Source organism: Wolffia australiana, chromosome 4 (genome assembly GCF_029677425.1).
Source record: "Wolffia australiana isolate 7733 chromosome 4, ASM2967742v1".
Lineage (NCBI taxonomy): Eukaryota > Viridiplantae > Streptophyta > Magnoliopsida > Alismatales > Araceae > Wolffia > Wolffia australiana.
In genome coordinates this window covers 23,745,395-23,817,147 of record NC_135838.1, presented here as the reverse complement: position 1 = coordinate 23,817,147, position 71,753 = coordinate 23,745,395, and the positions used below count along the sequence as shown (strand labels likewise).

Sequence of the window (71,753 nt, the reverse complement as noted above, 5' to 3'; positions counted from 1 at the left end):
ACATCAATTGGAGAACTTGCTGGCTTGCAATCAAGCATTCTTGTCTCTTGGAGTAAATCTATAGTATACTTGTGTTGTGAGATAAACACACCCTTTCCGGAATATGCCACTTCAATCCCAAGGAAATACTTGAGTGTGCCAACTGATTTGATGTCAAACTGCTCATAGAGATTTCTGCTCAACTGTTGAATCTCCTCCTGGTCATCCACTGTAATTAAAATATCATCAACACAAACTATAAGTACCATCAACTTTCCTGACGAGTTGTGCTTGATAAACAGCATATGGTCTCCGTTACTCTACCGATAACCAAAACTCCTCATAGCTAGAGTAAATCACCCAAACCAAGTTCTGGGGGATTGTTTGAGGCCATACAATGACTTCCTCAGTTTGCAAACAACATTTGGCTGATCTAAGAGCTGATATCCAGGGGGTAGAGACATATACACATCCTCTTCCAAGTCACCATGTAAGGATGTATTTTTCACATCAAATTGGAGAATGATCCAATCAAGCTTTGCTTCCAAAGCAATTAAAATTCTCACTATGTTGAACTTTTCTACTGGAGAAAAATTCTCAAAATAATCAAATACCACATGACTGGGTATAACCCTTTGCAACTAATCTGGCCTTGTACCTTTCCAAGCTTCCATCAGCCTTGAACTTGGGAGTGTATACCCACCTGCATCCAACCACTTTCTTCTCAGTAGGGAGAGGGACCAGTTCCCATGTTTTGTTTATTTCCAGTGCTTCCATCTCCTCATCCATAGCCTTCTTCCACTCTCTACTTCCAAGTGCATCAGTGAAAGTTCTTGGAATAGATCTATTCCTCAAAACACTCACAAAACTTTTATACTAGGGACTCAGTTAATCATATGACACATAGTTGATCATTGAGTCTACCGACAGCTTCTCACACCCTTCCATAGAGCTATTGGCCATCTCAGGTCATCTTCTGCATGGCTCCTTCTAACTTCCTCCACTGGTTCCATACCTGATAATCCTTCTTCCACCAACTCCTCACCTGCAACCTTGACTCCCATTTTAGGTGTGTCTCTGGCTTGGCTTGGTATTGGCTAGACAAACTTTGGTGGCACTCTCTGAGTGAACTCAGTATTTTCTGGCTCAGCATTCAGTGGCTTTGGTTGTGATAGGCTTACCTCCTGAGACCCATGATTCTCTTCAGTTTGATCTTCATGTGGGAGGACCAGAAAATGAGGACTCTATGGATGCAGATGTAACTGAGTCGCAACTCCCTCCAATCACAACTTGAAGTACATCTCCTCACAAAAAGTGACATCTGTAGAGGTGAAGAATTTTCTGGATTTAGGGAAATAACACGTGTATCCTTTATGGGTACTAGAGTAATCGATAAAGCCACACCTAAGTGTCAGTGGATCCAATTTCCCTGATTGTACATGCACGTAGGCTACACATTCAAAAACTTTGGCTGTTAGTTTAGTTCTCAATTTCACCCTTGGACAAGCCGACATCATCTGATCAACTAGGCTCAGATGTCCAATTACCTTTGATAAGATGTGCTGCTGTCACGACTACTTCCCCCCAAAAGTATTTGGGCATGTTTGCCTGAAATAGCGATGCCCTAGCACTTGCCAAGGTGTATCTGATTCTTCTTTCAACTAGACTACAATGCTGTGGTGTATTGGAACATGAAGACTCATGTATGATGCCTCTTTGAGTGAAATAAGCTAACATTGAAATATTCCCTGGCATTGCCAGATCTAGGGCTCTTGATTTGGACCCAAAACTGGTTATTTATCATTTGGCAAAATTGTACAATGGTCGGTGTCACTTTAACCTTGGAAGTTAATTTATACAACCACATGAACTGACTGCAATCATCAGATAAACTTGACATTGGACATGGTCCCCATACATCACTATGGATACAGGGTTCCCCATACGCCTATACATTAACTGTATCGTGTCTTCAGCTTGAGATAGCTTCGCTGAGGAGAGAGAAGTAATGGGATAGTCTTCATGTAGGAGTAGTCCCTCCTCTCTTGTAACATATGAAGTCCTCCCCACAAACAACTTGTCACATACAAAAAACAAACATCACTATCAGGAACACCAACCAGTGTCACACACTAATTTTTGCAAGGATATTAATTGTGCCTTGAGCCCAGGCACATGTTAAAATCCTTTGAGAATGGAGGAGTGGTTAATGCAAACATCTCCAGTACCAACCACTACTAGAATGCCTCCCCCTGGTGTAAGAACTTTGTGTGGTTCACTGACAGACATAAGTGATAAAATGGGAACTATTTGCGGTCATATGGTCAGTGGCTAATGTATCTATGATCTAGTTATGACGTAAGTTAGAAAGATGTTTTACCCCAAGTAGTGCATAACTCTCACCTGAGTGTGCCAGGGATGTGGAACTTAGCAGTTCTGATGTAGGACGACATTGTTGATGTCCTACGTCGGGAGTGGTCCGCTCGTCCTTCTTGGGGACGATCGCCTCGGACTGCACGTCCCGCTCTGGGGTGTCCCAGAAAGGTCTTACGAGGGGCCTCAATTCGAGGGGTTGCTAAGGGTGTCGCTATCCACACATGATCTGCGTCCACTTGGTATTCGTCAAGGCGTTGGTAGGCCCGACGACCGGTAGGCGGGCAGGTCCACCGTCCTGATGACGAGATGGCGATGGATGGTTCGGCAGCATACTACGGCCGAGGGCGACGGCGGCGTCAATCGAGGGCAGCGACGTGTAGCGGCCCAGAGAGGCGGCGTGCGGCGGGTCGAGGTTGGCGACGCCAGTGGCCGAGGGTGTCGGCCGGCGGCGATCGAGGGCGGCGACGGGCGACGACGGGCGACGACCAGGGCGGTGGCGCGTGGCAACCAAGGGCGTTGACGGGCGGCGGCCATGGGCGACAACGGGCTGCGGCCAAGGGCGGCAGCAGGCGGCAGCCGGATGGAGGCGGCCGGCTAGCGGCAAGGCATACGGTGACATGGCAGACGTTGATGATACTGGCGGCGACGATGGCGGCGTGTGGTGGCCGGTGCAGCGACATGCGGCGGCCAGAGGCGGCCGCGGGCGGCGGTGAGCGACGGCCGGAGGCAACGGCAGGCGGCGGCAGCCGGTGGCGGGCAGCGGCTGAAGGCGGCGGCGGGTGGCGGCCAAAGGCAGCGGTGGGCGGCGGCTGAAGGCGGCGTGCGGTGGCGTGGGCAGTGGTCGGCCATGGCTATTTGTAGCCGATCGCGGGCTGGTCCGGCAGCGGCCGTTGCTGGGCTTACTAGCAGTTGAGACTGGGCTGCGGGCGTCTGTGTATGGGCCACGGACTTGGCCACGGGCGGGGCCGCGGACTAGGCCAAGGGCGAGCGCGGTCTAGACTACGGAACTGGCCCAAAAGGCCATGAGGGCAGGCGGTCCAACGGGACTGTCCCATTTGGAGTTTAGGGCTGTTGTGGCAGCATTTGGGGATGCGTGTAGGGGCGGCCAACCGAAGTAGCACCTTGGGGTGCGAGCTGGGGCAGCTAGGGAAATAGCGGCACCTCGGGGCACGTGTTCCAAGCTGGGCTGGGCCTGGTGGGCTTGGGCGTCTGGCGCCGGCCTAATGGCTTGGTTGGCCCACTGGACGGGCAGTGGAGCCTAAGGTGCGCGACGGCACGGCTCCGGGCGCAATGGATCGGCGATGCGGCCCGGCGACGTGGATAAGGGTGCAACGACATGGATCAGGGTGCGACGGGACGACTTGAGGGGCGGCAGTGACTTCCACGTTCAGCGTGGCGTCACGGAGCACGATGAGGCGGCGCGGCTCGGGGTGCGGCAGCGTGGAACATGGCGAGGCGGCGCTGCAATGAGACGCGGCGACGCGACTTAGTGTATGGCAGCAAGGCTCGAGCGCGACGGCGGCTTCAAGGCTCGCGGCTGCGGGCGCGCATGCGGCTGAGGGGCATGGCAGGGCAGTGCTTGTAGCAGCAACGGTGGCGCGGCATGGCGCGGCGAGCGGCGAGCGGCGCGATGCGGTGATGCGGCGCAACGTGGCAATCAGCGCGCGTGGCAGCTAGGGCATGCACGGCTTGGCGCAATTTCGCGGGCGTGGCATTGTACGGCTGCGCCAGCGCAGCGGCAGTGCTGGCACAGTGGGGCGGCGCAGTGCGGCGGGCAGCGCATGTGGCAGCTTTGGTGTGCGCGCGCAGGTGGATGTCAGGCGAGAACGCACACGGGTGGCCGGCGAGGAGAGGGCCGAGGGCGGCATCATTGGTAGTAGCGGCTACGTCGCCCTCTTTAAACTCTCTCTTTGGTGATGACAACGTCAACACACAAACATTGGATGCGCCACCTACGTCGTCTGACACGCCGCGTATGCAGACTCGTCATCGACATCAACTAGATAACAGTCAGACTTCGGACGTGCCACCACCACCTCCCGAGACGTCCCGCATTATGACACGTCGCCAACGACAAATCCAGAACTGCCCTTTGACATGACATGATTACACATCGCCCACGTTTTATTTTTATGTCATTTCTCGTATTTTCTCTTTCCTTTGAGGACTATATGAACGCCAATGTTGTAAGAAACATTGGGCAACGTTAAAATCAAGAATTGAGTTTTCTCTTCTTGAGGACTTGCCCTAGCCCTTCCTCCCCAGATCGCCGCCGCCGCCGCCGCCGCCGTCATCTCCACCACGCGTTGCCGACCGCCATCCTCTCTCCCTCTCTCTTTCTTTCTCTTTATCTCTCTCTTCTCTCTACCTGATTGCACACTATTCTCGCGCCAGGGCTAAGCACCCTAATGCCAGGCCACCCCACCTGGGTCGCCCTCGTCAGGGCCCCAGCGCCGGCCGCCACGCCAGGGCTGCCTACGCCCTACATCCCAGCCTGATCGCCCACCATGGCTGCTCGCGCTAGGTGCCCAAGCGTCGGCCGCCCCACCAGGGCTGCCCGCCCCAAGCGCCCAAGCGCCGACCGCCCCACCAGGGCTGCCCGCGCCACGTGCCCAAGTGCCGATCGGCCCGCCAAGGCAGCCCGCGCCAGGCACCAAAGCACCGCCCGCCCGCGAAGGCAGCCAGCGCGCCGCCCACCCTACCAAGGCTGTTAGCGCCTAGCATCCCAAGCTCCGACCACCCGCCAAGGCCGCCCACACCAGGCCTCCTAGTGCCGACCGCCCTGCCTAGGCAGCCGCGCGCACGCGACGCCGCACCGACAATCCTGCCCCTCCTGCACTAGCGCCGCTCGTCCGTCAACATCTATTGCTCGTATGCTTTGCCCATCGCCAGGGCCGCTCAACGCCCGGAACACCAAGCTTTATCATCCAAGCGGGGTCATACAACGCCCGGATCACCAAGCCACGTTACAACCAAAACTCCCCGCAGCCTCATCACGCACTTAGGTGTCGAGGTACGCCTGAACTCTTTGGTATAGTGTGTTCTTCATCTAGTATTCCATGGGAATTCTTCCACCGCCGTCGGATTTGCTTTGAATTTCCTGGAATTTCAACGACTAGTGGATTAGGTCTTTCGGGAGATTTCCCTCGAACGTGAATTCAAAAGTATTGATTTTGGTGCTTAGGCATCGTCGCGGTGGTTGAAGACAGTACTCCCGCCCTCGACGAGGAAAGGGGTTGTACTACTTTTATTTCATCGGATTTAAGTTTTCGAAACCGACCGTGTGGATTTGTGGTCTGTTTCATCCCGCCATTCCTAAACCATATCAACATCCACCATCTTTCGTCATCCTTCCCGTCTCCTCAGCCGTCTGCATCCATTCCTCTAGTTGTCCTGCATCACTCTTGTTCCAAAAATTTGTATCTCAAAAGACAGACTTCTTTTTCTTCTTAACCTAGGGGTCCTATATATAGGCCCCATGAGGAACAAAGGGAAACCCTAACTAGAAATGAAAAATTAAATTAAACCTAGGAAAAAAAATCCTAGATAACTTGAGGGCATCGCCATCGATTCTCCCCCTCTTGGAGAACTCGACTCCTTCGAGTTTGTGGAAGACGGGATACTTTTGGCTGGCTCAAAGAGGTCAATGTGGAGTAATGGCCTCATGCGGTAGTGTCTGAATTTGTAGCTGTCTGAGGCTGCACTCGGCAGCACGGCAACGGCGGCATCAAGATGAGGCGGCGGCGGTCTCAACCATGTGGCGGTTTGCATTCCATGGCAGCTTGCCCTCGGCGATGTTAGCAACACCGACTATGGAAAGTGGCTCATCTCCATCGGCAGCGGACGCGAATGGTGACGAGTGTCATCATCCAATTCGTGCACCAGGTGAGTGCCCACAGTTGGCTCTAATACCAGATTGATGTAGGATGACGTTGTTGATGTCTTACGGTGGGAGTGGTCCGCTCGTCTTCTCGGGGACGATCGCCTCGGACTGTATGTCCCACTCTAGGGTGTCCCGAAAAGGTCTCGCGAGGGGCCTCAATTCGAGGGTTGCTGAGGGTGTCGTTATCCACACATGATCTGCATCCACGTGGTAGTCGTCGAGGCGTTGGTATGCCCGATGACCGGTGGGCGGGCAGGTCCGCCATCATGATGACGAGACAGCGGTGGATGGTTTGGCAGCATACGGCGGCCAAGGGCGGCGGCAGCAGCAGTCGAGGGCCGCGGCGTGCAGTGGTCGAGAGCGGTGGCGTGCGGCAGGCCAAGGTCAGCGGGGGCGACGGCCGAGGGCGTCAGTGAGCGGTGGCCGAGGGCGGCGGCGGACGACGACCGAGGCGGTGGTGCATGGCGATCGAGGGCGGCGGCGTGCAGCAGTCGAGAGCGGTGGCGTGCGGCGGGCCAAGGTGGGCGGGGGCGACGGCCGAGGGCGTCGAGCAGCGGCCGAGGGCGGCGCGACAATGACCGAGGCAGTGGCGCATGGCGACGAGGGCGGCAGCGGCGTGGCGGCAACGCGGCGCGCGAGAGCGAGCGGCGGTGCCTGGTTGGAGGCGGCCGGCTGACGACAAGGCATACAGCGACGTGGCAAACATCAATGATAGGGGCTGCGACAATGAGGGTTGCTAAGCAACGGCAACGACCGCGGTGTGCGATGGCCGATCCGGCGACATGCAGCGGTCGGTACGGTGGCGTGCAACGACTGACGATGGCGGCGGGCGGCAGCCGGAGACGGTGGCGGGCATCGATCGACGACGGCGGTGGGCGGCGGCCGGAGGCAGCGGCGAGCGGCGACTGACGACGGTGGCGGCGGGCAGCGGCCAGAGGCGGCGGTGGGCAACAGCCAGAGGCGGTGGCGGCGACGGCCGAGGCGCCGGCGAAGCGGCAGCGCGCCGGAGGCGGCAACGCGAGGCGGCAAGCGGCAAGCGGCGACAAGCGGCGGTGGGTGACGGTAGGGCGCGGCCGTAGGCCGCGGCTGTTGGTAGCCGGCCGTGGCTGGTCTGGCGGCGGCCGCTGCTGGGCTTGGGGGCGGCCGTGACTTGGCCGCGGGCGTCTGTGGCTGGGCCACGGACTGGGCCGCGCACAGGGCCGCAGACTAGGCTGCAGGCGATCGCAGTCTAGACCGTGGAACTAGGCCGCGGTACCTAATGGGCTGGCCCATTTGGAGTTTAGGGCTGATGTGGCAGCATCTGGGGACGCGTGCAGGGGTGGCCAATTGAAGCAGCGCCTCCAGGTGCGGGCCAGGGCGGCTAGGGCAGTAGCAGCGCCTCGGGGCACGGGTTGCGGCACCTCCGGGCGCGTGTTCTTGGCTGGGCTGGGCCTGGTGGGCCTGGCCGGCTGGCACCGTCCCAATGGGCGGGTTGGCCCACCGGGCCGGCGGTGTAGCCACGGGCGCGCGGCGAAGCGGCTCGGGGCGCTGCGAATCGGCAATGCAGCATGGCAACGCGGATCGGGGCGCGGCAGCGACTTCCAAGTTCGGCACGGCGGCGCGGAGCACGGCAACGGCGGCATGGCTTAGGGCGCGGTGGCACGGAGCATGGCGAGGCGGTGCGGCTCGAGATGCTGCGACGCAGAGCAAGGCGAGGCGGTACGGCTCGGGGCGCAGCGGCGCGGAGCAATGCGAGGCGGCGCGGCTCAAGGCGCGGAGGTGTGGAGCAGGCCGAGGCGGTGCGTCTCGGGCCGCGACAGTGCAATGATGTGGCGCGACGACGCGGCTCAAGGTGTGGCAGTGCAGCTCGGGCATGGCAGCGGCTTCAAGGCTCGTAGCCACAGGCGCTTGTGCTTGTGGCAGCTGCGGCGGTGCGGCATGGCGGGCGACACAGGTGTGGTGGGCAGCGCGGGCGTGGCGGGAAGCACGGGCGCGGCAAGCAGCGCGGAGGGCGGCGCACGTGGCAGCTGCGATGTGCGCGATGGCAGGGTGGGCGTGGTGGGGCGGCGCGGTGGGACGATGCAGCGCAGCGCGGCGGGCAGCGTGCATTGCGAATGCGGTGTGCGGGCGCAGGTGGAGTGCAGGCAAGAGCGCGCGGGGGCGGACGGCGAGGAGCGGGCCGATGGCGGTGGCGCCGCCCTCTTCAAACTCTCTCTCCTACTCTCTCTTGTTCCAAAAATTCGTATCTCAAAATACAGACTTCTTTTTCTTCTTAACCTAGGGGTCCTATATATAGGCCCCATGAGGAACAAAGGGAAACCCTAACTAGAAATGAAAAATTAACCTAAACCTAAGAAAAATAATCCTAGATAACTTGAGGGCATCGCCATCAAATTCCTTGATCTGTCTCGTGTCTTCATTCAGCTGTTGGACTTTGTCTCCTCTTTCAAGAGTTTCAACTGAATTTCCTTTTGCAGATGATATCTCTGCATTCTTTTGGGGCTGGGAGGCAGCTACATATACCCTCTTTGACTATTGCTAATTCTTATGGGCTAACTTCCAATAATTCTCCTTAGTATGCCGCAGTTTCTTGCAGTAAACACAAAGCATGTCATCTCTTGGGCAGCTCTTGCTCCTTCGGGCTGACCTGTGTTTACGCCTTGCTGCCCAGCACCAATGCGGTCCCCTTGAGAGGTTGGGTTCTTCTAGGCAGAGAAGGATGCTGAGTTTCCTTTGGATGCTTCTAGATTGATCTTGAACCTTTTCTCCTCATCCATTACCATCTGAATGGCATGATCCAGGTCAGGCATTGTCTCTCTGTGGAGAATCTGGCTCCACACATTTTCATACTCAGGGTTGAGGCCCACAAGGAATGTGAACAGTCTCTACTTGACAGTATATCTATGTTCACACATACTTTTTACATTTTCAACATACACAAAATTGTCTGCCATATCAGGGACCATGATTCCCAGAAGCCACTAGCGAATCAGTGACTCATCAGACTTCCATGTCCTATAATGTGGATTTCATGGGAAATTGGGTCCTCTAAAAGATGTTGTGAGAGAAACCTTGCTTCTAGTGACAGCTCAACATGCTTACACCACTAATAACAATTTGTCCCATCAAACTTTATGGGAATATATGGTAGAATAATAGTAACCCTCTCCTTCACTGCTATAGTGGCACGTGAGTCCTCTGTGCATCCTTCATCATAAGCTCCAACTATCTCCCTTCACACTATGGAAAATGTGTGGAGAGCGAGAAAACAGAGACGGAAAAAACATACCCTAGAGACTGAAACCACACCCTAGTTGATATGCCCCTGCTCTGATACCATGTTAAACTCTGGTTCCTCCTCCAGCACTCTCTCCTAAACCCCTCTTGTGGTGACTAGGGTTTTCAAAAACGAGAATAGAACTTCTTATTCATTCACCTATTACAGCTGGTTTAAATACCAGCCAATAAGAGTAAATGGAATGGGCCCACCATATTAAGTCACTTACTCTTAAATGGACTGGGCCCACTCATATTAAGTCACATGGGTCCACTTATAGAAATGTGGCCCATTTATACATTAAAATGGAAATATTAAAAATAAGAGATGGAAAAGCAAAACTAGCTAACAGAAAGTTTACTTGATCCTTATGGAATATAAGGATTTCTGGCCAGCTTCTTGAACTTACATTTTTGTTTTATTCTCATCACCCTTCCTTTAACTCCATAAATATCCTATATGTGTCCACATTTAATACTAGTTGCCCATTCACAGATTCTGTGCCTTGGTTCCTCTACGGAAAAACACGTTTCCATGGATGCAGAAATGTGTCGATCAATTCACAATCGATCTTGAAAACAAAATATTGAATGTACCTTTATGAGAAACTTATTATACCCTTGACATCCTCACTTTGAGATCGTTCCAAAGCCGTTCACGCGTCCTACCTCTAGAAGTATCCACGCGATCACTCAATGCTTGGATCTCCACCTCTTCGTCTTCAAATCTTCTTGGAGACTCTCTGCTTGGTTGAGTAGTGATGTAGAGAATGAAGAAAGGGAGGCGCTCTCAAATCAGGCTTGCATGGGTGCCTAAAATGAGACCCATTTCCCTCTTTATATTTCTCTTAAGGTTTTTTTCAAAAATCCTACAAAGTAAAATATATCCACCAATGCCCTTATGACCTTATGCGTGTGACCCTCTAGGCCCATGTATCATTCTAGCTAATAAATTTAGTGGCCCAAAAACATTTATTGACCCACCTTATTAATTAACTGTATCAACAAATAGATTAATTAAATAAGGATCGATTTAACCCAATCGATAAGTTAAGTTTTCAACCGGTGGGGTGCCAAGCTACACCTCATGCTCTAGAAGATACCGAGAAGTCACGAACTCTCTGATGGAACCTTTACCGTCATCGGTTACCATATATGTATAATCCATCATCTGCGCAAGACTTGAGTATAGTTTATCATCAAACCCTAATCCGTCATTTGATTAGTACTGATGCGTAACGAGGATCATTGGCGAATGCCTTCTCCAATATCCTCACTACCCTGGCCAGGGATTTTTCTACATCGTCTTTCTCAAGTCAATCTCCTCTTATACCAAGGGTGGATGATCTTGTCTTGACCACTCAATCATCTCCGTAAGCTTCTTACTACATCATATTTATAACTTGTTTGAATCCCATGATTAGAGGCTCGTAAGTCATAGTAAAAATATAGTCATCCACTCACGAGATGCCTTTGGTGTCTCAAGTTAGTGGATCACGTATACAACCGTGACATGAATCAACCTGATTGACGTTTAGGTATCATACCATTCAGGGACTCATACATATCAATTTAGTGAACTCTTTCTTCAAAGAGCACCCACTATCTATCCTTAGTGTCACCACACTAATAGCCACATGATCAGCTATACTTATCGCATAAGTAGGATCATCTGGTGCTATTCTATCCAAATAATTTGATGTCCGTCTCGACAATCCATCGAATAGGAATATTTAAAATACATGTTTAAAGACTAGTGATCACTATATTATGATCTCAGCATAGTTCACTAAGTCATTGCACGTATTCATGGACTTCATTATAAATATTACACGGAATAATAATAAACGTAGATATTTTATTCAATGAACTTAAATAAACATGGTAGTATGATTGGCTTGACAGCCACATAATATCCATCAGATTCCATATGGCCACTCCTCTTATTGATATGCCATGTACCCCACTGGAGAGGAAGTATAGAAAACTAACATTTTTCTAGTAGGTCTCTTATGTTATGGTGTGGTGAATTGATCAATAGGTTTGATCATTCAATTAGGGTTTCCCATTTTGGGTTGGCGACCTGTCAAAACTAAGATCGGTGCTCTGCCATTTCTAGGTGGACCAACTGATTTGTCTCTATCTAGTGAGAAGATCAAATTGGATCTGGACAGAATACTATATAATATATATAAAAAAATATTCTTGTCAACCCTCACTTCCTACTCTTTGTCCGATCGTCGCTATCCCCCAACCAGGCATGCTTATGGTTGCCACTCTCTTCCTCGCCACCTAGTTGTGTTCCTCCATGCATGGTCTGCATTCCACTACACAAATCCCCATTAGGTTTTCATGCTTCTCCCACCTTAGACTGTGATGCTGCTCTAGTTCTCCCCTCTCCCCATCCCCCCTCTTCTTGCATGGTCACAAACCCATGCATGATGTTTTGCTACACCCATTCCCCCACAGTCTCAATCCCCTCCTCCATAGACTATTTGGCATTTAGGGGCTTCAGTCGACAAGGATTTGACCTCAATTACATAGTAGAATATAAAATAAAAAAATGGATCTGAAAATAAAAACATAAGAAAACCCAAAACATCACCTTTGCACTTAATTTATTCAAGATTTCTTGGTTCCTTGAGTGGTCAGCTTGAAGCCATTCAGATATTTGAGCTCCATGCACATCCTTGCACTATTAAGAGTAATGGATCTTATCTTCTTTCCACAAACTCTCCTGCTGGAACTCCCATTTCCTCTCCATCTAGTTTCTATTGGAAGCATCACATAGGGGAAAGGAATAATTAATCAAAGTTCAAAAACCTTGTGCATGTGAACCTCTAGGCCCATCAATCAGTCTACTAAATAACCTCTATTGGGCCAACCTTATTAATTAATTATATCACTTATATATTAATTAATTGATGATCAATTTAACCCAATTGATTTGTTAAGTTTCCAGCATATGGGGTGCAAAGCTACAGATTGTGCCCTAGAAGATACAATGGGGTATGTCAACTCTCCCATGACAGCTCTATCAACATCTATTACTGTCGATGTATAATTCCTCATTGTCATGATACTCATCAATGACTTAGGGTATGATTATTCATCCAATCTTAATCAATGATTCTAGTTAGTACTAATGTGTGGTGAAATATTCTGAGAACTCGTATGATATTTCCATTGCATTTTCTAGGGATTTAACTACATCACCTTCCTTGAGTCAATCTCCTATAATATTGAGGGTGAACGATCCCATCTTGACCACACAATTATCATCATAGACTTTTTGCTGCATCCGACCTAGGATGGTTTAGAATCCCTTGATTAGATACCCTCCATCCACGAGACATTTTTGATGTCACGTCTAAGGACCACTTACACAATCGTGACATGAACCAACCTGATTAATGATAAGTATCGTACCACTCATGGATTCATCCAGATCAGTTCAGTGAACTCTTTCCCCAAAGAGCACCCAATATCTATCCTAAATGCTTCCACACTAATGGCTACATGATCATCCATACTCATCATGCTTATTGTTCTTCTATCTAGATATTTTGATGTCCTTCTCGAGTATCCTTTATAGAGGAATTTTTAGAACACATGTTTAAAGACTAGTAATATCTGTAGTATGATATCATCCTCATTCACTTAGTCATTGCATGTGTTATGGATTTTAATTATAAGCATCACATTTGCATTATAATGAATATATATTATCAATGAATATTGAGTGAGGCGTGGAGTATGATATTCGCTTGGAAGCCACATATATTTCCAACAACAACAGGCCCCTTCCTTCGCAGTCGTGCCCTCCTTCCCGCTTGCGATAACGCTGCAACCCCCCTCCCCAAAAACACCCCCGATCCAGGTTGGTGCTCTCCTCTCCCCCATCCCTCCCCAACAACCAACACTGTGCCCCCCCAACCCTGCGCGATACTCTCCTCCCCCCTACTGTGTCATCAACTTCCCAATCAAAATCAACCTATTTATTATTCCATTTGTTCTTTTCTTCTTGTTATATTCATCCTTCATCTCTTCTTCTTCTTTTATTAATTTTTTCATCTTCCCTTCTAATCTTTATTTTCATCTTCCCTTATTATTTTTACTTTCGTCATCCTTCCTTTCTTCTTCTTCTTCTTTTCTTGTTCTTGTTTTGATCTCCATTTCTTCTCTTTTGATTTTCATGTCTTTTCATCTTCATTTCTTATTATTTTCACAGTCTTTTCTTCTTCTTCTTCTTTTTATCTTCATTTCTTATTCTTGTCGTTGTCTTTTCTTCTTCTTATTTTCATCTTATTTCTACTCCTCTTCTAGTTATTTTCATCTTCTTGACTTTTTCTCCTCTTCTAACCTTATTTTTTTTATGTTCTTCTTATTTTTATTCTTTTCATCTTTTTTTCTTCAATTTTTCTTTTCTTATTCTTGTTTTCTTCTCTTCTTCTTCTTCTATTATTGTTTTTTAGTATATTTTCTCAATCTCTTCTTCTTCTTTACATCTTCATTTCTTCTTTTCTTTTTCTTCTCTTCTTCTTATGTTCTTGTTTTCCTATATATTTTTTCAATCTTCTCTTCGACTTCTTCTTTACATCTTATTTTCGTGCTTTCTTTTTCTTCTCTTCTTGTTCTTTTACTTTTGTTATTTACATCCGCCTTTATTCTTCATTTCTTATTCTTCTCTTTTTATTTTCTTCTTTTCTTATTCATTTTCATTTAATTATTATTTTATTCTTTTTTTCTTATTATCTTGTTGTTCTTTTGATATTCCTTTCATCTTCTCTTTTGCTTGTTTTATTCTTCTTTTGAGCTTCCTTTCTTCTTCTTCTTTTCTTATTCCTTTATTTTTAGTTTAGTATTCCTTTCTTTTTGTTTTCATTTTTATTCCTTCTTCTTTTCATCTTGACTTATTTTTATCTTCTACTTAGTTTTTATCTTAATTTGTTGTTATGTGCTTCTTTTGATCTTACTTTGTTCTTCTCTTGTGCTTTTCATTTTCATTTGTTCTTGTCTTCTTCTTATTTCGATTTTCCTTTGTTCTTCTCTTCTTCTTCTTCTTTTTCTCTTCCTTTCTTCTTCTTTTCAGCTTTTTTTATTCTTTTGGGCTTTTCTTCTTTTGTTGTTACTCTTTTATTTTTATTTTGTTATTATTTTAATCTTGCTTTATTCTAGTTTTCTTATTCTTATATTTGTGTTGATTCTCATCTTAGTTTCATTTTGATATTCTTATTTCCTATTTTATTAATTTTCACTCTTGCATCATACAATTTATCAGTTTTATTACTATTTTTCTCATTATTTTCCAACTATAAACAGCTTTGGGTTAATATAATTGGCAGAAGACTGTGTATTGTACACTACAAGAACTGATTTAGAGATGATGGATACTGTCTCTATGGATGACACCAAGACTTTCCATCGTAAAAATTCATCGTCTATCCTGCAATGCTATACTTAAAATACTGAGGTAATTAAAAATGCAAACTTTGTAAAATAATGGATAGAATAGGGACGACGGATAAAACTCAAAGCAGACAAAAGTTATGGAAGTGCTTGAAAGCATGCCATATCAAGGAAAAAACTGACTTTAGGACCCCAAACAATATAAAACCTATCTCAGGATATTTTGAAAAGACTACAAAGTATTCAGGCAGATCACGTAAGGAAGAAAAATCACTTTATTGGACTTCATTGTGAGGGTGGATCTATCATTTTTGCTTATTAACCATAAAAAAATTAAGAAACTTTTATCCTTATACACAAAAAGTGATGATGCATATTTTTGAAGTTCCAAAACTCTATGATGCGCAGCAGCTGAAAATATTACACAAGAAATTTGAATCTGAAAGAGGTACTCAAGCCAATAGAAAAAGTGTCGTTCATGATCGAAAGTTGGACAAGCTCAAACTGAGTCACCGTACTTGGGATCATTGTGCATTGGATTGAGACAACCTGAATACTTCATGAACATATTCTTGGTGTTCGTCAATTAATTGGTTCTGATCAAGGTGCATACTTGGCAAATATATTATACATACAATTGAAAGATTATAGTCTAAAAAACAAGGTAAGTCAGCGTTAATAACTTATTATGTATTAATGGCTGAATTGAAATGTTTTTCCTTTGTTTCCTCGGTGCTTGCTATCACAACTGACAATGCCAATAATAATAAAAACCATGGCTGAAACTTTAAAAAGGTTCATGAAGGGTTCTGGTTCAAACATTGCCGACCAATATCATGGACCATGGATGTCACATATTCTAAAAAAAATCTACATCCATATTAATGACTTAAAAATGTTGGGCTTATAAAGCCGATGAGTACAAAGAGGAAGATGGTGAAGTAGAGGAAAATGTAGAGGATGACAATAAATAATACAAGTATTTGTGATCATTTTATGGTAGTACTATTATTTCAAAGTTTAGAATGTATTTTCTAATCGTGTATGTCTATGCTTCTTTTAGGTGACGCCAAATCTATGCTATGTAGGATGTGGTGTGACGATCGAACTGAAGCAAGCTAGGAAGCAACATCTAAATTGAGTTTTTATTTTATAAGGTGAACCTTATAAATTACCTTGAAATAAATAATTCCTTTACTAAAAGTTCATGCAAATATTTTCCTTTGACTTTGACTAGTCAACATGAGTAGACCAGGACCAGGACCAGGACCAAAGTTTAGATAAGGTTTAGGTACAGGATAAAAAGGGGACTGGACCAGGACCATCAAAGCCTACACTTAGTCCATGAAGTCCCATCGCTGATCAATCCTTATCTGGAATGACTTCTCAGTGAGGAGTTTGGCCCGATCCGATCGATCGCCGGTCGAATGAGGAGGCCTTGTACGACAGTACGACGGGCAAGAGAGGCTCGCCGTTGACGGGTCTCTTCTATGGGAGGGAGCGGAGTTGTGGAAATGAAGTAACGAAAGATTTTGTAGGGCGTGGGTATCGCGGGGTGTAATCAAAATTTGTGGTCGTGAGCCGTCGATTACATGGCGGCCATCGTGGATAAACCACGACGTCGAATGAGGCCGTGGAGCGGGATCCTTCACGAGGGAGGATCCTGAGTCTCCGCTTCTCGTCATTATTCTCGCCGTGGCTGCTGGCTCGTGCTCGTCTGTTTGGCATCTCAACTATCCATTCTTTTTTTTTCTCTCATTTGAGCTGTTCCTCACCCTTCATGCCTGGCGCTGCGAGAAGAGCGCCTGGATGATGCGGTGAGGTTGCCACCGGCCCTGCGGATTAATTCCTATTGGAAGGAACGTTTGGAGCCGGAGAAGGATGGCGGAATCCAACAGGGTCAGTCTTCTGATCTCCTCTCTCATTTTCTGTTAATTCTTACTTCGGCACTGGCTTCGGCCAGTGCTTGCTTACTTCTCTCGCGTCAGACCCTTCTGTCTTCGCGTTTTCTTTGATTCTTTCTGCGGCGAGTTGAAGACCTCCGAAGTAAGAGCTTATGTGGATTCCCTGCCCCTCAATTACACACGAGAACCCATTCAATTGCTTTTTGAGTCGTCGACCTGTTCGGACCAGGAACTCTCAATTCTTCTTCTAGGGAGACGTTGACACTCTTTCCCCATCTACCGTTGGTGATCATGATCATCACTTTGGAGCGACCATCCTAGTGGAAACCGCTGACTGACCGATGCGTCGTTTTGAAGCCGTGGCATCCCTCAAGTTCTGTTTAGTTGTGGCTAAAAATGGTTTTATTGCTAACCATAAGTGTAATTAAGCGTCAGATTGCGTACACTCTTTTGTAGTCTTCGTTTTCATTTAAAAAAATGTTCAATGATTCCTCTGTGGAATACAAAGCAGCCCATTTGCCATATCTCTAAGTTTAAGGGAAGGTGAGATCAGTCTATTATCGTTGTGTGCATTGATTATGTGCCTCATTACTCCAGATGAAGTTGAACGCTTGTCAACATTCGTAATTTTTAGCTTCATTTGTGCTATCAAATACTTCAAAAGCGATGATCATTCATGGCAAGTGGGAAGAGTTCTATGTGGTGTTAATGTTTGCATTCATATATTTGAAAAGAAAACCAAAGCATCAGCGAAAATTGAGCTACTTTCGTGACAAAGCTTTAGGAAAGTAGATGCATTTTCGTCTTCAAAGAAGCTTGCGATGCCTTCCCAAAAGTCCTATGGTGGCGTTCTAGATTGCATCATACCAGAATACTTTGTAATTTCCTTTGAATTTATGTTCAATGAAACTATTGTCCATAAATCTGTAAAAAACTGGCCGATTGATAGCCTTGTAGAGGTGAGCTGCAAGATCTGGTACATTAATTGTCCAGCATTTCACGTCAACAAAATCCTTGTTACATGCATGACATGCCCTCGGTGATTGGATGGAAACTGTATGTATCTAGATCACGGTCTATATTTCAATCTCTTGTTCTATTTTATCGATATTTATTTCTTTGAAATGCCGTTTATTTTCAGTAGTTTTATAGAGCTAGCTGCGTCCATATTTTTTTTCATTTTGATTGCATATCTTAGATCTTATATTTTATTTTGCTCGAATATTTCTAATGGTCTATAACGCTCCATTGCAGCTATTAGTCTCTGATTGTCAGATATACCCTACCAAGCCGTGCTACTGTACTTTGATGCCAAAGAGAGGGACCATCCATATTCCCTCCACTCACAAGAGGGGTTTGAAGTTGCGAGGTTTCTCTGTATTCAATTTCTCAAGACAATCTTCTCTTAATTCAAGCAAGGGATTGGAAAGCATAGTGCTCTACTCTGGACTCCCAGGCTGGAGACGTCCTCCAATTCATCATCTCTACAAGTTTCATCAGAGAAAATCTCAAATATGTTCAACACTTGAAGTTTCCAGTGCGGTTGATGTAATCAATGACTTAGGACTTGATACGCTTACATTCTTGGTAGTGACTGTGATCGTCGTTCCCACTTTCAGATTCCTCAAAGCAAGCCCAGTGAGTAATGATGCTGCCTTCTTATCATTTTCACGGTGTTTATTGTTTTACTTTCCAATGTACTTGTGTGTAATAACAACACAGAATTGTTCTTCAAGAAAGGCAACCGTTTCATGAACTAATTTATCTAGACATGACTGCAAAAAAATCGTGTAAATGATGTGGTTTATTTTATGCTTACAATTCACTCGCCTTTGTTTTTGCAGATTCTAGGGTTTTTTTGCGCAGGAGTGATATTGAATCAGTTTGGCCTCATTAGAAATCTCACTGACGTGAAAGTCCTTTCCGAATGGGGAATTCTTTTCTTGGTCAGTTTGACTTTGAATCATAGTCCTATAATTTGTGTGCTGCATATTTGTTGTTGACGCAGCATGAAATCTGTGACAGTTTTATTAGTCTATCCTAGTCCTTGAAAGTTCAGCTGGGTATTTTACTGGTTTACATGCTTCCATGCCTTCTGTCTCAACAGTACAAACTCCCAAATCTATGTACTTGTGGACTCTGGTGTCGCTGCATAATCTGCCAGATTTTAGATATAGTGAGATTTTGTGTAATTGATGATTACTCTAATGTAAATCTATGGTGATATAATATATTCTCCAGTTGTCTTCATACTAATGGAATTAGCTTCCGTACTATACTAAACTTGGACGAAAGGTGGTGCTTTATGTTTTACAAAGATTTTTTTGAGGCTCTCATGTTAAAACTGCTGCTTCTCATACGAGAGGAGAAACTGTGATAGCAACGTTTCTCAGTAAAATTTCATTACACGATTTACAGTTGAACATTCGATTAACTTGTTGGCCATTGCACTTATGCATACAAAAAGGAAAATTTCCAGAAGCAAATTCGAGAGGAAAGGAACAGGAGGATAGATGTCTTATCAGTAATAAAGCAGATGGAAAACTTGATGTAAGAGTTATATCAGATGACACGGCGAGGCAGGGAAGGGGTTGTAGGGACATGATCACTGAGATTGGAAGGTCGGAAGATTGAATCGATGTAGACAGAGATCAAGGCAGTTGTGGGTGAGAAAGGGTGACACTAACATGAAACTTATTCCATCTTGTGGCGAATGGCAAGAGATAGAACTAGATATGTAGGTTGCTGGTGGGAAATTAGGAGTATGCTGGGACACATGCAGTTTGTTGGGCTCTTATGGCCCATATTTGGATTTTTTTAATCAAGGAGAACGAAGCAGGTGGAAGTGGTCTGATAGGGGGCAACAAGGATGATGCATGGGCAGCAAATGGAGCTGGTGAGACCCTTCTAAGAGGACAAGGTTCAGATGGGTGTTTAGATATAACATGGAGAAGGGGCTTTGGGACCAGACGTCTTTCCGGTGATTTTCTCTAGTGATTTCTGGAAGTTAGTCGAGATAAAGGTGATGGCCACTTTGGAAGAATTCATTAGAGGTAATCATGGCATGAAGAAAATCAACATATCAAATTAATTTATTCTCCCATAGTCCAAAGGGGCACTTAGAGTGAGGTTTTTGGCCCATATTGTTGTCCAATTCCAGCTCCCCCATCATCGCGAAGGTCCTGGCAAAGTAGTTAAGGGGGGTGATTGGAGATTTAGTCAGAGTTTGTCAGACAACCTTCATACCTTGTAGGCAGCCAGTGGATGGTGCAGTCATGGCATGAGAGATTATACTGACATGGCAGAGAACGTAGATCTAGGTTTTCTCGTGGAAGGTAGACTTGGCAAAAGTTTTAGACTCCCTAGACGGGTGAGGCTGTCCTGCTAAACAGGTGGCACTTGGATCAGAAGATGCATTACTTCTCACTCTTTCTCGGTCTTGGTGAATGGGCACCCTGAGGGGGGCAGGATTCACATCTACAAAAAGGGGTCAGGCAAGATGCTCTTGCGACATGCTTGACTAAAGCCTGCTCACACAGTTTGTTGATGGATTTTGAGATGGTCTTCCTTCTGAAAAGCTCAATGGAGGAGGCTAAAAAATGTTCTATGCTGTTGGATCTATTTGCAAATTTTTTGGGTCTCCAAATTAACTGCCCCAAGTCAGCTGTCGTTGGGTTTGGGTTGTTGCAGGAGGAGGTGGTTCAATGCTCTGGGGCCTTGGGGACGTCGATTGCGGTGCCATTGACTAAGATTCGGTTTTCAACTACGTACTGGCAGTCGGTGACCCAGAAGGTGAAGAGGAGGCTGGAGGGGTGGCAGTACAGGGTGCTGGCTAAAGTGGGATGTTGGGATGACATGGTACTATTGCAGCCAGCGCTTTCTGTGATCCTTATTTTCTATATCTCAGTCTGTAATGTCTGCTGGAATTGGAAAGCTGTTAGAAGGTTTGATGAGGTGTCTCTAGAAAGGCGCAGTAGTCGGGGGACGGTACAGGGATGGCGGGTAAATTGGAGGCTAGGGGTTTTGCAGCTACAAGCAATAAATTGTACCCTTCTGACAATGTGGATGGGCAAGATTATGAATTAGGGAGGATTTGAATCTGAATGCACTGAAGGACAATTTTGGCATGTGGCTGGATTTGGAGGTTCTTGCAGCTCTGGTCAGAGGAGCATCTGCATTCTGGGAGGGTTTGAAGCAGGTCTTCCGCCAAATCCGTGAATTCTTCAATGCCAAACCAGGGGATTGTTCCTTGTTCCATTATTGGTGGCAAAAACGGTTAGCTCGGGTCATTCTACTGGTGCATTCACATCTTTTTGTCCTTGCATGGAACACTCAGGTCATTTTTATTGACTGTTGGGATGACATTTGGAATCCGACTTCTGTTTCGGCAATCTGGATGCATATAATTTGTTTGTTTCCAAGGGCTTGGACGGCTTCAATGGACATCGCCATTCACATTTAGAAGGAAAGGAATGGTTATGGGGCAGTTTGGTCCTTCTTGTGGTTCTCTTTTATATCTTTTATATTATCAGGTTGTTTACCAACCTCTGGTGATCTACCTTTTCATTAAAAAAATAGAAAAATAGGAAAGAGGTATTTTGTCATTTTAAAATGTTTTTAACTTTTAAGAAGTCAGTTTGTATCACTTACTGACTTGAAATTTCTTACCTCGGATGGTTAGAAGTCACTGTCCATTGCTCCCCTCTCTGGAGCAGTTAAAATGATACAAACCTGCCAGTTCTTATTGGGGAAGACAGGAAGGAAAGAGAAGAACCAGCAAAAAGACTATGAAGGAATAATACTGTGAATAATACTATGAAAATAATACTATGAAGCTCATCGGCAGAGGGAGAAAATAAACTGGTGGAAGGGCCATTGCGCAAGTGAAAAATAGATGAGCCAAAAACATTTTGATTTGCTTCTTGGATGTCCTCATTAAGCGAGGGCTGGCCGATTTAACAAGGACTGAATGCAGAGTGGAAAGTGAAAAAATATCCCAAGCAGGTAAAGTGAAGAAAGTATCTTAGATACAATGGAGATCATAAATTAAGTTCTTCAAAAAAATAAAAACGGTCAAGGTGTTATAAAGTATCCCCACTGCAGTTGGAAGAGAAATATTGAAGTCCTTTGGCTTTTATACAGACGCAATATCTTTGGATGACACTGATAGGATCCTCGATCTAGGCTCGTATCGGAGGGGAGTAGAGGGTGAAGCGAGGTAGAAGTTCCCGTGGTAGAGAGGAAATGATCCGAGGGGAGATCAAACTGATGAGGCAGGGATCAACACGGGATGAGCCGCCGGAAGACGCAGTGAGGTAGAGAAGATCACGAGGGACAGGGATCGTAGAGGGAGAGTGGGACCATAGACATGTAGAGGAGAGACAGGGCACCTTACTTCATTCTAGTCGGCTGCCCTCTTAAAGGGAGGGCATCCCTATTTAAAGGAAATATGTAATGAAAAAACAACTGAAATGCCCTTGTGGGATAACCTGATGAGACTACTGATACACTCCCAGAGTATCAATGCTAAGATCGTGCTATTAGAATATAGAAATCCAGAAGAAATCCGGGAAACAGTTTCACTTGAAGATATGATGGGAATCGGAAGTAGATCTCAATGGCTCCTCCTCCAGGAGAAGCTCCTTCTCGACCTCGGGCGGATCTTCCTCACTGGTGAACTCCTCCCTCCAGATCAGCAGGCGAATTCCCCTCCTGCTGCTCCAGCCTCCTCGACCTCTAACCGTTGAACCTTGATTTCAAAAAAATGATATATGACATACCTGAATGAATCGTCCTTATTTATAGGGATGAGTTGCCACCTTTCCCGCCTTAGTTAACTTGTCTGGTCAACAGTCCGTTGACCAGATCTGTGTCTTCTCCTCTGATATTTCTTGGAATAAAGTCTATCAACTACCCCCAAATAGGTTGAGGATCCTATCAGATACACAGTTCATTTTGTTTCTAATTCATTTTTATTTTATAAATTTCATTTTCCTTCGTGATACATGTATAATATATCCTTTTACTTAAATATCTCTGAGATTCTGCAGTATCTCTCCTCAGTTGTTTGAGATGGGCTTGGAGCTATCATTGGCACGTTTGAGAGCTTTGGCAAAATTTGCTTTTGGCCTAGGGTTTTCTCAGGTTTGCACGACAATTTTAATGAACTATCTTTTTTTTAGCTGATTTCTGGGATCTTTATCCTTCACAAATCTCCGTATTAATGAGATTTCAAACTTCTATGCACATTTCTTCAACCATGTATGAACAAAAGCTCACTCCATTTGATATTGACCAGTTATTCTTTAATGCTTTCATTGCACTCGTACTGGCACAAGTGACTCCTATTTTAGCCAGATTTTTCGACTGGATGTGACAAAGCTGGATTTATGTAAAAGTAGGACATTGATAAATATTGGGAGATATTAACACCATGTTCATGAATATTTTATGCTATGTTGAGAATACTGCCATACCTTTTAAATGTATAGTGTGTATTTGTATTTGAATGTTCTTCATTTATTTCTTTTTCTGTAACTGAGCCTACATAACCACTGTTGGTAGACTGTCTAAGCTCTATCAATGTTATAACCTGTAGTAAAAGTAAATTGACTGCATTTGGTTTTCTCAACGGCTCCTTCTGGAAGCTTCTCATGATGTGCCCTTTGGTAAACTTTCTTCGTCGACATGTTATTCGAGGGAGCAGCGGTCTAGGTAAATTGTCCTACTTTTTCTTATGTGAAGACCTTCAGGGGTATCCTTTTCCACCATCTCACAAAGCAGGTAAATTGTCCATGTTTTCTCTTATAAGAGGTACACCAATCTCCCTCAAGTTATCTTTAGGGACCAGCCCACCGATCACAACCAATTCCAGTGGAAAAATGTTGGAATCCTGATGGATAAGCAGCACACAGTGAGAGGTACGGGGAGAATGAATGTGAACGATCTCGAACAAAAGTAGTGGAGATCTTAGTTTCCATTCTCCTCCGTTGTCCCTTCCAATCATTTTGCCCCGCCAACCCCCTCTGTCTTGACCTGCCTATTGATTATAACTTTTTGGGCTGGCCCATTATTCTGCTCTCCTTACGGAGAACAGCCTTGTACTCAAGTAAATTCAGGAAAATTACTGTAGCGTTTCCTGACACTCCAAGTTCTGCCCATTTGGTCGGAGTTTAGTACCATGTGGAGTGGAGAGGGCCACCAAACCTTGCATGGGGGTTATATACAATCGTTGTTGCAGTTTGAAGAGAAACATTGAAGTCCGTTGGCTTTTATACAGACGCAATATAATGGGCTAGGGGTGGCGTACTATAGGATCTGAAGACAAAGTGGGTGTGGGGCGGCCTTTGAGTCCCGTGTGTATTCATTAAGCATATATATACCAACCTTGGGAGGATAACCAGTCTTGGGTGATCTTACACTCTTTCTTCAAAAAAAGAAAAAGACCATGGCTGAAACCCGCTTGTCCAATTTGATGAATAACCTGTTATGGCTCATAAAACTGTGGGGCTAACTTCTCATTGGGACATGTTGCAAGAGGTCTCATGGGGTACAGCCTGAGGGAACTGTAGAACCCATTGCCTGGTGACAGACACACCTCTTAACAGCCTCTCTGCTTGTTGCTTTATCCTTGTCTAAGCAACTGCCCAATGATGGTTAAGTAATTGGAGTGATTGTTCTCATTCTTGGAGCTTTTAATCCAAATTTAATACTAGAGTGGAGGCAGTTCCATAACTTTGGATGGGAGGGACCCTCTCATACACTATGTTCAAATGGGCGGTGTGCATTCAGAAATGACATGATGGCCATCTCTATTCTGTCCAGCTAATTTGCTCCACAGTTCAGGTTGATCACGTAAAAGACCGCAAGGTAACATTCTAGCTACTGATGGCCACCTCTGATTGGCCATGTGTCTGATGATAGCCAAGGGTGATGCGACATAGGAAGGTGCCCTGCAATTGCAAAAAAATCCTTACAAAAAATGTTATCACAATCAGGTATAATAGACCTGGGAATCCATGCAACTGAAATATATCCTTAATAAATATCTTTGCTGTACCAGATGCAGTGAATGGGTATGACAACAGAAGAAACTTGCACTATAGTCAAACCACCAATATGTTGCCATATCTCTGGGAACAGATAAGGCCCTGGACAAAATCTGATGTGATATCCTCCCACATTTGATTAGTTTTTGACAAGGGTTGGAGGAGACCTGCGGCTGCAAATGCGAGGCGTTGTGTATTATCTTCGGTTCCTTCTGAAGCTTCTTTTGATGTCCCTTCTGTCAACTTGCACCCTCCACTTTATGAGGTGAAGTCCTTTCAATAATTCAGAGCTGAAGTTTTTATGATATCCTGGAGATGTAAAAACTCTAAATGTCATTTTTTAAAAGACATTTAGAGCTTAATGTTCTGAGTCGATTAATGTTTATCTCTAAGTGTCTTGGCTTGACAATTAATGTTCTGAATCTACCAACATGGTCTCGCCAAAATGAGGCTGTCATATTCTAGAGAAGAAAAAGATACTTGGAAACTGAGAACCACCCAAGTGACCTATGATTTATTTCCTGACATAGCCATCTTAATATACTCCTGGAGTAAGTGATTTGCAGGGTTTAATGACAAACATTACTCTATGTTCATTATTCTTTTCTCAAATGTTGGAAATGGATTCAGAAACTTTCAGAAGTGTGTGATCCTGCGGTGTTATTTGTTTAAGAAATACACACCTGAAAGAACTAGTCATTTCATTGGTTAGATCAAATAACATAAAAACAATTGAAGCAGATTTACTGCTTTTTTACCTCTGTTGCAGTGATTTTGCATAGAAAGTCCTACAGAGTCTCATTTTGAATCGGCTGCTTGTGGAAAATGTAGAGAAACAACTTTTCTCCATGATCCCTACTGGACATTATCTGGCCGTCTCCTTAAGGTGTTTGAAAGAAGGCAATGGCTGATGATGGGCTTATACCAGGTGTGCGATGAATTACCCGTGAAGAAATTTCAGTTCAGAAAGTTGGGATACATTCGGCAGACTGTGTTTAGGGTTTCATCAAGAAACGAGAAACAGATGAATGTGTGTTGTGGCCCCAGTCTTGTATCCTTCGTAAAAGCACATTTTACCCTAATAGTTATCTAGTCAATGTCAAATGCATTTCAAACTTGAAAAGCAATATCTTCAAAATTTTGGACGTTTTCATTGATGGGTTTTTGGGTGTCAATTTCAATTCTTTATTATTTCTCCTTTGGCCCACAGTCACTGGGCGATCTTTCCAAGCAGGAAAATATTTTAAATGAGTCATCCTTTTCCAGTTTTAATAGAATATTAGATGTTTAAAACAGTGTCTGATGGTATCTTGAACTTCGCAGGTTGTTCTGTCTACTCTTGCCTTCACAGCTTTTGAACTCCCACCAAATGCTGCTATCGGAACAAAAGTGTTGGAATTCCTTTTTCATTCGAGGCCTGATCTGGTAATTATCTTTATTTCTTAAATGGGAACGTGAGCTGTCTTTAGATAATTAAGTGCCTCCCAGGTTGGATTTTTCCATGACTAGAATTTAGTACCACCGCCATTTAGGTTATGTTTCACTTACTGTGATGTTATTCAATTGTAATATTATCTAGAATGGCAAATAATGCTGAATTTGGTATTGCACTTTTATGTGAGAATAAATGTTGGTGGTTTGCGATGGTAATTTATTATCTAACGGTAATTTATTTTTGTCGAAGTTCTCATATTTGATGGAGAGGTAATAGGAACCCATGAGTTCCTATCAGGGAGAGGATGGGAAGGAAGTGACATGATGCTGGAATGATTGTCAGTGGGGGAGAACCATGTCGGGATGGATTTTTGCAAGAGAGGTCCTGGCAGAATGGGCATCGCTCAAGGAAGGATCACTGGCTGGACAGATTGAACTAAAGAGGGATGAAGGAACCAACTTGACTAAACTTCTTTATCTGCTTCTGAAAGGTAGGGTTGCCCTATCTAAAGTTCCTATGTTGTAGAAAATAACCAAAATGCCCCTATTGGGCTGAAATGATGCAACTAGTCCTATATGCGACGGGAATTGCATCAGGAGGGTTCATTCTTGGGGCTGTTTACACAAAATTTCTACATGAGGATCTTATATCCTTCAATTAAAAGGACAAATGAAAGTTCTTTCACTTAACTGCACGCTGGTGTATTCTAAATGGCCAATGACAGATTTTTCATTTGAACAATGTTTCCTGATACGGTAGCAAAAAAGGATTGAGAATAAAATATTTTATATTTGTTATCCTGACACATGGGTGGTTCTGTATCCATGAATGTTGTGAACTATGAATGGCACTTATGATGCGATAATCTGGTCTGAAATTACTTTTAAAAAAGTGGGAGCGGGATATATGACGAAAAAGGATCATTGAGGTGCATGCAAGAGTAAGGCCTGTTGCTTCCAGTTTAGGTGGAAATGAATTGGACCTGTAGTTAACAAATTATTGTGATAGCTAGCGGGCTAATTCAATCATAATCCTATCCAACATTACAGAATATAAGCTCGTGCAGATCCATCTACTCTACTCTCCTTTTAAAAATGAAGGTTCAAGTTTGTGTGAAAAAGCCCTTAATTGGATTTGAGTTACTCCTTGAAATGCTTTGTGCCTCTTTTTTTGGTCAAGGAAAAAAGCAACCCAGCACACCAGAAGAATAAAGATGTCCTCCAGTCCCAACCACATACTATTCATCTTAACTCTTTTTCATTAGGAATGACTCAAACATTTTAGACAGAGGCATTTACATCACCCTTCCTGTCTTTATATTTCCCTTCGTTATTCACTTTTGGGCCATTCTTGAACCAGCCCATACCGGTTCATGTTTATTTCATTTTCCATGTATTTCCCATTGCGGAAGGGGTCTAACTCTGGTAACTAGTATTTATACTCATGTTACCAATACATAATATGAGATAAGTTGAGGTTTGTCGTTCCAAACCCTAGACGGTCTCAACAACGGCAGGAGTGCCTTTGCTGATGCAATGGGTAACACGGTATCAAAGCTTCACCTTCTCTGGGTGTGATTCATTAGCATAGAGCTCTCATCCTCCTTGTGATCCACTGGTCAAAGAAGTTTTGATCCAGAACTACTGTTCTGAAAGAGAACCTGTTGGCAAGTATCGCTGCTTTGTCATTCTTATCTATCTGCAGCGAGTGTACTCCGTAGCTGGAGAAGATGGATCGGCACCTGCTAAGTAGAGAGTGGGATAAGCATCTGAAGGGCAAGAGAACAAAGAGAAACAAAGATTTTCCTTTCTTTACGTCCTTCTCCAGAGAAGCCCAAAACTACGGGCACCATCGTCTTTCAATGGCATCAGTTCTGATATCGCTGAAAGAGAGGGTTCTGAGTAATCACTTTTTCCAGGATCGTGGTCTCAGATTTGAGGCGTGGGAAGCTGACAAAGCCTTCATTCATGATAGACTCCTAGGCACCATAACCCCAAATATGTATGATAACTTTCTATACATTGATACTGTGAAATAGTTATCGGATCGAGTTCACTAAAACTGTTCCCTGCATAGCAGCACATGGCAGTTATATGCCCTTAGTGATAGGGTGCAGAAGCTGACTCAATGAGACAAATCTATTAGGACATACGCATACAAGTTCGAATTCCTCTGGAGGGAAGGGGACACATATTGCCCTGTAAATGGTAATGAGGAATACATCTATACCTTTAAGTGCAGGATGCTCACTGTACTTGTGACGTTGATCCCTGTGTATGAAGACGCAAGGAAGGAGATGCTACACTGGGAGGATGTACCAGATCCCAATGGGCCTATCCATATGCTTATGGCAGAAGAGGCCAGACTCTGTCGACATACCCAGGATGACAAAGACAAGTCAAGAAATCTTCGCCATGCCCATCACTGCTCATTGACAAAGTGATTTTAAAAGAGAAAGAGAATAGGAAAAACTCAGTCATCAATGGAGATGCAAAAGACAGCCTATATTGCATTCATTGCAAACAAAATCGCCACACCAAGGAGAAATGCTTTAAACTTCAAGGATATTCTCCAAAACAGGGGGATCAGCGTAAGGTTCAAGTTTGAGAAACCCTGGAGACTAATGAAGGATCAATTCAACCCAGCTTGAAAGAGGTAGCAGAGATAGAACAGCCGAAGGTGGAGATGGCGCAATCGAGGAACATAATGGGTTCTTCTCCGTCATAGTTGACTGGGTTATCCACCGATTGAAGTCCTCAGACATTTATTTCCTTGCTTGCTGAAGTTGATGTTTAAACAGTTATGCGTGTGGCTTGTTTCTTTGTCAAGCCCCAGAAAACTTTGTTATTTCATATCTGTCTGTCTACATTGATTCGCTTCTCGAATTTATCTGGGGAATACTGGTTTATAATTTCGCTGATGAACACATTCATTGTTCCTGGGTCCATTAATCAAGGTGAAATCAGAAGTGGCCAGGGTTATGCAACCATTCGGTGAGATGATACAGACGCTTTTTTGATTTGAGAATAAAGAAGTTCAGATGAGACAATGCACGGAATTTTTTTAGTTCACAAGTCACTAGCTACTTTTGACTTATAATGGGCCCAACTCCTTTAACTGCTATTTTATACCAAACCCTAATACAAGATAGGATAAGGTTTTTCCTGTCTGAGCCCTAGATGGTCTCAACAAGGCAGGAGAGCCAGTCCTGATGCCCCGGTTAACAAAACATTATCATTTATGTCAGATATAACTTGCGGTCTTGAAAAAATTATCGAATGAAGCTCGTGCATCTCTAGGAGTTTCACTGAGTAGACCTCAGCATATTGGGCAAGTCACGGACAGATGCTAATGTTTGTATGATTGCAGGTGAATATCCGAAGTGTTGATGAAGCCATAGTTATTGGGGCGGCTCTATCATTGTCATCATCGGCTTTTGTGCTACAGGTTGGGAAATCATATTCTGCGGCTTTTAGTAGCTTATTTACTTCTGATTGTGGATAATGAAATTAATTGATTCTTTCTCAGTAACTCTTAGCGATAGATCTTTTTGGAAATATGTCGTATTCTTTGGATCTAGTTGTAAAACTTTTCCTGGGTAGTTTAATTTGGACATTTTAGAATGCATATATGTACTTTAATTGGTGTCATGTCTTCATCGTCTTTTAATTCTCAATTTTTTGTCTTCGTTAAGCAGAGAAAATGATAAAAGGGGCCAAAGCATAACAACAAAGATGATCCCAACAACCTCTCGGCAGCATTATCATCTATCATTTGCTTGTCTGTTCTGGTGAAATGTGTCTGTGAAAGAGGCTACAGGGTTATACATTTTTACAAGTTTTCATATCCCAACTTTGCCTATGTTAGCTATCGAATTGGAATAATAAATTTAGTCTTCTTGGTCCCTGAGAAACCACCTGCTGGAGATGTTGCCCAGAACAGTCGCCCTTTGACTCTCCACCATTCAATTACTATAGGTAAAAAACACAAGATAAATCAATTTGAATAAATGTGTAGGAATTAATATATGTTATACTGCGTCCACTGGTACAGACAAAATAATTGCAGGACTCACTTTGCCATTAATGACCCTAAGAATAATTTCTCGGGCCTTGGAGTTTGAAGAACCAAATATTTCCCGGAAGAGCTTATCGTCTTTGGAAATCTTGGAAAGTGTGTCAAAACGTTGAACGGCCCACATGACATGTGAAACTGATACAACCCGAATTGATGTATTGCCCAATTGTACAATTGCTATGTGATTCCAATGAAAAGTACTTCAAAGTTAAATAGTCTTCCATTTTCCAGAAGATTGAGAAGCATAGAGAAAAAGAGATAGGGCATTCCTGGGATAAAAGGGGATAATGGGAATGGCGAAGGGTCACCAAGGACTGGTTGCTATTCTCCATGGACGCCGGTGACCACAGAGCAAGATGGGGAAGAAATCATGATCAATGTTTGGCCAGAAGGTGCAGCATAGGAATAGGCCACTCATGTCTGGGTTCCTGCCCCACCTAAGCAATGAACTGGCCTTTGAGAGGGAAGCTCAATGGTGAGTCTAAGAGCGTCAATAGCATTCTGGACCTCCTTTGCAGGCCAGGTTTGGCCATTAGTCTTGTGTCACTCATAGATACTATTGCAGATGGTATCAGAAACCAGTGTTGGATCTGCTTCTCAGTTCATTTCTTTGAGTAAACCTCCTATTCTTTTCGGATTACCCCCCATTGTATAAGTTTCATTTTGAGTTGATTTCATCGTGATTCTCTGAAATCGTTCAGAGGACTGTATAAAATTGTTATTGCCTTATATCGTTCGTGGAAGTCAGCTTCCCGATTATATATATTGGTCACTTGTACCTCCTGTTCAACGCTTATTGAGTGTTTTGTTTAGCTTCTTGCAGAAAAGGGTGAACTTCCAACAAGATTTGGCTCTGCAACACTGGGAATCTTACTTCTTCAGGTTTTTTTAATAAATGTCGTCAATCAGAGTGCAGCTTGCTTATGCATATTCAATCATATTCATTATTTTTGAAATTGTAGGACATCGCAGTGGTTCCTCTTCTGGTTATACTCCCAGTGCTTGAGAGTCAGGTATGTAGTGGAAGTTGTCTGTTGATTATTGGGGGCCATAACTAGTTAACTGTAACTTAATTGTTAATCAAAGCATAATATTTTAATTCATTTTTAGCGAAGAGTAACTTTGGTCTCCTCACTAACTTGCTCTGTTTCCATCACTCAGAAAACAGTTGACGGGGTACTCCTTTGAGAACCTGTAGCCTCGTAAATACTAACTCTAAATATTGACGCAACATTCTATACTGCTGTTTGCTGTTCTCAAGTATTTTTTATTATCTGGGAAAATGATGCCTTAATCCATTTTAGCTTAAAGTCCACCATAAAGTCATCTGGTTAGAATATCTGAGCGTCGACTGTCTGTCCATAATTTAGAGACAGTTCTCAAACGCGAGGACAATAACCTAGGCCCATGAATCAAAATTTCTTGAACCTACAGAAATTGAACCTTTGAAAAGTTCAAGCAAAAGCACGATTTCTTTGATCTAGGGTTTTCCAGACAATGGCTTTTCTTTGAAGCAGGAAAAATCATGCATGAGAAACAAGAATGCAGTGTCATTTATTTACAAACATGTCTGTAAGCATACATGTTGTATTGCATGAAAAACAAGAATGCAGTGTGTCATTTATTTACAAATGTGTATTAACATACATGTTTTTCAAAAAAGACAACATACATGTTGTCTTGGGCTCTATAATGATAGTACGTATAAGTAACCCTGTACAGTACAAATGTGGCCGCTTGCCTTGACAGCTATCACGGTGTGTCCCTGATCGAGCAGCCTAGCAGACAAAACTTGAAAAGAAACTCAAAATTCGCATCTTGCACTTAGATCTTTAGTCAAAATGATCTGATTGTCTTTCACTCGTTATTTTGATACGGTGAATGGGGAATTCCTACAGTCATCTGTTAACGAATCTCTCTGTACTTGAGGTAGGCTGCTTTACTTTGCTGATTACTTCATGGATATCAATAAGTGATAAACTATGTTTCCTTAATTATATGATCCCTTATCTTTCTCTCTAAAAAAGAAGTGATAAACTATGCATATATGGCTGATGTAAATAATAAGTTCACCATAAATTTTTGTTGTCAGTATCTTTGCATATGGCCTTCGTTAAGTTTTCTTCTCTCTGCTCAAAGTTAGCCTTGAAGTACTGTTATTACTCGATAAAAAGATCAATCTGATTTTTCTTGCAGAATATTGTGGAGGAAAGCATTTGGATGATGTTACTAAGTGAAAGTTTAAAAGCTTTAGCTGGCCTCGGTGTGCTCTCTCTTGGAGGAAAGTATCTTCTTCGGCGCGTATTTGAAGTAAGAATGACTTCCGTTCGCAAATCAAATTTGAAAAATTGAAGTCTGCGTTGACTTTTAACGTAATGGATGCAGGTTGTTGCGGAGTCGAGGAGCTCAGAGGCATTTGTGGCCTTGTGCCTGTTGACCGTGGCAGGGACTTCACTTATGACCAAGTTTCTGGGGTTCAGTGACACAGTTGTGTTCTCCACCACTTTTTTTTTCATCTGCTTTTTTACTCTGTGTATTTTATTTCTATCGCTAATGAACTCAGTCCTTACTTTCGGTAGCTTGGAGCATTCTTGGCCGGTGCACTTCTTGCGGAAACGAATTTCCGGACACAGATTGAAGCAGATATTAGGCCCTTCAGGGGATTACTTCTCGGATTATTTTTTGTGACCACAGGGACATCGATCGATCTACAGGTGATCCCTTTTTTTCAAGACTGCTTCCCATGTCCATTTCTCCATTAGAGCTATCAATATCCCTCATTTTCTGTTGAAAGATCAATATCCCTTATTATTTTGTTGTGACTACTTTCAGTTTCTTTAGAATATAATTTTTGGTCTAGTATTGTGAAACTTAAGTTTTTCCTTGAATTACAGCTTTTGCTCCGAGAGTGGCCAAACGTACTTTCCCTTTTGGGCGGTCTGATTGTTATAAAGACTCTGATAATAACAGCGCTTGGTCCCCGCGTTGGACTGTCCCTCCAAGAGAGTGTGCGCATAGGATTGCTTCTCTCTCAAGGAGGTGAATTCGGATTTGTTGTTTTCTCGCTGGCGAACAGGTGAGTAAACTTGTGTCCGTTTGCGCGTTACCTTGTTGGCTGAAATGTAGAATTATTAAATTTCTTATGTAAAAGTTTACCCATCTGAAGTTTAGGCTGGGAGTGCTACCTCTAGAGTTGAACAAGCTGCTTATAATTGTTGTGGTGCTGTCAATGGCACTTACCCCCTTGCTAAACGAAGTTGGGAAGAAGGCGGCCGAGATTATTGAGGCCAAATACGGACCTGAAGAGGCATGCAGTGCTAATCCTTTGTTTAAACTGTTATCTTATCCGGAAACTTTGCATAGTCCAGCACTGATGCCTTGCTCCTAATGGCAGAAAGACGTAGACATGAACTTTGATGCGAGGGAGCCTGTCGTCATCCTTGGGTTTGGGCAAAAGGGTCAGGTTCTTGCAAACTTCTTGGCCACTCCATTGGCTTCTGGGTTGGACGGGGACTCGATGGGGTGGCCTTACGTCGCGTTTGACTTGAACCCTACTGTGGTTAAGGTATGAATGAGTGAAGGTTCCCTTCCCCTTCTATCTCCATAGCTTGAGAAATTGAAGAGAACGCTATTCCCTTATGCGTCCTACTGTAGGCATCGCGGAAACTTGGGTTTCCCGTTCTATACGGAGACGGATCGCGACCAGCCGTTCTCCAGTCGGCCGGTATTCCCTCGCCCAAAGCTGTCATGGTGATGTACACGGGGAAGGAGAAAACTTTGGAGGCCGTTCAGAGAATTCGGCTTGCTTTTCCCTCGGTAGTGCACAATCTTACCTTGTTATTTCATGTCACTCCCTTCTTTAACATCCTCGCCGGAGAGTTCATGAGACATGTATTAAGGTTCACTTTTGTTTTGCTCATTCTTGCAGGTTCCGGTGTATGCCAGAGCTCAAGACCTTGAGCACCTCCTCGAACTGAAGAAGGCGGGTGCCACCGATGCAATCCTCGAAAACACAGAGGTAACGTTGCCCCCGTAATCTATCTATCTATCAATCACCTGACTTCGTCTTTGATATCTGCAACTCCTTTCACAAACTGTCGGGCAGGCAAGCTTGCAGCTAGGGTCGAAACTTCTGAAAGGGCTCGGGGTGATGTCGGACGACGTAAGGTTCTTGAGTCAGCTCGTGAGGGACTCCATGGAAAGCCAGGCAGAAGAAACGATGAACAAGAACGCCAACAAGCGCGACCTCGACGCCATGACGCCTCTACAGGTCCTTCCCAAACATTTCTCATTATTATCTCGACGTAGCAACCGGCCTAAAACTCTGTGTGCGTGTGTGTGCTCCAGGTAAGAGTTGCGGACATGGTTCGAGGCCGTAACGTATCGGAGCCGCTTTCCGCCGCCGACGTCGCTTTTCGCGAAGTGGCTCCTGAAGGCGAAGGATCGTCTGAAAATCGTGCTGATAAATCCTCGCAGAGCGAAATCAAGACTTACGAATCAAACAAAGCTGATGACGAAAAGGGCGTGACGTACTGTAACTTGGAGCCCGACGATGCGCCTCCATCCGCTGCGGGTGAACTGGTGAAGCAAGCAAAGACGTAGGCAGCATCACGCTTGACACGTCCATTCAATGTATAGCAACAGAAGACGGCTTCTAGAGGTTCCATCGCTTCCAATATTCTTATTTTTCTTCTTTGTAAAATTCCCGTCGTGATTTAATTCATGATTCTTGAGCTACAGCATAAAAGGAAGAAACACGGCTCTACACTCACTGTGAAGGATCAAGGAAAAGATGTTTCATGATTTTTATTTTGAATCAGAGCTTTCGGTCATTCATTATCCCTTCAATATAAACGACGTCAACTAAAAACATTTGAATCAAAACAGTGGATGATGGATAAAGCGTGCAAAACATATCATAGAGCCATACAGCTAAACAAGAAAAGTTGGGCACCTTTATGCCTAGCTTAGACAGAAATGCAACAGAGTAGTTTTCTGATAAAATTCAATTCATTTTTCAACGTGCTCCATTTATGGACAAGGACGTTGTTGTCTTGGATGATTTTTTTAGACCTGGAAAGCTCTAGTAAGAAACTTACTGAATGAAATGGAAAATCGACAACCTCCTGTAAACCACCTCATCTTTCAATATTTGTGCAGGAAACTATAGACCGTTCCCTAGCAAGAGGGAACTTTGGTCTGAAATCTTTTACTGGTGTCATGCTTTATTGGAAGGATATGAAAGGCTGCATTTGCTTGGGATTAAAGGGGGATTTAAACACCAATTATCCATGGCTTATTTGCCTCTCACTCTTTGATCTGAGCCTGAAGCTTGCTACCTCAGCATGAGATTTGCTCTGTCTGCAAAAGGCTTACAACTTGGAGGATGGCCCCTCATACTAAAAACTCTAGAAAGAAATCATGTGTGAAAAATGAAAACTAAGAGGAGTTTTAGAAACTTTAATTACTCAAACTCATTGGGCTTTTAGATAAACATATGAGCTAGCTGCTATTTTCTGTGTAATCTTAGATGTACCCCCGAATTGTATATGTGGCACCAAATAAGTCATTGAGTGACCTTTCAAATCTAGACTTGGCTGCATCATTAGATAAAGATACAAGAACACCTAAAAAAACTCCTCCATATCTTCTTTTTACTTATACATATCTTCTTTTGAAAACTCCCTTTAAATAAAAAAACCTTTTATTTATCCATCTCTTCTTTTTCATTCTTGTAGTCTTACAAAATATAATTACAAAGTGTTATATATCAGTTATCTAAAAATAATATATTTTTGTATATTGTGAAATCAAACTCACTTTAATTAAATGACTCAGTCACTAATAAAACTACGAGTCTGACTTACTAGATAATACTCAAAAATGATAAATTATGGAGCTGTAGATATAACTCATACAGTAACATCTTTTTTGATAGAGAAATTCATATTAATATGCAAGTTAAAGCTTATAAAGAATATTCATATAATTCAGAATCACCTGAGAAATTTATGAGTATGAAAAAATATTTATTAATCATATAAGAAATAAAACATATAACATATTGATGGATTTTATGAGGCCGTTAAATCCAACCGCACCACGATGTTTTATTCAAGGTCATTGAAAGTAACATTTATTCATCATTATTCCTGTGTAATGTTTACCGTGAAGTCCATGAATATGTGCACTGGTCTAGTGAATTATGATGAGATCATAATACAGTGATTATTAGTATTCAACATGTATTCCAAAACATTCAGATTCAATGGATAGTCAAGATGGACAAAAAATTCTCCGAATAGAATAACACTATATGATCATAATTACACAAGAAGTATGGCTGATCTTGTGGTCGTTAGTGTGGAGACAAGGACAGATGGTGGGTGCTCTTTGGAGGAAGAGTTCGCTAAATTAATCTGCATGAATCCCTGAATGATATTATACATGAATGTCAATCAGGATGATTCATGGCATGGTTGTATAAGTTATTTGTTGATCTAAGGCGCCAAGGACTTCTCGTGGATGGACGACTATGATTCAACAACAGCTTAGGAGTCCCTCAAACCTCCTACCCTATCCATATTATTTGATGTCCATCTCTACTATCCATCAAATATGGGTTTTTTGAAATATGTGTTTAAAGACAAGTGATCAGTATATTATGATCTCATCATAATTTGTTTGGTCATTTCATGTATTCATGGAGTTCATTATAAACTTCACAAAAGAGTAATAATGAATAAATGTTTCTTTCAATGAACTTGAATAAAATATGGTGGTGTGATTGGCTTGATGGCCACATAATATCCATTAGTCAAGTGTTGTTCGTTTCATAAATTAATAAAATACATAAAAAAAAGAAACCTTAAATGGTGAATAATGCAACTCAAACATAAAAATAAGTGGAAAATAATATATATATAAGCACACTTTAATTGACCTAATTTGAAGTTATTAAGAGGGGACCATAAAACTTCACTTTACCATTCTCGCTATGCATCATAAATTTCATTCTCACAGCCCTCTATAAGCCCTCAAACCTCCTATCTTATTCATTCCTCATAGAACCTGCCAAATTCACCTGAAGGCCAAATTCTATGGTAGATAATGGTTAAATCAAAGAAGGGGCTTACTTGTGCCCCTAAAACATCAAAAACAATTTTTATAGAGTTAAGTCCCATATGGAACCAATACATAAAGACAAATGTAAGTTAATGTGGATACTTAAACTGTCATAACTACTTCAAACTCCCCATACACTTTTCTTAGACTTCAGCTATATGTTTGTCATGCACCACTTATGTCTGGTTAACTATCTCGTCATTCCCCACAACAGAATGCAAGGCATCTCCCTTTCTTAGTAGTAAGGAAATATATCATTATAACATGTTGGGCTTCTCCAGTATTCTTTTTCCTCATCCAGCCTATTTATATTTATTCCAATATATTGAATGCATGTGTCTTTCATTCCTAATCATGAAAAATTAAATCCTAATGGATGAATAAAAATAAAAATAATTGTTCCATATTAAAATAATTGACCCTGAGAATTTACACTAGTTCAAATGAATCATTATTTTGAATTTTAACTGTATAAGGTTTGGTGCATTATCAACTAAAAAAGTCCCTGGACTGAATAACACATAAAAAATTGTTAGCTAATAATTTTCTGAATTCGAAAAATAAAATAATGGTTGATAAAAAAGGAAAATGTGAACCCTTACCTACTTTACTTTAAAATTCATGAATTTATAATTAATAATCAAGAACATGCATGCAATCCAATATAGTTATGGATTAAAATATTTTAATTATCATATCAATGAAATGTTAGACTTCATATATGTTGGAAACATATGTGGCATGCAAGCCAATTTCACATTCCACATCTCTTCTAATATTCATTATTAATATTAATGGGGAATGAATGGCGAATGAATGGTGAAGATGACAGTTACTGTAATTAGGGAAGGTCGTGTGGTCCGGTCCAATTTTTTTGTCGGGCGCGCAATTTTTTCGATCTCACAAAAGCACAGAACGATGTACGGTCCGAATTTATGCGACGAAATCAGACCGCACATCGCACAAAATCGGACAAAAGATCAGGGGGAGGGAAGAATGAGAGAACAATAGAGGACCAAGCTGGAGAGAGAATCGATGGATACTCAACATTCATTTTTTCAAACTGTTTATTTCTAGAGTCCATAACATCCGTGTGCGAGAAAAAGACCATTAGATTAACTTTGACTGGTACATGGATCAAATGGCAGAGCCCTTCCAGGATACTATTGTAGCTGCGTACTCAAGAGAGGGAGGGAAGAATGGGCAGGAGAGAGAATAGTGAGCAAGAGAGAGAAGATAGACAGAGAGAAATAAGGAGAGAGACAAGAGTGAGAGAGAGCGAGAAAGAGGATGAGAGAGTTGAGCGCGAGAAAGGGATAAAAGATAGAGAGAGAGAGAGAGAGAGAGAGAGAGAGAGAGAGAGAGAGAAAGGAAGAGAGAGGAATGACCCAGAGAGAGAGAGGAAGAGAGAGGAACAACCTAGAGAGAGAGAGAGAAAGAGAAAGAGAGAGAAGAGCGCGAGAGAGAGGAGTGTGGTCCGACTACCTTAAATGATAGAAACAGAGAGGAACGAGAGAGAGAGAAGATCCCGAGAGAGAAGAGTGTGGTCCGACTATCTTAAATAATAGAAACAGAGAGGAACAAGAGAGAGAGAAGAGCTCGAGAGAGAATCAGAGAAAGAGGGAGAGAGAGGAACGAGAGAGCAAGAGAAGAATGCCAGAGGCCCAGAGAGGCAGAGTGCAAGAGAAAGAGAAGAGCGATGGAGTGAGTAATGAGAGAGAAAAGAGTGAGAGAGAGAGGAACGGGAGAGCGAGAGAAGAGCACCAGAGAGAAAAAGAAGAGTGATAGAGAGAGGAATGAGAGAGAGAGAGAGAAGAGCACCAAAGAGAAAGAGAAGAGCGATAGAGTGAGCAATGAGAGAGAGAAGAGCATGAGAGAGAAAGAGGGAGAGAGAGGAATGACAGAGAGAGAAGAGCGCACGAGAGAAAGGGGGAGAGAGAGGAACGAGAGCGAGAGGGAGGAGAGCAAGGAATGAGAGAAAAGACCGCGAGGAGAGAGAGGAGCGAGAGAGAGACAAGAGAACGAGGAACGACAGAAAAAATCAGACCAAAACCGCACAATCGCACCACACAAGACCTTGGCCGATGTGCGGTGCAATTTAATATTACACTGTCCGATGTGCGGACTGAAAGTTTGAACTGGACCGCACATCGGCCTAAAAATCGCACCGGTCGCACCAAAGGACCATCCCTTACTGTAATGGTTGGCATCACAGCATATGAGAGAATGTACAGACCTTTTTTGAATATTTTGGGTTGTTGAGTTACAAAACAAGTCACAACAGAAAAGGCTACGCAAGCCCCCACCCTAGATGTAACATTGGAGAAATTGGAATAGAGAAATCTTCATTTTCACCCTGAGAATCCTTTGTGGGTCGTCGTTGCTACTGCTGCCACCGTGCCTAGCTCTCCTCCCTCCTCTTGCATGTAGCAATTCAAGGACCCCACTAACACCCGCCTGTAGCTAGTGTCGATAATCTTATCTCATCATTGCCTCTAAGTTGCTGCCGCAGGTAGCTATCGCCGTTGCTAAGAGGGGAGCTTCCCGTCCTTTGTTGCCTGTAGCCATAGTCATATTGCCAAAAAGGGGTTTCCAATTAACCATCTTCAACTTCATCATCTTTGTCGTTCCACCTTCTTCGTCATTGTCTCTACTGTCACCGTCTCTAACACGTTGTCTTTAAGTTCTATTTCATTGGATATATGTAGAGGTAGACCATCTTGACGACTTTAAGATATGCAAGGTACTACGAAATCATGAATTCAATCTGCAGAAAGGTGATGTTTACAGTTTTACCTATGTTTTTTTTTTTGAGATCCATTTTCAATTCAGTATTCTGATGCACATTTGTTCTTTGATAAAATCAATCAAAGCCATGATTCCCAAAAAAGTAATTACACCGTGTAATTATGTTCTATTTCATTGGCAAGGCCACGGGTATGTCATATAAAGTATGTTAATTCATTTTATTTCCTTCTTTTGAGCATATATGATGGTTTTTACATTTAAATTATAAAATTTGAAGGATCTGAGCAGTTGTCTCCCACATTCTCTACTAATTACATTTACCTATGGTAAGATTAACAATCATATCTCATCTATATTTCCAAGCAGTGTAAGTTAAACTCATTTTTCCATTAACATCAAATTGTATTGTGGAAATCTTACCTTTTTTCTATGATACTATCTAGTTATGGGTGCAAGATTAGGGTAAGTATACATATAAATAATAGGCTTTCTGCTTTTTTTCTATAGTAATGAGATGAGGAACTAAGGAGAGATATAATTTGGGTTTATGGAATTTCACATTGACATCATTTTTATTTCTTTCACTGAAAATTTTATCACATAACTATTTCACTAAGCTCAATATGAAATTATTATTTTAATTAAAAGAATCTTATATTCCATAAATTTTTCCTTTACTGGATATCCTCATATTTAGATTTCATCTTGAGGAAAATCGGAATGGATCATGCCTATTGTCACTCCTCAAATAGGCTCTAGTTATGATGGACAAGAGATTATTTGTTGGAGTTACTTACTAAAGGGACACAATATGTTATGTTCACAGCCTTACACGCTCGCCGTAGTCTGCGTCACATCGAGACCTAGTGGGTGAGGCCCTATGGAGGAAACTCAGACAACATATTCAGGACTACCCTCGGCTTGTTGATCTTCCTTTTGTTTATAGTCGGGGATTTCAACTGCATGTGTGCAATTAGTGAAAATGATCCCTTAGGTCAAGATCCATGCAGGCGTTCAATGACTTCATACACTAAACATCACTTGTTGAGCCACCTACTATGGATGAGATTTGGGCATGGTGCAATGATCGCCAAGCAGATGTTCGATGATCTATTTGATCATTGTTTTACCAACATGATTTCCCTAACCAATGCTCTATTATCGTTTGTTTATACATCGATATTATTTTAATCACTCACCCATCTTCCTCCTTCTAGACATCAGTGCTAGAGTCTCTAGACTTCCTATCCGGTTCCAGCCCATGCGACTCCTACATAAGGCTTTTCTCAGCTTTGTGTGACACCATTGGCATGGAGATATTTCTACATCACCTGTGGAGAATTTCAGTTATCGAATGAGGAATCTCAAACTCCACCTGAAAAATGGTGGAATATAAATGTCTTCAGGGATGTGCACATACAAGTTGAGATGGTAAAGACGAAGCTCGCAGCAATTGAGCACCAACTTTAAGGAGCTTGGGACAATGCAGCATGGGAGTGGAAGATTATGATTAATGCACAGATTGATGAGGCCATTCTATGTTATGAGATTTACTATGTCCAGAAATCACCCGTCCAATGGCTTAGAGAGGTTGATAGAAATACAGACTTCTTTCATGCATCAATTTGACATAGATCTCAACCTGACTATACTACCCTACTAGGGATGTATAATCAAGATTGAGAACAATTGGCGATAGCTAACGTTACATACTTTTGTTTCCTTCTTACCTCTCTTCCATCCAACACCTGGTGAGTGACCGTGAAATCTCCATACTCAGGACCCTTCCTACGCACGCACAAATCAAGGAGGTGGACTTGTCAATAAGTAGGAATAAGGCCCAAGGGCGTGATGGATTTTCAGCTGAATTATGTAGTCTATCAAGGAGATCTTCTTACACAAAGCCTTTCCTAAAAGCTAGAATCCACTTTTCTTGTGCTCATCCCAAAAGTGGATTATCTTGTTTCTTTTAAAGAATTTTGACCCATCAGTCTTTGTAATGCTACAAGGTCATATATAAAATCATTATGAACTAACTTGGGACCTTCCTTGATTGACTCATCTCTCGTGAGCAGTGTGGTTTTGTCAAGGGCCAACAGATCTATGATAATATCATGCTAGTTCACGAGTTATCACAGTCACCAGACTCATATTCAGTGTTCAAATGTCATCATCAAACTCGATATGGAGAATGCCTTTCATAGAGTTGTATAGACTTTCCCTTCAAGAGTGTTGCGACGCTTTGGTTTCACTAATGTGTTCATCAATCTCGTTGATGCTTGTGTTAGAGAGAATAATTTCTCACTATTTATGGATGGCAACTCCACTTGTTTCTTCATTGTTACGCGTTTCTCAATATCTCACCCATCCTTTTCAAATTGATGGAAGAGCTCTTCAGCCGATCATTCCCACGAGCAATTGCCCAAGGTCTCATTCAACTATATATTTCAAAAAGGGGTTTTGTCCGATCATCTCACATTCTCTATTCACAGATGATGCAATACTTTTTGTTAATGGATCTAAAAATCTATTAAGGGGCTTATGAGTGTACGTACTACATATGAGAGGGCCTATGGCCATCTCGTCAATGCCTTGAAAAATAATTTTATGGTAAGACCATCTAAAACCATAGAATGCTTAGAGATCATCCATCATTAACACCATACTCATAAGAATGCTTACCTTTAGACTTTCGTTGATGTCCCATATTTTTTGGTAACGCACAACATCATTATTATGATGTTTTTGTTGGCCAAGTTGAGAAAGAAACTCGAAGGATGGAAATTTTGTATTCTATCCCCAGAGGGCACATTCAATTCATATGTCACGTCCTCCTTTGCATTCTACTTCATATCCTAGTGGTACACTTTGTATCTCTCACTGGTCTTCAATCCATATAGTGCATGTGTGCGCACTTCCTATGGTCAGGTCACTTAGAAGGAGGCCACCACTATCATTGGGTCTCTTGGCCAAAAGCATGTCGATCAATGGATGAGGAATCTGGGGATTAAACACCCTGAAGACATCCAAGACATTCTTTAGAGGAAGCTTGTGTGGCGTACCATGAGCTCGCCCTTCGGGCACTTTATATCGGCTAAGTACGGAAACTGGGCTTACCAAAAGGCCCCAAACGATCGTGTACATGGCAACATCCCTAGCTAGAGATATCCATGGTGACCCATTGGCTCATCGACCAAGGCACATATAGTGTCTGGTATGATACGTGGCTTAAAAATACTCCCTTAGCTCACTACCCTACTTTTCTACATAGCTGAATCCTGTTGACTATGGCCTAGTTGCTAACGGGAACATGATACTCCTATTGGAGCAACATGGACTTCCGATAAACTTCTTACCAACGGCTATGGCCATTAGGGACCTTCTCATACAACACTTCCTAGACACTCACACTTGATGGAAATTTCTCTTGCCGTTTCTTTGGAACAACTTTAGAGAGAGATTCCCTACGTAGACTTGGGGTCCATGCATTTGGCACCCAGTAATTATCACCCGCATCTCTTTCTTCCTTTAGAAATTTATGCATCGTGGCCTACCTATTGATGATCAAGTGACCCGTATTGGTCATTCCATTGTTCGCACAACCATTATTGGCCCGTATCTCCTCAGGTTGAGATTGTGGAATACCTCTTCTTTCATAATGAGATTGCTACAGAATATTGGTGCCAATTTACTCACCATTGATGTTTGATTATCTTTTCCCACACTAATCACCACTAAAGTGTTTTGACAAAATATTTATCTCGTCAACACACTCTAAGTTTAGAGATGTAGCCCAAAAGCCCCTTTTCTAGGGCCCATTGGCAACGGGTGATCCTACAAGGAGATTATTCTAGAACGAATGGGATTTGTAGCAAAAATACCTAGAGCCCCTCAAAATCCTCTAACAGATTTTCTCTAACAGGACCCTATGACAGGACTTTCTTTCACAGGACCCTCTAAAAGATTTTCTCTTACAAGATTCACTAACAGATTCATATATGACTGAATCCTCAAATAGATTCTTATTTCGCCACGATCTACATAATATCTCTGTTCTAACTTGTCAGAGTTGCATATATTATGTTTTATCCCATCAAGATCTTCTTGAGCCATACAAATATATCCTCACATCTTTTACATGCCTAGACTCTACATAATATCTATGCTTAGGTGTATCAGGCTGCTTATCCTCTGTTTTAGCTTTTTAGAGTTGTTTTATCAATGTTTTGAGTTGTCATTTTATGGTTGTAGTCATTACTGATGTGAAACGACGACGGCCGGGATCGATCGGCGCGTTTCACGCCACAGGATTATGATGCGAATGTATGGGATGTAAGCCGAATGATAAGAAAATACGAATGAGCAGATAAGGACTTGACGGATAGCGACGTCGGCCGTACCGATCAACGAGAGAGGAGTGATCCTAAGATCAAACTCCCAATGACCCGCTGGACCTACTAGACGTCTACTAAGTGAGGGGCATCTAACAGCCCTAGAGCGTTCGGCGTCCAAGTCGGATGACAGTCCGTCTACCACAAGAATCCCTACGCTCGACAAGGTGGCTAGTCCTATCCGATGATGTTCGAGAATATCGCGGTAGCGGACGCGATAGGGGAAGACGAGACTGTCAAAGGTAATAATACTGGAGTTTATGGAGGTGAGACGAGACTGACCTTTGTATCGCTTAGTCCAAGGCGTCCAAGTCGTCGAGCGGATGCTTAGTGTCGGATCGTGCGGGCAAGTGTCGTTGACGAGGACAAAACCGGGTGTGGACGGTGCGGTCGTAACTATCAGTAGAGAGCTGAGTCCACGATTGGCGTGTAGCAAGAGTCGGAGCAGTGGGCGCACAAGGCAAGCGCTTGGCTGGCGCACGGCGCAGCTGTGTGGGCGGGCAAGACAACGAACCAAGTATCGTGGGAATAGTCGTGTGGGTGGGACAGAAAACCAAGAAATCGGTTATGGCATAGAGGGTGGGAGTCAAGAAATCAAGAAAGATGAGGGCGATGGGAGGGCGAAGGGGAGGACGAAGGGGAATCAAGGTGATATGGTGAGATTAAGAAATCAAGAAATCAAGAAATCATGAAATCATGAAATCAAAAAATCAAGAAATCAAGAGGAAAGAAAGGTGGATGATCAAGAAAGGCAAGAGGAGGCAATTGGGAATCAAGAAACGATAGGGAAAGGGGGGTGGGCGATCAAGAAAGGCAAGAGGAGGCGGTTGGGAATCAAGAAACGATGGGGAAAGGAGGGTGGGCGATCAAGAAAGGCCAGAGGAGGCAGTTGGGAATCAAGAAACGAAGGGGAAAGGAGGGTGGGCGATCAAGAAAGGCAGGGGTAGGGGGAGGGCGATCAAGAAAGGCAAGAAGAGGTGGTTGGGCGATCAAGAAGGGCAGGGGAACGGGAAAGGGCGTTCAAGAAAGGGTAGGGGAAGCGGTTGGGCGATCAAGAATTTCAAGAAAATGGAGGATGAGAATGGGTGGCATTCAAGAATCGGCGGGAAAGATCAAGAAATGGGGTTAGATGATCAAGAAGCGAGGGTGAAGGGGTGGCGTCCAAGGAAATGTGGGTGAGATGGGCTGGATGAAGGAGAAGGGGGCGGGGGTGGATGTTGTGGAAGGTGGACAAGGGGGGGGATCAAGAACCTGGCTGGCGTCGGGTTCTTGATGGTCGGGGCAATGCTCCCTCGATGGAGCGGATTCCCAGCTTGGTCGCGGCGTCGATGACGTTCAGGAACCTCCAAGAATTCCCGGAGTGATCTCGACGGAGACTCTTCTCAGCCCTGAAGGACAGCGACTTCTTGAAAATCTTTAACCCGTGCTAGAGTGATCTCGACGGCACGCTTCAGCACGATCCTCCCGAAGTGATCTCGACGGAAGAAACGTGGGCTCTACCCACAGAGTGATCTCGACGTGGGGTGGGGCTAGCCAAACCCCCTACACTACTCTCTACGATAGGGGGGGAGACGAATTGTGAATAAACTTTTCAACAATGACTCCAAGGTGTTCCTTGGGCATGCCATCCCCTTATATAGTGAGGATGGGTGCCAAGTGAACGTGGGAGAGGACGAACCGTCGCGAGACGTGGTTCGGCCTCCCTTAAAAATTCAAAATACAAACATAAAAAGTAAAAATGACAAGGACGGGGCCCAACAACATTGGCCCAGTCCACGAATCCAAAAATACAAACACACATGAAAATGAGCATAAGTAAAAAGATAAAAGTTCTTACGCGGGGTACTTAAACCCCGGGTGGCGAGCGTCGGCGCGAGCTGCTCAGCGTGGCTGACGACATCCCGTTGCGTCATCCTCGAGATGGTTCTTCGTCATCGTGGCGTCGTCCTCGAGATGGTCCTCCATCAATTACGGATGACTCTGCACTTGTTGTGGCCTACATAAGGCCCCCATCTACCTTTGAAGGATTATTATTGAAGTTTATTATTTTTTTGAAACTCTTGTTTCTCTTGTGTGAATGTTCTCTTTTCTAGAGAGTGCTTTATTGCTTTTGGATTCAAGCACAACCCATTGTGGACTCAAGGATTGAAGAAGCTAGTTCTATGGTTTATGACTTCACTCCTTCAAGTAGAGCAATGCTTGTGGATTCAAGTTATGTTCCTACATTGTTCCTGTACTAAGGCTGCGTTATAAACCTTATCTACCCATCACCATAGCATACTTACTATGAGAGATATGGAAATGACAAACTCTTTTTGTTTTACAGGATCACCCTAAGCGCACATGATGTCATGAGCCACATCAAGAAATGGTTATCGTGAACCCATCTCCTCGTACCATCTATCGCTTGATGCTCACTACCTACTTGTGATGCATTCTGTACTTTAGGCATTCTGATCGCTTTGACTCTCATCACCACATGACTACATATTGTTCATTGGTACACACCGCCAATGGGTTTTCTCAAGCTCAATATGGATGGTGAGGCCAAAGGGAACTCGAGTCCAGTTGGTGGAGGTGGTCTCCTTTGAGACCACACATGGAGTATTTTTTTGGGTTTCTCACATTTCTATATAGTTCAGACGAACACATTAGCCGAGACTATGGCAATACATGATGGCTTTGTCTTCTAGGAGGAGAGAAACCTTTAGGGTATCATTAAAGAATTAGACTCAAAGTTCTTACTCAATATGCTAGGTGCAGGTTTATGCTCCCAGTGGTGTCTCCGTGGTGTATGGTAAGACATCATGCGGTGTCGTAAGTACCTCACCAGTATTCGCCACCAACTACGAGAGAGGAATCAAATGACATATGTCTTCGTCAATTATGTGGTACACTCTTACACCCATTGCTTCTATACTACTTGGCAACATCTTCTCTGGGAGGCTTGAGGTAGCCATCGCATTGAGAGACTCAGCTTGCGAGCTCTGCACACACCCCAAACTCTAGTGCCCGATTGTCCCCACGAATGGTGTATCGCGTGGAATGCTGGACAAGGGAGTGCATGACATCCCATCTAGAAGTTGTAACCTTCGCTGAGATCTAAGATGATACCTGATGAATGTGAACATAACACCTGCTCCACACATCTCCAACTCAAGGGGGATCACAAACAAGCTGTTAGCCCTTGAGGTCTCCACGGTAACATGCAGCGATATCACTATTGTACCTTTTTCCTTTATGTCATGGCCATGGGCGAATGGGGTCTGTGTGTAATTGGGATATTTATGCTCTCTCCACACCTATGAACTCTTATAAACATTCAACCTTACATATATAAACCCCCCCTAAGTGGCATGTAGTGTGTGGCTAGATCGGTATACGAGCACAACCCTTTGGCTGGTCGTACTCAGCACCAAGTTTTTCCCAAAACAAATACAATGGCTTTATAGGTCTCCGTCCAAAAGTTACTAAGGTGGAAATCATAAATCCTTATTGTTGGATCCATGATGATAACATTTCCACTAAAATATGCCTTCAATGGAAGGAACCTTGTAGGACATGTATATTGTTAGGTTCAGCCACGATCCACAATCAAAAAAACATTTGTGTAGTAGAAAACTGAATTGATACAAACATATAAATTACAATCAAAACATTTGATAAATAGGTCACATAGTGAAAAATAAAATCCAGTATCATTTTGGTTCTTTGATTGAGTCATCTCAAGTCCCACAAATATTCCTACTCCAAATGTATCTATGTAGATTGTAGTGTCTCGGATCTCCTCGTCTTCTTCTGAATGTGCCAATAGAGATTGGGAAGGATTTTCTGCCAACTCCACTCATGAGGAGAGTGGAGGGTGATCAACAAAAGGGAAGATGGGATGCAACATAATAAACATGCATAAAATTCCATACATTCCATCACATTTTAGATATCTAAATCATTAATTATCATGTCTACAAGATTATTTGAATATTTTTTACATTTATATAAATGTCACTTTTTTGTATATTATGGACATTTCTAATGCAGGATGACTAGAACTGAATCTGAAAAAGATGGCTACATGCCGCCTAAGGATGGATAAAACAGACCACACATCAACTCAATCGATTCTTACATCAAGTTAGGAGAAAATAATGATGGTGCAACCACCACAGTAAATGTCTAGGTTGATGATGGAAGTAATGTCTTACAACCACCACAGTAAATAAAGCTCCAAATCCAGAATCTTGAATGACAAACTACATGAAGACATGAACCTATTCAATTAAATCCAACAACAGTGGAAAAGCACACATGAAAACATTAGACAAAATAATACGGATCATCAAAGAGGGTAGAGTGGATCTGTAGCAATAGTATTGCCTCGTATGGCGAGGAAAAGAGTTAAAGAAACATTCCATGGTCGGTTGATGGGTCAGATATGGATTCACAACATGGTTGGTTGGTGGAGGGTCATAGGAGAAAGCACCCTTTTACGGTTCAAAGAAGTGCCCTAAAACCTAAACAGTAAACCTAGTGCCCAAAGAGTGGAGGTGACATGTGAAAGCTAGGATGTCAGGGGGTATTGGGGTGGTAGGGTGGTACAATCGTGTCCTATGGAATTTGGTGGAGATGGACAATAAGCAGCATGGTGTAGCATGAAAGTGATACAGCATGTTCCATAGTAAAATGGTGCGACAATGTGGTAGTGTGATTTAGGGGAGCAACACTATAGGACTGTAAGTGGCATGATGCATTGATGCTGAGTGGTGGCATGGTGTGCTGAGATGGTGAGAAAATGGGCATGTATGCGAAAACTATGACATAGAGGAAGCTAAGGAAATTCTTGAGAAGGAAAACTCGAATCCAAATATCACCAAATGATATACTACGTCAATGGCCTTGTTAAAGTCCTTGGAAGAGAGAGAAAATAGCTCTCAATTAAATTTTTCATAAATCAATAATAAATAAAATTCAAGCCCCATATTTAGGAATGATGCTGATGTGGGACATCACCTGTGTTGTTTTCTCTAGAGGTGGTGGTGTGTCCCACCAATTTCAAGCTATTTCTGCTTCACTAATATGAAGTCAAGAAAATTTACTACTGATGAATATTTCCTAGTTCCCTCTATGGAAATAACATGGAAATAAAATGGAGGCTAATCAGTGGGATCAATCACTTTATGGAGTTGATGTTTATCCATTGGGAAAGTGGGACTAAAAAGATCAATTTCATTTTTTGGACTACAAAAAGGAATTCATAAGAAATTTTAATCCACAATCATACATTCATTCCTTAACTGCCAACTAAAAGAGGGCAAACAAAATAAAGTTATCAGCCAATTCGAAAAGGATGAAAGGAAAATAAAATAGAGGAAATTATAAAAGGACATGTCAGTAATCGTGCCCAATATATAAATATTATCTTCCTTTCTCTTCTCATATTTGATGTGACCCAGCAATGGTGACCCACTACTGGAGATTATATGGTCAACAAGTCTTGATGGGTATATATGTGGCTATAAAGCCAATCACACCTTCCGCATCTCTTTCATTGTTCATTAATATGATGCATTCATTATAGTGAATGTGTGATGTTTATAATAAATTTCAAAAAATTGGTTCAAAATTTCAATACAGGCTGGTCTATGAGCATGTGTGCTAAATATTCCTAGTTAAGGGATACTTAAAAATGAAATCAAAATATACAGATAGAACACACTACCTAGTCACACTCAAATGACTGATCCCGTAGTCTTTAGTGTGGAAATAATAAGGATAGATAGTGGTGGGTCATTTGGCCAATAGTTTTGTAGATGTCATATTGATTCCATCCAAATCTTCTATTGTAGTAATCTCTTGTGCTTCATCCAGATGAAGACCACATAATCCAACAAGACTTTCACACTCCCATGTTATTTTAACTTTATTAAAATAAACATTCATTAGTTATTTTCTCATGTGATATTTATAATGAAGTCCTCGAATACATGTAATTATTAGTGAGTTATGATTAAATAATAATATAATATTATAAGTTTCTAAAAATTTATCCAGAAAGTATATCATAATATCATCCTACATCGATGATAAGTATGATTGATAAGGTGGCCATTAGTGTTGAGACACTACGAACAAACTATGGGTGCTCTTTAGGGAAAGGCTATATTGAATTGATCTGCATGAATCCCTGAATCATATTATACCTAAATTTGAATCAGATTGATTCATGTCAAAATCATATAAGTGGTCTATTGACCTGAGACACAAAGGACATCGTATGCATGGATAGATATATTTCGTCTAAGATGTACAAGTCTCTAATCATTGGATTCAAGCATGACATAGCCCAGATATAGCAAGAAGTGTACAAAGGTGCATTAAATCTCTGGCTATATAAAGTGAGATACTAAATAAGATGTTCTTTAATGATCCATACTACTTGTCAGTACTGACCAAACAACATAGTAGGGTTTGATGTTAATAATGCCTTGTCATTTTGGAGTCTCATAGAGACAAAAGATTATAGATATATGATAGCTGATGATAGTAAAGGTTACAAGGGAGAGTTAAAATACTAATATGTATCTTATTAGAGTAAGAGGTGTATCTTGACACCCCACAAGCTGGAAACTTAACCAGTCGATTAATTAATCTTGAGATAGTGAATTAATATGGTTGCAAAATATCTGATATTGGTCCATTATATTTATTAAGAATGACAATACATGGGCCTAGAGGTTCTCACACATAGGATCTGTAGATATGGGTGGATACACTTAAAATTATAAAGACTTCTTCAAAAAGTACCTAAATAATATAAATAGAAGGGGCACCCATTTTATGTGTCCATGCCCGATAGACTTGGGTGACACCCCCCCACCCCACTTCTTTTCTTATCATTTCACCCCATTTGTGGAACTAGATGGTTAGGATATATACTATAATTATTTAAGAATAAGAAGATGAGACCCGTTGTCGCATTGGTCACATAGATTGTCTAGAACCATGGCAAATGAATAATTTGATGAGACACTCCTATGGAGTAATTCAGGGATGCAAGTAGTTACCCCCAAGGTAATGTGATTACTTAATATTTAATATATGTTGTTTAATTTAACATTTATATGATAATTAAAAATTTTAATCCATGAAATTTGATTTCACGTGCTTAATCAAAGCCCCAATACCAACCTCCCACTAGGAAAAAACTCTGTAGGATCTCGGTTGTTTAACCCAATTGAGCACTTTTTTGAATTATTCACTCTTTGTTCATTCTTTTATTGTTGAGGACCATGTGGTGTTGGGTTCTAAAGGCCTTGATAGGGATGAAAAAATCAAAACATTCTGCAGCGGAAGACTTGAACGAAATCAAAACGGCATCAATAAAACCATGAAACAAACTACCTTTACACGGATCGCATCCGTGATTTCTTGGATCCCGGAGCGAGCCAAGTCAAGCTACTCAAATGTGCAGCCTCTAGATGTATCCATGCGATCCTTGGCACATCGGATCTCCTCCTCATTGACGAGCCTTGTTCTACCTCCATCGTCATCGTTACGTCATCCCGATCGCATCGAGCATGGAGAGGGTGTGTGGGAAGAAGAGAGAAGAAGGGAACGCCCCTGAACAATTTTTGCCTGGTTGAATTTTTTTTCAGGGCCTTCCCCTATTTATAATGTGGGTATTTTTCATGTAAACCCCAAAACTTAAGTATATCTTATGATGTCCAAAAGACCATTTGCGTGTGACCTCTAGGCCAATGTATCAGTCTAGTTTATGACTCCAATGGCCCATTAACCTTTATTGGCCTTCCTAATTAATTAATGTCATCATATAGATTAATTAATGTCGTATCAATTTAACCCAATCGATAGGTCGAGCCTCCAACACGTGGGGTGCCAAGCTACACATCGTGTTCTAGAAAATACAAAGGAATGTGTATCGACTCACTTCATGGACTACTTAGTCTTATTAATTAGATACATAGGGTATGGAAAGACTTAGCACCTATCTTCTTAGAATATATAAATACTACTCTAACCCTTTCATTCTCTCTTAATATGTCTATCTAGATACTTAATCATATTATAATTAGATAATTACTAAGTCTTTCCCTACCTATCTAGCTTCTTCTACTTATTCTTTACTCTTATTAAACTACTTAGTCTTATTAATTACTCTAGACTTCTTCACTATCATTCATAAATATATTATATAATCATTTAATTCTATATTATTCTTAGTATCTCTAAAATACATATACATATAATATCAGATATTCTCTCTCTTCTCTGATTATCTTATTTAATTAGTATTTCGTCTACTTATTTGTTATTTCCTCTTTTACATATTATCTATAGTATTATTACTATATCTTATAAACTAACAACTCACTTATTCAAACATCCCTAAAGGCCAGTCCCTATGGAGACGACTTTACTCACTCTATACACTTGAGCAAGTTTCTATATTTTATCAAAATTTATTTGATTTTAGGCAAATTTAATACAACGACATTTAAAATTAAGTGCGGAATTTTCCTCCGTCAGATATCTCTTTGATAGCAAGGATTTCCATCGATACATCCCTGGTTGGACTCATTGAGGGTGCATGCACTAGCAGTAGTAGTCGTGCTTCCATCATCGGCCTTCAACCCGATGACCGGGTTATTGGGAGCCTAGTGGCATTTGTAGGTCCCTCTTATCATGATTTACTGGCGATCAGTGTCTTTCGACACCCAATTTTTAATTCTCGTAATTTTATCGTTGCATTAGCATCAACATCACTTGCATCTCACCCACCCAATGGATGTTGGAAAGCTCATTCGATCTTGACATGTTGTTCTGCATCAATTATTGTAGTTAAAAATAAGTGATCCTAGAATAATATGAGGATCTTAGATGAGGGAGAAGCCCTGAGGGATCAAGGCATGAACATTGATACCTGTGGAACTTTGATCCAAGTTTTTCCTATCATTCCCTTCCATTTTAGCCATTCCTCCCTGATTTTCTCTCTGTGATTTTCCATTTCATTTGTTTATCTTGACACTTTGTCTCTCGAACATTACATTAAGTCTCTACAATATCTCCCTAAGTGATGTAATACGATCGGCCGGGATCGATCGGCTCGTATTACGCCACAAGAATTCGATGAATAATTTCGTGAATGATATGAATATATGACGATGAAGAAAACATCGAATGAGCAAGACTCGGTCGTTTAGAAGCAGGGAAGAAGACCTCGCCGATCAAGGGGAAGATATTGATCCTAGATCAAACTCCCAATGACCCTCTTGACCGACTAGACGACTACGAGGTAAGGGGCGTGTGACGGCCCTAAGATGTTCGGCGTTCAAATGAATGAATATCCTTTCAACCACAAAAATAAGATCCTATCTCTCGAAGAATGTGGCTAACCCTATCCGTAGATGATATTAAAAGAGGGCAGCGGACGAGATAGGGGAAGACGACACTGAAGGCGGTAATAATACTGGAAATGACGGAGGGGAGACGAGAGGGTACCTTGTATGTCGATAGTCAACGGCGTGGGAAATGGTGTCTCGACGTAGTCAAAGGCGATGGGAGATTCCACTGATGGAGAGACAACAATGGAGAGGAGCCGGTGCGCGTGTGTGAGGCACAACAAGGGCGGAGGATGGGGTTCTTGGCTTGTAATCACCCCAAGAATGCCTCTGGATGGTGGCTGGTGTTGATTCTTGAATTTCTTGCACAGTAGTTGATCAGGAACGCCAAGAAGGTGACGATTTCTTGAAGTCTTGATCTTTCTTGAGCGGTAGTAGATAAAGAATGCCAAGAAGGTGGTGGTTTCTTGAAACCTTGGGGTTCTTGAGCGGTAGTTGATCAAGAACGCCAAGAGGGTGGCGGTTTCTTGAAATCTTGGTGGTTCTTGGTGGATGACGATGGCAGCAGCGGACGATGGCGGCGGCGGGGAAGATAGCCTCCAAGAAGAGGGTTCTTGAAAATAACCACCCAAGAAGTCTGTGATAGAGGGGCGTTTCTTGATCTTCTTGGATGGATCTTAGAGGAGAGCAATGGTGGCGGCGGACGACGGCGGCGGCGGGGATGATATCCTCCAAGAAGAGGTTTCTTGGACGTTTCTTGGTGACTAACAACCCAAGATTCCCAAGGAGAGGGCATTCTTGGAGGAGGTTGGTGAAATCTTAAGGAGGACAACGGCGACGCGTACCCGGAGTGATCTCGACGGTGACGGTTGATGATGCTTCTCCCTTGGTGACGCTTTCTTGAATCCTTGAGACCCTTCGGAGTGATCTCGACGGAGGGCTTCTTGGCTTCAAGAAGGGAGGAATTCTTGAATCTTTTAGCTTCTTCGGAGTGATCTCGACGAAGACGTTGAACGCGTTCCCACGGAGTGGTATCGACGTGGGGGACGCAGGCTCTACTCCACGGAGTGGTCTCAACGTGGGCGGGAATAGCCAATTCCCTCTACTCTACTCACTATGATAGGTGGAGACAAGAGTTGTAAAAATTATTTCAACAAATGACTCAAATGTTCCTTGGGCATGCTATCCCCTTATATAGTGAGGATAGGTGCCAAGTGAACGTGGGGAGAGGACGAACTGTCGCGAGACGTGGTTCGGCCTCTCCTTACAATTTGAAAATAAAACTGAAATTTCAAAATTAAAAGATAAAAAGGCGAGGCCCAACATTGGCCCAGTCCATGAAATTCAAAGACACAAGCAAAACATAAACAAACACAAGGGAAGATAGAGATGCTTACGCGGGGTACTTGAACCCTGGGTGGCGAGCGTCGATGCAAGCTGCTCGGCGTGGCTGATTTCGTCTCGTCGTGCCGTCTCCAGGATGGTCCTCCATCACTAAGTCTCCTTAAATCCTCCATTTCCCTTGCCAAATTTTGTATTCATTGTCACCACCATTGGCTGCCAACAACCTGCATGTCCTTTGTCCCACTAAATCCACTCATATCATTTTTTAATTCATAGTTGTTGTTCACCTTCTTCATATAAGGCACACATTCTTCATGCTCACCACTCAATGATTTTTTTAGCATCCTCACATTTCCTGTGCCGTCCAGCCCACAAACCCCTCATCATCTGCTCATAAATTCCTCCCCTTCATCCCACAAACCTACCTTTTGTGCTCAAAACTCCCATGCCACCCACTGATCTATGCCTAAATAGTGTTTAATTATTTTCTGAAATTATAAATCAAAAGATTTATATAATATTATAAATTTATATGAATCACATTTCCTCATTAATTAAACAAATATCTATCCTAAAAAGAGAAAAAATAAAATTTAAAAAGTTAAATATGTATCTCTCACTTTTAAACATATTAGTTCTATTTAAAAAATCAAAAAATAATAAATTGAACTCCTTTTTGTATCATCCAGTATATTTCCCTAATATGTTTTATTGAAGAATTAAGTGGAAAATTTATGTAAATATTGTACATTAAGTTAATTGAAGGACAGAATAAACATCTAAATTTTGTGTTCTATATGTTCAAAAAGAGAATTACATGGATTTTCTTACTTGGGGCCTTTTTTAGTATAATTATCTAAGATTTTCATAAAATTCATTACGCTTAAAGTATTTCATCATATGACCAATAAACCTCATGCTTGTGACCAATAATTATGTTTAATTATTCTACAATCCCAATTACTCTTTTATTGGCTAAACCACTTAAATTATTCATATAGAACACAATTATTAATTAATAACATCTTTTAAACCCAATTGATTGGTTGAGTTGCCAACACATGAGGTTCTAAGCTAGACTGTATACTTTAGAAGTTTGTAGGAGTTCATCAAAAATTTCATGGAACCTTTTTATCATAAATTTCTGTCTATGTATAATCCCTCAAGTTTATGATGCTTCTATAGCAGTTTAAAACTTGGTGAACTATGAAACCCTAATTTTTTGTCTAAGTTAACACCAAAGCGTTATAAAATCACACAAAATTTATTTTCTACTATTTCTACTTCTTCTGGCAAGGATTTCAGCCCACCATCTTTGTTTAATGTATCTCCTCCTATTCTGAGGTAGAGAACCCATCTTGACTACTCGATCACCTTCGTATATCTGAACTAAAACTGTTTGAGATTTCATTAGTAGGACCTCGTTGGTTAAAGTTGTGATACAAGCATCCTCTAAAACATGTCATTGGTATCTAATCTGTAGATCACTTACACAGCTGTGATAGGAACAACCCTCATTACAAATTAGGTACGAAATTGTCCATGTATTCATACAAATCAGAGTGAAATATTTTCCTTAAGATCACCCACTATATCTCCTTGGTATCTCCACACAAATGGTTATAGGATCAACCATCATCATCATCATTCAACAAAGAATAGATAATGATATTATATCCAACTGTTTCATCATCCTTTTTCAATACCCAATGAATATGAATGTTTAGGATACGTGTTTAAAAAGTAATGCTCACCATATGATTAAATCATCACTAGACATATCCTTTGGACATCATTTTGAACATCGCACATGAATAATAATGGATATCATTTATCATTTATTTTAGTGAACTCAAAATGAGATATACAAGTTAATTGGTATCCAAGCTGCATAAATCCATCACATCTCTTAAAACACCTAAATTCCATTAGAATTATGACATCATTGTCAGACCAAGAAATAATTGACCTATAGATACTCTACTCATTGTCAATACGTACCTTACGTAGGAAGTTATCATCAATAAATGTCCATAGAAAGGTAATAACACGTAAGTGACAAAGGTGCACAATCATGCTCTTGAAGTATGTAAAAGAAAATTTTACATTATGTAAAAAATGATACATACATCCACATGCAGCACCCTATGCTCAAAGCCCATCCTTCGTGTTCCACATTGACACCTGTGTTGACATCTCTTCATATTTTGTCTTCATCAATGCTGTTGTGCTGGGCTCCCCAAGCTTTGGTGCTCGTGTGCTGCAGCACTACTTGCAAGGATACACCACATGCCTTGTAGTCAATGGCAACCCGTGCCTGGCCAGCTCTCACAAGCACCATGTTGGCATTGACTTTAAAGATTAGGTAAGAGCATCACCACTATGGTGTGTGTTGTGGTTACACGACAGACTCGGTCTCCCTGATTCTGAGTCTAAGTGTCCAAGTTTTTCCCTTGGGCAAGTTTGTGGAGGATCGCCAGTGCACTCCGCTTAGTTGGCGCACACGCTTTCATGTGAGAATGCTGCATACTTTGGGGGCTTATACAGTTACAAAGTGACGGCTATGGCGATATACGTGGATTGCTTTCAAAGAGGCTATTTCCAATATTAGGGACTTATATTTTTGGTAGCCTTTGCTGGTATCGTGGTAATGACTGGATTCTTGGGCCGGTGGTATTTGGGAAGTATGGTTTGATTACCATGTTCCACAACATCATACGAGGCATGACAGAAGATGGGTCTTAGAGGCTGTTAGAGTGATGGGAAACATGATGACAAAAATGGGTTATATGATGGAGCATGACACCTCAATAATGTTTGGGATGACTTTTTTCAAAGAAAAAGGAAACATATCTTTCTTGATCTCTCTTTGTCTCTTTCTCTCTCTTCTCTCCCTCTCCCTCAGAGGAGAAATCCACGAACTTAGATCTCTAAAGACCTAAATTAAGATTTCAAACAAACGGTTTTTTATTTATATGCTCCTATGTGAGGGTCAGTGGAAATATAACAAACTACCCATCATATTCCATCCAGCAACTGTCCGGGACATGTGGAACCTACTGGGAGCCTGTGGCAACTTTAGGTTGTGGTTTCTACTCTCTATCATAGGAACTGAGATCCCGAAACAGAAATTACACTTAAAATTTATAAGCGGATAGGGTTGGTAAAAAATGTTTCAGTCATTCGCGAACATGCGAACAAACGAACACGAACATGAACAGTCCAAATGGGACACGAACATGTTAGTGAACGGTTCGCGAACCGACGAACCTGTTTGCGAACAGGTGGCATTCCCAAAGTAATGTTGTTTTAAATATATATTATTATTATTTTCTCTAAGAGAGAGAGAGAGAGGATCTCTCTCTTCCGCCCTCCTCTCTCATCTCCCATGCCCCAACATCTCCCCTCCCTCCTTCCCTCTTTCACTCAGTCTCCCCGCTCCCTCTCCCCGTGCCCCCCCTCTCTCTCCCCGCGAATCTCTCTCCCTCTCCCCACCCCCGTCTCCCGTGCCCTACCATGTGCGGCCGCGCCCCCCTCTCTCTCTCCACCCCCCTCTCTCTCTCCCTGCCCCGCTCTCTTCCCCCATTGCCCCCCCCTCCGGCCTCCACCTCCCTCTCTCTCTCCCTGCCCCTCTCTCTTCCCCCCTACCCCCTCCGGCCTCCACCTCTCCTCTACCTCCCCCCCTCTTCTCTGCCTCCAGTCTCTCTCTCTCTTTCTCTCTCTCTCTCTCGCTCCCCACCCCTCTCTTGTGCTCCCCTTCCCCTTGCTCCCTCTCTCTCTATCTCTGTCTGTCACGCGGTCAACTCTCGAGCTATGTCAATTGCTCGAATCTGGTGCATGCCGACCTCAGTGCTTGGAGCAGAACACTGGGCAGCCTTGATCTCTTGCAGCGGAAGTCTTTTGCAATAACTTAAGATCGCATAGAAGGGGTTAGAGGAGAGTGTGGGGATGCAACCCCGTCGAGTAATAGGGTCATTGCATTGATATCATAAAAAGGTTACATCATAGTCATGATCATTACATAGGGGAAGACCAGGGATGATATAACGTAATGAGATGAGGCGCATTGCACTAGGGTAGTGTCGCCTCCCCGCCTCGAGGTCCGCTGCTCCACGTGCACGCACCCGCCAGCCCTTTCACTACACATGTGCCCCCAAGCCGGGCGCCGCGTGCCCGCGGGCGTGGCGATCACACATGCCACCCCTGCCTTGACAATCACGCACGCCACCAGCACCCGCGCTGACACTTATCGCGCGCAGACTGCGTGATGCCACCACATTCGGCTCCTCAAGCCAAGCGTTGCGCCCCCGGTACTACCCTCGGAGGCGCAACGCCCCCATGCTGCCTCGGCGCTCACTGTGCACCAATGCCTTAGTCTCCTGGCGAGATGTCTCCCGCCCCACGCCCAGCACACGCAATGCGCACCCCGCACAACTCCGTGAGCTGCACTCGCGGCACGCTGCCCGGCCTGCACGTCCTGCGCCCGCGCGCAGCGCTTGGTGCTCCCGCACAATGCTTGGCACCCGCGCACTCACACCTGTCGGCCCACGCGCCCAACACGCGCAAACTTCACCTGATCCATTCCGCCTAAGCGCGAACGGGCACACACACCATCCGTAGTGTATCACTACCTACGAGGGTGATGGCCTGAAAGATCAGGTTGGGCGTCACCACCCTTAGTGCGTCGTGTTACTAAACAGGACTCAGTCATTACAGATCGTGAGTCCCACGCGAACATGCCCTCCCACTAAGCACGCAGACCTCTCGGCAGGGAATGTCGCCTAGTTAGGGGCCTAACACTATCTCTTTGATCATACATTTTTTACCATTTTTAAAAAGCTTAGCGTTCGTATCATTCCCAAACGAACACGAACGAACCGAACACGAAGACGAACTGAAATTTTCATCTGTTGGTTCGTCATCGAATGGTGTTCGTTCGACGACGAAACATGAATTTCCCATCCCTATAAGTGGACCAACAAAAGTGGAGTCAATGGAGGGCAGAATTTCAATTCCTAACTTGATTTTATTGGAATTTCTTGATGTGGAATATTTTTCTAACAAACTGAGATCCTCAAGGAGAAACCCCAAAAGAAAATCAAAACCGGTCAAAATAAATGACCCTACGAGAATGTAATGGATGACTTTAATTTTCAATTACAAACCTGATTTTTACTGTAATTTCTTGGCAGGAGTTTATTCAGAATGAAACATGGCAAAATTTTGAACAATAACGAACAGAGTCAGCAAAGCAGTGCGGCGTCGGATTTTGATAACGAAACGCGATTTGCTGGAAGACGCTCCCCTTCTTCCCACTACAGTGGGCATGGGGTGCTCTCTTCTTCTCCCAATCGTTCCATCCCAATTTGCTACACGGATTACTGGAAGGACGGTCGTTCTGAGCACCAACTTCTGCCGGGGGTATCGTCAAGTGCGTCTCTGCTTAACATCTGCCAGTGGAACTTCACGTTCTGGGTAAACGCCCTTCTCACTCTGTCGACTCGATTTTCCGATGTAGTCGTCGATTTTTTGGTAATATTATCTGTTTTCCAACTCACAGGAGGACAGTATCTGAGTTGTTGGATAGAAAATGGATGCTGCCCGATCCTCGCGTAATAATCAACGAAATTTCATTCAAGCCTGGTCATCCTGGGGAACCCTTGTCTGCCCCATCCTTCTCCAATGTTACTTATGGGCGGCAATTCTCGGATATCAATTCGAATGGCTACTCTTTTTATGTTATACGAGATGATTTATTACATCCCATATTGAATGGAAACAAAGCGAGGAAGCTCGATGCTATCATGCCAGTGTTACAAGATAATTCTGTCACTCATGTGGTGAGATAGTTTTACCGTTCACTGTTTTCACTGAATCCGTTCGCGACATCCTGTCACTCGATGTATGTCAGACTAATTAAACTTGTCCCTCATGCCCTCATGCATAGTATTTGCTGCAATATACAGGGATACAAATTTTCGATTGGGATTTGCTTGTAATCGCACCGGATAATCTTCTCTTGCTACCAAGCTTTTATTTAACAAATTGTGTGCGACTCACAGGTCAGCTGTGGGGGTTCTCAAAGTGCTCATGCATCGGCGGTTGGTACGATTTTTTGTTGTTCTGATAATATGCTTTTTCAATACCCAGATTTTTGCGTTTCCCTTGCGCTTTATAAGTTGAAGAAACCCATCGTATTCAATATGTCGATGTTTATGCAGCTATGGCTTGTTCGGAGAGAGGCATTAGGCCACATTTGCTTTTAAGGGGAGAACAGCCGGAAGTGCCAACTGGCTACAATCTGATAACCCTGATGTTTGGAGACGTCACCTATATCCCAAGGTCAAAATATGCACATAGAGAGGAGATGTTCCGGATGCATGCGGGCATTGTGGCGAGTTCTGATGGCTCTGTTGTTTGGTTGGACGACCTTTTTGAGAGATCTTTAAATGATTATTCTCCTGGCAACGGATATTTGGATGAAAATGAATCTTGGCGAGCTTCTTTAAATGGAGCTGAAAAAGATATGCGGAAAGTCGTGGTTATTGGCGAAGGTGCAGGAAATGTGGCTGGATTGTTAGGTGAGTTTCAAATTTCTGTGGTTTTCCCTAATATCTGCCTTTAAATGCAAATTACACTCAAATGCGTTACGATGAATATTAAAGGTATCTCCATTCATCGTATTCTCCTTTAGGGCAATAGAAACTGGATTCATGTGTATGCCATAGATCCCAACCAACCATAATATTTGCAGGATCAATCATGGCTTGAAAGGAAATCTTATTTTCCATGTCAAGCGCTTTCAGAAAACAGTGCTCTCTGATCTGATTGTGAAGAAATACCCTATGAGGTCCAGTCTTTTAATGGACCACATGGGTACCTTCTGGATCCTTCTTATCTCTTATAAATACGGGAGATGAACCTTTGAAGTCCTGTTTCTGGCGCCACCTTTTCTCTTTTCTTGTCGTGATCATTGTGGAACTGCCCTGAACTTGTTCCTTTTATTGGAAAGTTCTTTTCACTTTCCACTGATGGAAGTGTTTAAAGATAGAGACAGAAAACACCTTTATGCAACCCTTGTCTTTATGAAAGACTCTTTTAGACCTTTAATAGACTGACTCAATAAGGAAGATTCCAGACCTTATATGATGTGCGCATATAAAAGTCTTGGAGAGTCTATATATTAAAGATCTTTCATCTGAAATTAAACCTATAAAATTACTCAATCATCTGTCATACGATGGATGCATCTGTCCAGACTATTTTTTTTGAAAGATCGCTAGATGAAATTCATATACGAGCAATATGGGTTTCTTACATAGGGATCCTCACCGCTCTGCTCTCTGTTCTCAAGTACTGCTGTGAAAATATACTCATTTAATCCAACGGAAGTATCCGTCTTAAATACAGGTAACCAGATTATTGTGCCAATGGTATTAAGTTGGCCCATTAAACATAAGAGAGATTTATAAAGATATGCATAATAAAATATTTATCACGACAAAGAACGATGATAAAAATAAAATGAAATACATTGGGTTAACAGGATTGCATGGCCCTGAGGGCAACCCTGATCACAAAAGAACTTAAACTACGAGTTCATGTTAATAAGTGGCTCCAATAACTCATTATTTTTTTATGGTTTAATCTGATGTTGAGAGGAATGCCGACCATGGAAGATGTATTAACCCTAATTTTTGCTGTGCTGATGTGTAGCCCAATTGCTGTAGTTGTCTTTTTATTGGCCTCTTGATTTTTTTTATCACTCATTTATTACTTTTCTGAAACCTATGTGCTTGTTGGTGATCTTTTGAGCGGGAGTATATATTTTTTGTCGTTTCCCTAATTATCAGATTACTGCTTGTATCTCTTAGTACTTGTTTACTGCATCAAAGTATTACATACTGATTCTTTTGTGCCTCGTTATTAGACGTTTACAAGTTTCTTATGTGGTTGAACCGTGGTGAAATGAATATGTCTGACACGGGTTTTCATTATTCTTCATATTTATGGAAACCTATTTCTGCCTTTTTTTTCTGACTCATTTTTTCCGAAAATAGTTCCTTATTTTTTGGCTTGTGGTGCAAGGTTTATCATAACAAAAAATCATCCATTAACTACGATCTCTCTGCCTCAGGTGTCGTGCGACTGGTGAAATATCTTTCTGAGCACGATGTAACTAGAAATGAACAGAATGTGACACTTGTTGTAGATGCTGGTACGGGGACTACTGCAGTGGGTCTAGCGATTGGAGCCATGTGCTTTGGGTATCTTTCTTCTACCATTTTTTTACAAAGATCTTGCCTTTTGGCAAGCGCCACTCTTCCTGTTTCAGTGCAGAAATCCACTGTTTAGTGTTTGATGAGATGTTTTTTTGTGGTTTGGATCCCCATGCTGACAGGTTACCTTGGAAGATAGTTGCAGTGATGCTCGCAGAGACTATCAAAGGTTACAAGAAAAAGGAAAAAATGTTGATAAATGATTTTAAGAGGATTTCTGGACTCAACAAGCTAGAACCCAGATTAAATGGCTTACAAGATGGCATCGTTCACTGGGTTGAGCGAATCCAACCTCGTAGGTAATATAGTTTCCATTTCTGTTTCTTTTATTGATGCGAGTCCCCACAGATGCATGCGTTTGTGGATTTAATTAGACCAATGCAATTTTTTGACGCCATTTTTATGAAGGCCACAGTAATAGTAGAACTTTGATGATATATTTTCGGTGCTGAATCTTTATCCCCCAAATTGATAATGCAATATATTGTTATAAGATTCAAAATGCACCAATAGTTTGTTTTTCTAATAAGCTATAAAGTTGGTCCTATTTTAGAGTCATGTATACAGGCCAGATACTATCTTTGGCCTCATTTATATTCATTGTTCTCAATTGAACGCAAATTCGGGGGTGCTGCTCTGGAACCCCAGTCTTCAGATATCTCAATTATGGCTACTCCTATTCCATGGATGGTGTAATTTCTATAAAAAATTGCCATAATGAATGCACATTAATTGTCCTTCATTTACAGCAACCAACAGCTACAGTTCCTCGGGCCCATTCACCACTGGGAAGAATAAAGAGACGGAAGGAAAAAAGAAAGAAGGTTTTTTTTACTTCGATTTGGGGAATCTCCCCGTGTTTTATACTGTTGGAGATAGGGTTGGTATGTGACAATTTGTGGTACAAAAATTGTTGAAGTGCAGAAGAGAAGAAAAAATATTATTTCATCAAGTAAAAAAGGTACAAAAAATAGTGTTTTCATCATGCTTTATAGAAGCCGTTGGGCCACTGCCCAGCGGCTAGTTAACGGCTAGTTTAAAACTAGCCGTTAGCCTTTTTTGCGGCGGGCCCCACTGTCTCCTAGTGGGCCCGATAGGTGGCTTCCTGGATTTGGGCCTTCTCCTCTGTCTTGGGCTTATTTCTCTGGACTTTTAACTCATATTTCTCAACAGTATGTAATTTGTATCAAGGGTTCCCTAAGGATAGTGAACCTCCCATATGTAATTTGTGTTAGATTTTACTCCGCCATCCTTACCTGACTCCCTGGGCAATCAGGCTCATCCTGCCACTCTGCCCTCTCTTCCACTCTCTTCATCTCATCTCTCTCTTGCATTTGCTTCTTATCCATCTAGAGTGGACCTCTATATTGTTATGCAGTCATTGATCTGCCACCGTTGACTCAATCCCCACCATCAATGCTCCTGCCTTGAGCCGACCTATATCCCAGGCACAACTCTAGCAGAACTCTCCTGGGAGTTGTCGCCACATGCTGCCATCTGTGTGGTCACCTGGAACCATACCATGCGCAGAGGATTTGCAACCCTCCTTGGATTCCTTCCAGCTTGCAGAGCATCTGCATTTGCACCCACCTGCAAATTTTTTTCCATGGAGGATGTGCACCCTGATATGATCCTCATACGACACAAGGGAATATCAGCACTTCTTAGAGAAGTTTCCCTATAAATTTAAGAAAGGCAGAGGCAGGCCTTCTGAGCTCTGCGATGATGGCACTATGGCCACCTAGTTTTGATACAAAAACCCTTGGAGCATCACCGGCCATGTCAACAATGTCTTCGCTTCCGCCACTTCATCTCCTCTGCCACGTCCTTAGCCCTGCCCTGTCATCCCCAGTGCCACATCAGCTACAATATCATGTCAGCTACGGTGCCACATCAACATGCATGCTACATCAGCATCTCTTGCCACATCATCATCTACCACATTTTGACTCCGTGCCACATCAACTTTCCAAGGCACATTAGTGTTCAGCCACATCAGCATTCTGCCATTTCTGCAATATGTTCTGCGGCCCTTCATCACCTATGCTTTGTCAATACATTTCTTGTCAAGCTGGTGGCTTTTTTCTGTGGCTTTCTCGGTGGCTTTATCATTGTCCCCTCTCTCCCTCTGACACTTTTGCTATGTCCCATGGGTGCCCTTGCATTGCATTCATCAGAGTTCCCATGGTGCCTTCAAGCGACTTTGTGACGCTCTCTGAATCCTTTGGAGAGCTTCATTAATCCCTTGCATCCTTCATGTTCATTTGTGGCGCTCAAGCAACGTCCAGGTGCTTCATTGAAGCGAATTTTTTACCGGCCCAAAGCATGGGACGGTGAGCAGTTTGAATTTGGGCCAGAAACTGAAACTGCCCCCCACCAAATTGTCTTCGGTCAGGACTGTAATATGGACGTGAGCCTCCATTGATGATTTTTTAATGAAATTTACTGTCTGAAATATGCTAAATTTGGGATTTGAACTTGCAATCTCAAATATTAATTCTTAGACATTCGCTATTCACCTAGGTGAGACTTTCAACATTGCATCATTACAGCATTACAAGAACGAGATTGGGGTCAAAACTTGTACTTAGCTGGGGGAAAGCTAGTTTGATTTTTGAACCCGAACCAACCCCAAACCAACCAACCACACACCAAACATGGTTGGGACCATGCCTCAATTGTTCAAAAACCTAAGAGTTCGCAACGATTATTCTGAGTTCCTGGAGTGACAGACTCAGCCCTTGATCTTGCACTGTTAGGACTGTGTTCCATTTTGTCATTTTCGTTCTCCATGATGAATGTATTATATTTGGATTTGTTGAGTATAAGAATGGGTGTGAGTAAATTGGATTCGATGCTGTGACATTGGCTTTTAGTACAATATGTTCTGCGTGTCTTCTAAATTCTCAATAAAAAAAGTGTTTTCATAAATTTATTAGTAAGAGCATTTGCGAGAGACTTTTGAAGGTCATTTAGATATCAGTATTCTTAATTTTATTGTATACAATGGTGTCTTGTGTCCACTCTCAACCTCAGAATCAAAACTGAGGTGAATTTTTTTCATTTTTATGTCCGTCGTAACTTGCGTGTTTTGTAGGTTTGGGAGAGTTTTAAAAGGAGAAGTTGATATGTGCAGACAAGTGGCCAGACAAACGGGCATTCTTTTGGATCCCATCTATACTCTAGCAGCTTGGGAGCAGGCGGCATGCCTCTGCCGTTCTGAAGAAGAAAACGGCTCGAATGTGATTATGCTCCATACGGGAGGGACGATGAATATGTTTGGGTTGGCCCAAAGATTCAAACCCCACTTTCATGAGTTGACCAGCGATTTTACAAACTGAATGAATAGGTCTGACATTCGTTTTGAGAGTAATATAATGTCTGGCTTTTCTAAAGCGAATTGGGTGGGCGAGGGGAGGGTTTGGTGGTGATGGCGACGCGGGGGCGGTGGGCTGTCAAGGTTTCCGGGCGAAAGGGGGTCAACCCACGACCGGTCGTCGGTCCGTAGGCGACGTCACAACGCGGTCCGAGCGAGGCCAAGTCTCCGCGGAGATTAGATGATTACCTACCCGCCTGGCTACCCCCCACCCCTCCTCTCCTTCAAAGTCTTCGTTTTCCGCCTTGCTTCTTTCAACGGACCCTTTCGCGACGCGCAAGGCCATACAAATCTCAGCCCCTCCGCTTCCCCGGCGGACAAATAACGACGACGAGGAGGAGGGCGGAAGGCTTGTTGTATCCAGTCTAGGGTTCTTCACTGCTGACGACCGAATTTCCCTTCTCCGTGGCCATGGCTGCAGCGGGGAGCTTCTCGGCGGCGCTCGCCCGACCCACCTCGTCGCCCTCTGATTCCTCCGCGAGCTGGATCTCCTCGTTCGCCAAGCCCAGCACCGCCGGCGCCCGCTTCGCTGTCCCGGGGAGGAGACCGCCCTTTCTTCGGTGCGAAGCTTCGTCGGATCGGGAAGCGGCTTCGATCAGGGCGTCCAGCGTCTCCGCCCTCGAGCTGCTCAAGGCGTCGGCCGGCGACCGTAAGATCCTCGTCGAAATCCGTCCTTTCTCGCGAGCTTTGGTGGGTAATTTGGATGTTTTTTTTTTAATCTTCCGGGCAGGATACACGAGGGAACGGAGCAGTGTTGCGGTGATAGGGCTGAGCGTTCACACGGCCCCCGTGGAAATGCGGGAGAAGCTGGCCGTGCCGGAAGCCCTCTGGTCTCGCGCGATCGGGGAGCTCTGCGATCTGCACCACATTGAGGAGGCGGCGGTCCTCAGCACCTGCAACCGGATGGAGATTTACGTGGTGGCCCTCTCCTGGAATCGCGGAATCAGAGAGGTGGTGGGCTGGATGTCAAGGGTCAGCGGCATCCCCGTCGAGGAGCTCCGGCAGCACCTGTTCATGCTCCGCGACGGCGACGCCATTCGCCATCTCTTCGAGGTTTCGTCGGGGCTGGACTCGCTCGTCCTCGGCGAAGGCCAGATCCTCGCCCAGGTGAAGCAAGTCGTCAGAGTGGGGCAGGCGAGCGGCGGATTGGGCAAAGTCGTCGATCGGCTCTTCAAGGACGCCATCACGGCCGGGAAGCGGGTCCGCAGCGAGACGAACATCTCCGCCGGCGCCGTCTCCGTCAGCTCCGCCGCCGTCGAGCTGGCGCTGGCCAAGCTCCCCAAGTCCCGCGCCCTCTCGGCCAGGATGCTCGTCGTCGGCGCCGGCAAGATGGGCAGGCTGGTCGTCAAGCACTTGGCCGCCAAGGGCTGCGCCGCCGTCGTGGTGGCGAACCGCTCGCCGGAAAGAGTCGCCGCTCTGCGGGAGGAGATGGCAGACATCGAGATCACCTACAGGCCTCTGTCGGAGCTGCGCGCCTGCGCCGCCGCCGCCGACGTGATCTTCACCAGCACCGCCGCCGAGGCGCCCTTGTTTTTGAAGCACGACGTGGAGGCCCTGCCGGCGCCCGGGGAAGCCGCCGGCGGCTCGCGGCTCTTCGTCGACATCGCCGTGCCGAGGAACGTCGGGGCGTGCGTCTCCGCCGCGGCGGGGGCGCGGGTGTTCAACGTGGATCATCTCAGGGAGGTCGTGGAGGCGAACCGGGAAGACCGGCTGAGGAAGGCAGCGGAGGCGCAGTCCATTATCGCGGAGGAACTGAGGCGGTTCGAGGCGTGGAGGGACTCGCTGGAGACGGTGCCCACCATCAAAGGGCTGAGGTCCTACGCCGAAAGAATCCGACTGGCGGAGCTGGACAAGTGCTTGCAGAAGATCGGCGACGAGGAGTTGAGGAAGAGATTCCGGAAGGCGCTGGACGAGATGAGCTCGGGCATCGTGAACAAGCTCCTTCACGGCCCGCTGCAGCACTTGAGGTGCGACGGCAACGACAGTCGCAATCTCGACGAAATGCTGGAGAACATGCACGCCCTCAACCGGATGTTCAGCCTTGACACCGAGAAGGCGGTTCTGGAACTCAAGATCAAATCCAAGGTCGAGAAAGCTCAGAGATGACCGCGCCGGCGGCTTCTCGATTGCTCATTCTCCTCCTATCTTTGTGAGTCGCTGTGCTGTTCTTGAGCCTGTTTCTCATGATTCTTCCGACGTCGGGGGTTTCCCTGCATAATTCTTTTCCTTTTCTTTTTTTTGTTGGATTGAATAAGAGGCAGACAATCGCCTGCAACGATTGATTATAATACGCATCGCTTCCCTCTCTCCCATCTTATCTCAATTGTCAGACACAACGAATGCCAGCTCTACCTTTTTTCTGAACCTTCAGTTTCGGGTCAAAATTTTACTGTTATCTGGCTTTGCAGTGTTTAGAGTTGAAAGACTTTGCTTCTCATTCATTTCTGTGCTTCTGAGAATTGTGTCCTTCAATTTAATCTAGTTTTTAGATGATTTTTCTTCTTCCCAGATCTCATACCAAAGAAGTTCACGCTCATTTGAAAATAATTCAGAAAACTGTGGAACGTAGTCCCACTTCCCTTTATTCCAAGAAGAAAAAACTTCGAAGCAGAATATTTGTGGAAATATTGCTTTATTGCCGTAGGTTTCATGGCGATCGTTAAGCTATAGCTCGCGACCATCATAGGCATACAACTTGGTTGATGCAAAATAGAAACCCATTGTTTGATTGTTGTAGCCGAGGACGTCTTTATCGATTGCGCACTTGTCCTCGAGTTTTATTGAGATTTTGGTTGGACTGCAAAGGAGATATATCTCATAAAGTATGTAAGAACTGAGAGGTGGAATCTCAGGTAACGTCTTGAAAACATAAATCCTGATGGGTGAGTCTAAGATTTTTGAGATTACCGAAGGAGAGACCTTTATACACTCAATGATGCAACGAATGATCTTAGAAACCTGGGCAACATAAAATTCAGAATTCTGCATACGAAAGGTGGTAAGCCAAGATGATCTCCATTGAGGGCTTCAATAGGCCTAATTAAACTCCTCTTTAGTTGACTTTAAGATCATTTCTGATTGTTTTATAATGAAGGATAATCATATAAGTAAAAAATTTGTTCTGGGAACGATTAAAATATTACTGCGAAAGCATCTGACTAACTTTAAGATGAAGATGAGGAAAACACAATTCTCTCGAGAATATCAGTCATGATTTTAAGGGATCAATCCGATGCGAGATTGTGTAGCCTACAAGTTTTAAATAACTCGAATCTCCAAATCATGTCTGAGTGAAAGATTCATTTTAATCCAAGCCTTGGAGGCTACCCACGGCCCTCATTTCAGCTTTTTTATTTATTGATGAAAGATGATAACGGATTACCCATGGAGATGGTTGAAACAGGTTCTCAGAGGCAGTACTTTATTGTGCAGTAGAACCTAAAAAGCTAAAGAACGTATAAAGCCGTAGAACTCTTAAAATCGCTATAGCCCTTTGAGATTCCTACAGACCGATCTAAAATCGCATGGGAAAAAGAAACAAATAACAATGAATATCAGAGACGACGGGAATATCTAAAGCGAAAACCTTGTATACTACTTTCCGCTGCTGCTCCTCTTCCTCTCCACTCTTCCAAAATCTGCTAGTTTTCATATTCGATCAAGTCTAGGCCGATCTTTCAATGGGTGTTTAACAAAAATAAAAAATTGCATAAAAATTACGTTCATATTTCCTGTACAATTTAAAGGATCATGTTAAGCACAAACTAGAGTTCTTACTAGAAAATCTAGAAATGCACGAACCTCATCAATTATAGGCCGCCATCAGGATCTTCTTATCTACAAGAGACAAGCGTGAGAGAAAGAGAGAGGGAGAGAGATGGACGGACTAGATGAACAGGTCCTTGGTCCGGCGTCGCTCTCTGTCGATGTCCTGAAGGGGGCTGCGCCCGAATGCACGAAGAAGAAGACCCAGAAGCCCGCCGGGAGGAGGATTTCTCGCCCTCGATCTCCGCCCATATACAGACGACATGTGCTCCTCCAGCAACTCCAAGGCGGCCTTCAAGGACAGAGGCCGGTGTCTCGAACCCCACTCGACAAGAAAAACTCCAACTTTTTCCTCCAGGCCTCCTCCGCGCCAGATCACCTCGACTTCGTCCGCGGCGAGGTCAAAGTGTTGGCAGAAGGCTTGGAAAAGCATCTGTCTGGCCTTGCTCCTGGCGCTCTCCCTCGCCAGGCGCCACTCTGGCGGGGGGCGCACTTCGACGAGAAGCCGCTTCTGGGATCGCGCCAGCAGCTCCTCCATGCCCGCGTTCGTGTCTTCCACTCCTTCGTCTCTTTTGAGACCGCCGCCGCTGCCGCCGCCGCCGCCCCAGCTGGAGCTGACCCTTGTCGGGGAGGAACGTTTACGGATGGCGGAGGCGGTTCGACCCGCTGCCGCCAGGAAGGCGGCCCCCGCGGGGTCGGACGCGCCGACGCGCGGGCCGACGGCACCGAGTACGGGAAGATGAGAAAGGGCCATGCATAGACGTGCTGATTGCTCGCCGAGTCGCCGTAGCCTGTCGAACTCCGGGTGCTGCTGTTATCATTTACGCAGTGTTTCAGACTCAGAGATAAGGCGGCAGCCGCGTCCCCCGCCCGCTGAATCTTCTGCGGGTTTCCCCGGCTGCTGTTGAAACTTGGAAGAACGGGATTTCCGGGGGAAAAGTCGGCTTCTCCTGCGGTAAAACGCCAGAGTAACAGCATTTCCAAACTAGGTTCTAAATCTAAA

The 71,753-nt window shown here is 43.5% G+C and overlaps 4 protein-coding genes across 5 annotated transcripts; 3 read left to right on the top strand and 1 right to left on the bottom strand.

The window, feature by feature from the left end:
• Positions 1-16,280: 16,280 nt before the first annotated feature.
• On the top strand, positions 16,281-35,198 carry KEA3 (K+ efflux antiporter 3). The gene is made up of 18 exons (XM_078574529.1): positions 16,281-16,801; positions 18,061-18,444; positions 18,651-18,752; positions 22,870-22,950; positions 26,178-26,279; positions 29,659-29,736; positions 31,180-31,248; positions 31,329-31,379; positions 32,563-32,676; positions 32,752-32,853; positions 32,946-33,080; positions 33,261-33,442; positions 33,538-33,673; positions 33,761-33,931; positions 34,021-34,182; positions 34,295-34,384; positions 34,472-34,636; positions 34,714-35,198. Exons 1-18 carry the CDS (start codon positions 16,784-16,786, stop codon positions 34,966-34,968), a joined length of 2,397 nt encoding a protein of 798 aa, XP_078430655.1. The 5' UTR covers positions 16,281-16,783; the 3' UTR covers positions 34,969-35,198.
• Positions 35,199-60,558: 25,360 nt separating this feature from the next.
• LOC144702467 (Pyridoxal-5'-phosphate-dependent enzyme family protein) lies at positions 60,559-67,004 on the top strand. Of its 2 annotated transcripts, none has more exons than XM_078574527.1 (7): positions 60,559-60,805; positions 60,891-61,170; positions 61,393-61,435; positions 61,552-61,911; positions 63,468-63,597; positions 63,732-63,908; positions 66,746-67,004. In XM_078574527.1, exons 1-7 carry the CDS (start codon positions 60,657-60,659, stop codon positions 66,948-66,950), a joined length of 1,344 nt encoding a protein of 447 aa, XP_078430653.1. In that variant the 5' UTR covers positions 60,559-60,656; the 3' UTR covers positions 66,951-67,004. The 2 variants fall into 2 exon arrangements, with proteins under 2 accessions (XP_078430653.1, XP_078430652.1); XM_078574526.1 differs by having other exon boundaries at positions 60,560-60,805; positions 66,707-67,004.
• A 111-nt stretch (positions 67,005-67,115) lies between these two features.
• On the top strand, positions 67,116-69,273 carry LOC144702466 (glutamyl-tRNA reductase 2-like). The gene is made up of 2 exons (XM_078574525.1): positions 67,116-67,634; positions 67,716-69,273. Exons 1-2 carry the CDS (start codon positions 67,397-67,399, stop codon positions 69,089-69,091), a joined length of 1,614 nt encoding a protein of 537 aa, XP_078430651.1. The 5' UTR covers positions 67,116-67,396; the 3' UTR covers positions 69,092-69,273.
• A 1,174-nt stretch (positions 69,274-70,447) lies between these two features.
• On the bottom strand, positions 70,448-71,658 carry LOC144702465 (uncharacterized). Its single transcript, XM_078574524.1, has 2 exons — positions 70,787-71,658; positions 70,448-70,623 (listed from the first exon to the last, which is right to left on the bottom strand). Exon 1 carries the CDS (start codon positions 71,502-71,504, stop codon positions 70,872-70,874), a length of 633 nt encoding a protein of 210 aa, XP_078430650.1. The 5' UTR covers positions 71,505-71,658; the 3' UTR covers positions 70,448-70,623; positions 70,787-70,871.
• Positions 71,659-71,753: the final 95 nt, after the last annotated feature.

Coding starts and splice junctions, on each gene's coding strand:
- KEA3 (XM_078574529.1), top strand. Junction 32,854..32,945: donor TTCTGGGGTTCAGTGACACA/GTTGTGTTCTCC, acceptor TACTTTCGGTAG/CTTGGAGCATTCTTGGCCGG. Junction 33,932..34,020: donor TGAACCCTACTGTGGTTAAG/GTATGAATGAGT, acceptor GTCCTACTGTAG/GCATCGCGGAAACTTGGGTT.
- LOC144702465 (XM_078574524.1), bottom strand. CDS start 71,504: ATGGCCCTTTCTCATCTTCCCGTACTCGGTGCCGTCGGCCCGCGCGTC.
- LOC144702467 (XM_078574526.1), top strand. CDS start 60,657: ATGGGGTGCTCTCTTCTTCTCCCAATCGTTCCATCCCAATTTGCTACA. Junction 61,171..61,392: donor ATAATTCTGTCACTCATGTG/GTGAGATAGTTT, acceptor TGCGACTCACAG/GTCAGCTGTGGGGGTTCTCA. Junction 61,436..61,551: donor TGCTCATGCATCGGCGGTTG/GTACGATTTTTT, acceptor ATGTTTATGCAG/CTATGGCTTGTTCGGAGAGA.
- LOC144702466 (XM_078574525.1), top strand. CDS start 67,397: ATGGCTGCAGCGGGGAGCTTCTCGGCGGCGCTCGCCCGACCCACCTCG. Junction 67,635..67,715: donor CAAGGCGTCGGCCGGCGACC/GTAAGATCCTCG, acceptor TCTTCCGGGCAG/GATACACGAGGGAACGGAGC.